Raw genomic sequence first — 53,032 nt, 5'->3', positions numbered from 1 at the left:
ACCTATAGATGGAACAGAGAGGAACAGATGAGAGAAAATTAATGGATAATAATAATATGTGTTAGAAAGATAAGGCAGAAGAAGTGGGAAAGACAGAGTTCTCAGAGAGACAAACATGAACGGGTATAGCCAAAAAAATGAGAAATTGGCTGTGAAATGGCCCAGAAGCGTTCTGCATGCTCCAAGCACTTTCCAAAAGCCAACAGAAATTCAAAATGGTCTTTTGTTTAAAAGTAAAGTACAAGTATTTCTTTCTTCTTCCCAAGTGAATAAGCTCTTATCTTTAAGACAGAATTTGTCTTGAGTTGATGACAGACAAGAGCTAAGAGAAGAACATTTCTGTCATTAAGCTGACTAGCAAACTGCTGTGGGTTTCAGCCTAATAAAGTTCCCATTAACATCAGAGAGAGTGGGATTTTTTGATTGTTTCTTTTCCAGGGAAGAAGAGGTTCTCTTTAGAGCATAGGATCGTAAAGTTTGATTCAAGTGCATATTCAGAATTTGGGGACTTTTAGCATTTGATAGAACAAGCATAGGTGGGAGGTACCTAATTTCATGGAACAAAAAATAAAACAACAAAAAAAAAGCCTGCAAAAGCAGCATGACAGCCTTTTAGTATGGTTGTTATGGTTGTTACAAAACATTCTGAACAGTGTTGCTCAGCTGCTGCTCTGAATCTTAAGCAGTTATTACTGCTTGCACTAATACCATCACACTAACTTGAAAAAGAAGTCTAAAAAAGAATGTGTTTTATTTCAATACCTGACAAATGTTTGGAGTTTGACTCCTGGTTTCACTATGTCATTTGTTTGCCACAGAGCGAGATTACAGTTGCTACACTGGGGGGTTCATTCGCTTAAACTGAACCACATCACAGAAGAAAGCATTAACATCACCTTTAACACTAAGTGTCATAGATAAGTCATGTGAGAATCCTAACTCTACCCTTGCCTTGTAATTTCTTAGTTAAGAGATTTTTTTTCTTCCTGTTCTATTGTAGAAATACTTAATCACATCCTACACATATTATCTATTTCAGAGGCAATCTTATCACCCACAGTGCAACCTACTTCACTCTTCTTGAAGGAGAAACAGACATTAAGTGCTCACCAGCTAGAGAAGCAGAAGTATTAGCTCAGCTAGCCAGAAATGTCTTTGGTTGTGGCTTTGACGATTGAAAACCACTTTTGCACAGGATTATAAGCCTCCTATCACATCCTTACATGTATTTAAGCAGTTCCTTTGATTTCAAAGAAGGACTCAGAGTGTGATGACTTCGTATATCTTAATGTCTGTCTTTAGACACCATGTGTAACTACTAGAATGTGCATCTATATTCTGTTGCAGAAACCAACCCGCTCATTTCAACTGTTTACCACCGCACGAAAGGACAGAAACAAATAGTTGAGACACTTGTGTCAGAAAGTGGCTCATCTTACATCCACTTACTTGATGTAATGAGGCATATTAGAGGTAACCGTTGCAGTGCCTAGATTTCACCTTAGAGCATTAGCTGCAGGGAAAACTTTTAACTGATGTCCCAAAGCCAGCGTGAACTGCAAAGAGCTATGACCTGCCTTAACTGAGACACTCTGCCTTTATACCTGCTCACTGCCCTGGGTGAGGGATCACGTGTAAACAACAACCCATATTTCAGCCCTAGCACAGTCTAGGAAGCTCTATACTGCAACCCATCTCCTGGAAAAGCCAAGTGACAAGAAAGCCACCTTCCTCTTTCCAAACTGCCCTCCACTCGTATTGCACTGACACATCCTCTTTCCAAACAACACCATTAATAAGCTCTCAGGCATATTTGCCTCCCTTTGGCATCCCTCTTGCCCTACTCCTGCTACAGCTTCAGGCTGAGGAATCTTTAGAAAGTAATTTATATCACATGGCTTCAATCAGTTTTTACTTATTATCTGTCAAATACTGATAGCATTTTTTAATATGGAATTAGGATTCTTTCATCCTCAAAGAAGTAATGAACCTTAATTGTCTTTCTCCAGAAAGAAAGAGTATAAAGCTGAAAAAAAGCATATTGAGAACAATACTGAAATATTAACCTGTACTGGTTGCTAGCTACTTATTCTGCCAAATAACCTATTATTGCTACACACTTTTTACAGTGGGAGCAGAGCTAAAGACTGAAAAAATACTAACTTAAATAGAAGCAGAGGAAAACTAAATGAGGAAGGCTTTAGGATGTAAATTATGAGTATTGTTACTGTGCTTCTCTTTCCACTTTTCTTGCTTCAGAAGATTACAGGCAGTCTTTCCTTAATGCCCTGTAATAGACACACATGAACACAGTCCAAGGTAACAATTTAAGTGGAATGTTGTCTGAAATCCACATGTAACCTGCTCCACTCCTTTGGAAGGTGGAGCAGGCACTCCATTCCCTGCACATGAAACTCAGTTGTTCACATTCAAACTTCAGCATCAGGACAGAGAGACATGCCTCTGCTAGTAAAGCAGTTTTCCTGGGTTTGGCTGGGATAGAGTTAATTTTCTTCTTAGTAATTGTGGTTTGGATTCAGTATGAGAATAATGTTGGTAACACACTGATGTTTTGGTTGTTGCTGAGTAGTGCTTGCCCTGAGTCAAGGACTTCTCAGTGTCTCAGATGCACAAGAAGCTGAGGGGGGAGTATGGTAAGGATAGGTGACCCAAACTGGCCAAAATGAATATTCTCTGCTATAGAACATCATGGTCAGTATCTAAACTCAGGGGAGTTGGCTGATTGCTGCTTGATGATGGGCTGGGCATCTGTCAGCAGGTGGTGAGCAATTGCATTGTGAATCACTCTTTTCTCTTGTATTTTATTCCTTCCTATATTTTTCCTTTTCCTTTTCTTTTTCCTTTTTTACTTTGTTTCTATTATTAAATTGTTCTTGTCTCAAACCAAGAGTTTTACATTTTTCCCAGTTTTCCTTCCCATCCCACTGGTGGAACAGGGGAGTGAAGAAGCAGCTGTGTGGTGCATAGTTGCCAACTGGGGTTAAACCACAATGGCAGTATTGAAGAAACTGCAGAGTCCTTCCTTACATGACCTAACATTTTCTCTCCTTCCCTACATTTAGATTCAGTTATTTCCCTGACAGTTAGGGAAATACCTCTGCACAGCCTGGAAAACCTAGCCCACTAGTCCACGCTCAGCTCATTTTTTCCAAGTCTGCACTCTAAATATCCTCTCTTTGAACAGCATTACAAATATAAGATTACCTGGGTAAATTTCTTTAAAAGGACTTTCAAAGCCAACTGCTACATAATTTAATCTTCCTGAAATCAGGTCCCCACTGGTTACTGAACGTAAATGCAAAAAATCTCTCAATTTCCTATCCAAAGGCAGAAGCAGATTATAAAATCAAAACACGATCTGAAATAAAGACATCTAGTAACAATACTCTGTGTGATACACAGTAAGATATTTTGTCTCTCAAAGTAGATTAGAAAACATAGCCTTACCATATTGTGCTAAGCACTTTAATTACTGTTTTTAGTACAGCTTAGTAAAGTGTTCTCAACAAACCTGACTTGAATTTCCTTGATTAATGCAAGATGTGATGTCCTTGCAGTAGGAATTGAACATTTTTTTACCCATCAAGATCCCCTCCATACACCCTGCAGAACAGGAAAAGCAGAACAAACACTGGTTTTGACCAATTAGGATTCTGTAGAATAGTATTTTGACAAAATTTGCAGAGGAGAGGAGATAGGCCACCTAGGAGGTAGAGACTCCAACGTTAATCTGACAGATGAATCTGTTATCTTAAGACAGAGATTTTTCATCTCTGTTAGGTCTGATCCAGGATCCCTTTTCCCCCTCCCTTCCATAGTTGCTTCATGCCTTTCCCTTAAAGCCAACCATGAATTTTCCTAGTATTCCACCTCTCTATAGCTTAAACTCACCCAGTTGTCATCAGAGGGGTTGACTCAACCCTCTAGAAGGGTTGTCAACAGGATGAGAAGATTGAAGAGAGAGTCAAGTTGCACTAACAGACACAAGTAACCTAAAAAAGGTCTTTTCTCTATTGATCTTGGTGCTACTTCACATTACTCCTAATACTGAAAAATGTATATTATTTGAAAGCAGGTAAGTGTTTGCTTGACAAAAGTAGATTGAATTCTTAGGCTGTAAGATGAATTTATCTGAACTCTATGGCTAGGTTGTGTAAATCAAAGATGGATTATAGTGAAACCTGGAGCTAACAATCTGAACATTAATAACAGGTAGACTAGACAAAGCTGGCAGCTTAACTACTACTTAAAAATCAATAGCTGGAGTGGAAAGCCCACAGATTGTGGTATACGAACTGCAACAACCATATTACAACATAGAATACAGAACTGACCGACACCCCCACCGAAACCTCCATAAGAGGATGTGAAGATGACCACATAGCAACCACTCAATAATGAAACAGAAAACCAACGAAGAGCAAGAAGACATCAGACACTATTATGGCTGTTAGTCCAGACTGTCACAGGAGGGATGCGGAGTTTAGATTGTAAGGGTATAATTGCCCAGGGATTTCTTTGTTCATGGTCCCTTGTTTAGGCAGTTAGCTTAAGATACCAGATATAATAAGTGATCTGTGCCAATAAATCTATCTAATGGAGATGAGAGCCCAGTGTCAAAAATTTCTATAACATCTACATTTTCAGGAATTTAGGTTTTGGGGCTTTTCTGCTATTCTTCTAATCTTATATCTAGCATAACTACAAAATAGAAGAGCCATTCTAGAGTTACAATCTAACTGCCTTCTACTTAGTCCTTTCCTTGCAGTCAGATCTCCTTTTTGCCATTAACCAGCAAGCTGACTATCAGGCCTAAGTCTCAGCTGGTTATAACAACCAAATATATAATATTTCATTACTGGATTATAAGAAATCATCCCATCAGGGATATGCAGGAATATTGAGGGTTCTGCTTTCCTCATGTTGTTACTGGTTACACACAACCTGCACAGGCTTTAGTCATCTGAAAGCTAGCCTCTATTTATTGGCTATAATTTCAAGACATCACTGGGCTTGTTTTATATTTTATAACTACTAATGAGGCCTGAAAACGGTGGCTTTTCATGTGTTATCACAAATTATGCTCCTCATCTGTTCAGCTAAATTTCAACCACACTTTATTCCAAAATACGTTTATTTCAAAGTATGCTGTGACAGAGGGCTGCTGCTTCCATTTTGCAATGTGTTAAACAACTTGTATCACACCTATTTGGTGACAGGTAATTAAAATACAGGCTGCCAACTGAGGTTCAAAAGTCTTTTTCTTTGCATGAAAAGTAAGAGTAATTCCTAAAAATAGTTATATGACTGAAAGCCTGAGGCGATCTTTAGTACAATAACTGAAAAAAATCCAAAACCGAAGCTAAAGATAGATAATCAAAGTAAATAGACTTGGGTAAAAAGCATAAAAGTGTAAAGTGATTGTGTGTTTACAAACTTAGATTAAAAAGAAATTATTAGCAAAAAAAAAAAGTAGAGAGGACATTTTATTGTGTTCTGGATTTGCGGAACAAAGATGAAGCAATTCACCTCAGTTATCATTTACCATGTTTTTTTATAATAAGTGCTTAGAGTATTGTTTCCAGCAGTGTTCTAACTCCAGGTTGAACACCCAGCACTCAGCATCACCTTGCTGCACTGATCTCTCTGAAGAGCTGGGGTCTAGTGGAGGGAGCCAGGCAGGGTGGAGTGGGTGCCTTCCAGCTGGACAGTTCCCAGACCTATCTTTTAACCCTTATTCCTCCACTTCCCTACTATAACGTAATAGCTGTGACAAATTTTATTTTGTTCTTTTTTTCTTGGTATAACTTGATATGTACAACATACATACATTTTTTTGTTAGGTGTATCATGGATCTAGCCTGCATCACTGAACTGCAGACAAACCTTATGACATATATAAGTGTTTGACAAGCTTTGGACTTCAATAAGGATGGAGACAATGCTTCCCACAGGAAAGGATTACTTTCTTCAGCGGCTGGTTGGTTGATTTTCTGCCATATTTTCACGACGCCAACCACACTTGGATGTCTTCTCTCTGGCAACCAGTGACAGGACCCGAGGGAATGGCCTGAAGTTGTATCAGGGGAGGTTTAAGTTGGATATTGGAAAAAGGTTCTTCACCCAGAGGGTGGTTGGGCACTGGAACAGGCTTCCCAGGGCAGTGGTCACAGCACCAAGCCTGTCAGTTCAAGAAGCATTTGGGCAATACACTCAGGCACATGGTGTGACTCTCCGGGATGGTCCTGTGCAGGGCCAAGTGCTGGACTCAATGATCCTCGTGAGTTCCTTCCAACTCAGAATATTCTGCAGTTCTAAGATTTTCTCCTGCTAATTTCTGCAAAAATAAGGACTATGCTATGACAAGACACAAGTGGAATTTGGGCCAACGACAGCTAGAAGTCCCGTCCCGCCGTGTGTGTCCCCCCCGCTCGTTTCTGTAGCTTTATTACATCGTGGGGTGTTCACGTGGGAAGAGAAGAGCCCCCACCGCGGGGCACACCTGGGCCACCCACGCTGCCTCCGCCCGGGCTCTGCCCCCAGTGCCGCGGGGGTGTCTGTCCCGGGCCGGCCCCGGCGCATCCCCCGGCGCATCCCCCGCTCCATGCAGGGATTGAGGCGCCGGGCCGAACCCCGCCTCCTTCCCGCCGGCCCCGCCCGTCCCCGCGGCCTGCGGCGCTGCTGCGGCGCTGCCCGTGTGTCCGGGCCGGAGCGGAGCGCTGGGGTGAGCGTCCCTGCCGCCCCCGGGGAGCGGGGGGCGAGGGGAACAGGGGGGGAATGGGCCGAGGGGGATGCGGGGCGTCCTGCTGGCGGAGGGGCGGCGGGGCCGCCATTGCGGCCCGGCTCTTTCCTCCTTTCCGTTCCCTCCCTTCCCTTTCCCCACCTCCTCCCACGGCGGTGCCGCCGCTCTCCCCGCGGAGGGGGCGCGTTTGGCTCCCCAGGTACGTCGCCCGCTGTCCTGGGACTGAGGGGGGGGGGGAATAAGCGGCGCTTGGCGGGGGCAGGGAGAGGAGGAAGAGGAGGAGGAGGAAGAGGAAGAAGAAAAAGGAGGAAGGAGGTCACATGCGAGAGGCGGGCGGGGCGGGGGTCCCTCTCCGGGAGGGGGGTACCTGTGGGTCTCGGGGGATGCTCGGCGGACAGTGGCGCCTCTTCTGCGCCCCCGCCTCCCGCATGCCCTGCGCCGCTCCTGCTGTTGGCAGGCCTGGAGGAGGAGGAGGGTTGCTTTTCCCCTCTCCTTGAGATCCTAGTCCGGCAGATACATCCTCACGGAGGTACGGCGACCTGTTTTGTCCTGCTAGTAACGGTGTGAAACAACCCGGGGCGTGTGAACCTCCGGTTTCCATCGTGGGAAAATGTTATGCTGAGGGTTAATTTTAGCGTCGGGCTCGATTTAGGCAACTTTGGAGAGGCGCTATCCATTTTCAGAAGCCGAATTTAAAGTGGGTCATTCATTCTTGGAATGTGGCGTTTTGCATGTATATGAAGGGTCGCCCTGGTAGATCTGCAGAGCGAGCTGGCGAAGCTCTCAATACTGTGATTTAATCTCCATTATCAGTTCAAGTTACGCATTGATGAACTGCTTATGCTGAGCAGTTCCCAACTTCGCTGTACTCAGGTGTGAGTAGACGCACTGATTGACTTTAACATGGAAAATATTCAAATACTAAACTTGCAGAAAGAGGTTGTTTGTGTGTTTGTTTGTTTTAAATCATATTAGTGTTTTAAATCATGTTAGTGTGCTTAGAGGTATAAGGCCATTGCTGTGTTTCTGCACAGTGTTGCCAATACATTTTATTATGTGCATTTGTCATCTTGGTTTTTATAATGCGATGTAGAATTGTGTTGAACATCAATTGCTGTGAAAATTGTTGGTTTATGCTAGAAATCCTAGTGGTTTGGGGATTGTTAGTCAATCCAACATTGCGAGAAAGCCCATTTCTATTTATAAGTCAATAGTGTTGTTATTATTTTTAGTAGATGCTGTTCATCAGCTTTGCACTTTTAAGTAGGCCAGATGCAGAGTGATTCAATTTCCGTTGGTTTGTTGACGGTGTTCAGGGCCAGATACTTTGCATAAGATGCACCAATGGTCCTCTTGTTATGACAGAAATCCGTGACTTTAAGTATTTAAATATTTGACCTTTTTAATGATGCTGAAATTTGTGAAATACTAACCTTAGTTCAGATGGACTAGGTCTTCTTTTTGGTGTATTTGAGTGTGGTTGGCTTGATGCAATGGGGTTTAATTTTCATAAATTCTCAAGCGTTTAGCCATGATTTTTTCAAACTGAGTTTAGCACAATAGTTCTAGGCCTTCATTCATGTGAAAGAATGTATTTAGACTACCATATTAAACTTTGTCAGTCCATTCTAGTTAAACATTAAAGCTTTTTTGTTGAAATGTTTTACAGGGCCAAACCTTATTTCTAGTAAGCAGGACTAATGATTTCATTCAGTGAGTTAAGTCAGCATGCACAGTGTTATCAGTGCTTTTTCAGAAGATATTGATGACATGGTAATGGTAAAGCACACTTGTGACAGCAGGAACTGTGATTTGACATGTTTAGGCAGCAGCATCCAGCAAACTCATCTGAGTCACTTCAAAGGATCACAGATTTATTGCTTGTTAAACGTTCTCTAATTTAACTGTATCTGCTAAAAATCTGTTCTTAATTTGAAGTCGTTAGTGATTGTGTTAAAAGACAACTTGCACATTACCTCTCTGCCTCGCTGTCTTAAATTCAGGTAGGAGTAGGATTAAAAATGAAAGGTTGAAAAAAGTAATGTTAGTAAAGAACCAAGTGAATATCTTGTCATGATATCACGCTTTTCATATGAAGTTCAGCTACTCAGTCATTGGCTGAAGCCCTGAAGCAGCGTCCCTTCAGACATCAGGAGTTAATTTCTGTCTTACACTGACAGCAAAACTAGATAAATTATGTGGAAGTGTGTTAAAATAAATATTTTCTGCTGAAGGTTCAGATGTAGGTCTTTTCTAGAACTTGCTGCTGTTTGAACTGGGTAATTATTTACTTACAACGTCCTTTAAACCTTAAGAAATATAATGGAGGTAGTATGTAAAACCTGATATTTCCTTTTGCTTTGAAGCATCTTCAAGTGATATAAAATAGGAGTTAAGCATGAAAAAATATTTTAAAAGTTTGTCCTGTATTCTAAAGTGGATGTTAATTTCTTAAAATTCTGCATTCTTTAAGAGCTCTGAAGAATTTTTAGGCCTTGAGTTTGCCTGGGGTAAACTTTTGCACCATTTTGTGGAATAGCTTTTGAGTGGGTGACAGAATCCTGGGTGTTTCTCAGTAATACATAAAATGACTGACCTGTTTCAGGAAGAGTCCCACAGTTCTGTGCTAGCAAAAGAATAGCTTTGCTTGTCCAAGTAGTATCTGGCTAGCAGCCCTGGGGCATATGTTTATTGTTGCTCTGGAGAAAAACAAGCAAACAAATGTGTATGAGTAGCCAATGTAACGAACCAGTATAGTGGAGAAAGTTTGTGGTGAAATCTTCATTTCTGTGAGCTCAAAGCCCAATCCAAACTGGCCTTGGACACTGCGATGGATAGGGCATCAGTAACTTCTCTGCCAGCCTGTGTCAGTGTCCCACCACCCTCACAGTAAACAATTTCTTCCTGATACCTTATCTAAACCTGCTCACTTTCAATCTGCATCCATTCCCCTTTGTCCTATCAGTACATACCTTTGTAAAAAGTCCCTCTCCAGCTCTCTTGTAGGCCCACTTTAGGTAGTGGAAAGTGCTCTAAGGTGTCTCTGGAGCCTTCTCTTCTCCAGGCTGAACAACCCCAACTCACTCAGCCTGTCTTCAGCTTTTCAAGCTGGCTTGCTCCAGCAGATCCACATCCTTCTGATGTTGAGGGCCCCAGAGCTAGATGGGGGCAACCAGAGCCAGGTGAGGATGACTCTGAAGAGCTGTTCTTTCACGTATTCTTTCACATATCTGGTTTGAGTTCATTTTAGAAGTGAAAGTCTGGGATATGCTGTTGAGAAGGAGTCCTGAGGGGAAGAGACAGTGGAGATAAAAGTAAGGGCAGTGCTGACGCCAAATTTACAAGCTGTTTACTCTGCCATTTTCTCAGCTCTTGCAGAATAAAAAATGAAGTGTTTGGAAAAGGACAGCAGTGTTTTGCAGGACATGGCTCAAGTAGCAGGGCTCCTTCAGCTGTAGGGAAAAACTAGTCCAAGGTTGGAGGACTCTGATTTGACTTTATGAATCTGAGTCTCACTCTTGGGATGGGGGAAGGTGACACTTCTGTTCCCTTTAGATGTTCTACTAGCCTAAAAAATTTATTTCCTTTTTTTTTCTTTCTCTTTTTCACCTTCTTTCAAAGGTCTGAGAAAAATATTGTTCCTCACAAATGCAGGATGTGTGCAACTGCCCTGTTACTTTTGTTAGGTCACCGTTAGAGCATAGGAAATTGGGGAAACATCTTTCTCAAGGAAACTGGTGGTTTGTTGTTTTGGTTTTGTTTGTTTGTGATTTTGAATTTTTTACAGGTAGAAGTTATTTAAGGTAAGAACTGTTACTTCGGGATCAATCAGAGCTACTCTAGGTCTGAACACTCAGATAAAGCCAAACTCTTTGTAAGGAGTCCTCTCCTGTGTGCTGGTAAATCTTGCCCTGCCCCTCCGATGGGAAACCTTCCCAGTCTTTAAATGTGTTGCATATTTGTAGCTTGTAATTCCTGCTGTGTTGCTTAATTGAAAATCTTGAGTATTGCCACAATACTTTACAGTATCTTCTGCTTATGTTTGGGGAATTTTGTGGGTGTGTATCAGTTTGAAATTTTCGGTCTTATTTTATTGAAGTGTCTAGTTTGGTTTGGTTTGGTTTTTTGTAAATATTCCCTCATGTTCACTAAGGAACATTTGTTTTGAACAGAACAGTGCTTCAGACTGAGAGGTATTTTTAAAGGCATTGAAACCTTAAAATGCTTCTGAGGCAATGATGTGTTACAGCTAGAGACAGAATGAGTGCAGCTTGGAAGGGATTTAAGTGCCCTTCAGGAATGGGAGCAATGATATCAGGAGGTCACTAGTAATGTATCCGCTACAAGCAGATTTCATGAAAATTAGTTCTTGCAGTTATATAAACAGAAGAGGGAGAGCGTACGTCAGTAGAGTGGGTTTTGTTCATTTATAGCATTCATAGTAGAGAACAGTATAAAAAATGTGTCCAGGTAAGCTTTGGAGGCAGTCTCCAGCTCTTTGGGATTTTTATTCCCCCTGATTTACAATTCTCATTACTTCATCTTAGAATTTGGTTTTATCTGTGTTGGCTCTTAATCTGGGTGCATGCTAGGGTTGTTAGAAAACACACTGAGAGAATTCTGCTAATACTCCTGCAGGTTAATACAACTTTATACGAGACAGTCTCATTTTCTTGGACTTTGAATAAGCAGTGTACCAAAGCAGTATATTCTGTCCAAGATAAAGGTGTCTATGCCTAGATAAAGAATGACGTTGGACTTCGTGATGATGAGAGAGCAGATGGTTATGACACTTAGTTCCTGGACCCTGAGGTCTTTCATTGGTTCTAGATAAGGTGTTTAGCAAACTCAGGTCTGGCCTACTGTACTACACTGGGTGAAATCCTGGAGTGCCTGTGACAGGCTGTTCACTGTGAGGTGGATACTGCCCACCCTGGCTGTGGGATGGGATATTGCCCAGGCTCCTCCTCACGCAAAAAGCTGTCGACTGAGAACTTGCTGACTTGAAGACCATTATCTGAAATTGCCTTTAAGTATAACTTACATATTTGAATGTTAGTGTTATAATACCAGTTACTGTATTAAGCTCTGTTCTTCTGAGAAATTTTGGTTTTATCTGTGCCATCTGTTGTTTTCCTACACAATAACAGGTAGTGTAAGCAGCAATGTAAGCCCTTTTATCAGAAAATAACTCTTTTAGTAAGGAGAGGAGAGGCAAATAACTGGCATATGAGGAAAGTTTTTGGCAAGGAAATGCGTTATTCTTTTGTTTTGTAATGAATGAACTTTACTACTCTCTCCGTGTCAGCTTTTCTGCAGCCTTGCAGTTTTCACAGTGCTTCAGCATCTTTGCCATTAAATTGGCCATGTCATCCTATTTCACTCATTGGAAAGAAAAAGTATTTTCAGATTAATTTTTGTAACCTTCACAGAAAAGTTGTTTATGGTGGGAATTCTTGGGCCATATTTAGTGTTGTCAGAGACATATATAATAGGTATTCTAGGTTTTAAATATGTTTCAACAGCAACTGTGACACAGTGTTACACTGTGTGTCTAGTTACTTTATACAGATATGATTTCTCTGGTATCTTAACCTAAACTAGTATTGCCTTTTCCAAAAATTGCATCTGTGTGACACTTTCAGTTTTGATTTTGCTGAGCTGTTGATAGCCTTTGAATAAACCTTTTTTTTTTTTTTTTTCAATCACATCTGTTATCTCATCTCAGTTAAATTCTGCTCTGTGTTTTTTTCCTTGGAAAGAAAAAAAATAACATAAGAGGTGCTGTTGCTCGTGTGATACAGTAGTATAGTAAACACAAAAATAATTTAAAACAAAGACCACAGAATGGAAGGAGAAGGTTAGAATAATGATAGAAAAGAGAAGTAGTGTTCTGATAGTGCATCTCTAAGATATATGTAAAACTGACATATGCAGTGTGTGCCATGTGCTTCTCTCAGTATGAATGAAAATAATTACATTAATTGTAAATGTAACCTGAAATCATGGACTAGCTCCCACCGTGTATTTATTAGTCTTTATTAGACTTTGAGGACAGGGAAGGACTGCAGTCCTAAACTTGATTACTTTGCATTTCACTTATTATACTAATTAATACTATTAATAAGTGTAAAATCTTTATTTTACTAGGAAGTTTTGGAATTTAATTCTCTGTTTGGAAGCTTGAGTCACGGCCATAAGAATTAAGTGTTAAAACAAACAAAGAAAGCCCCAACCAACCAACCAAAAAAAACCCCCAAAACACACAATTGCTTTAATTTAAATAGATGCAAACTTGCCTTTTTTTTCCAGGAAAAAAACCACTGTTGTCTATAACTTGGAATAGGTCAGTATATAAAACTTACTTAACTAAATATTTTAGTGGTAGTTGAGTGAATGTATGCAGTTATGAAGAAAAGAAAAGAGAAACGTTACCATCGTACATACCTTGAAATCAAGGGGAGTGAGGATAAAGTATATCACCAATATACTGGTATGGATTCTTATTTCAGGATTTTTGATTTCCCTCTTAAATGTTTTTACATTTCAATAAGCTTATAGATTCTGTCGTTTCACCTGCCTAGTAGATGAAGGGAGATGACTGATCTCTCCTCACTGGTACCCAGTACCAGGGCACGTGGGAATAGCTGAAAGCTGCATCCATCAGGGTAGGGTTAGATTTGACAGGAGGAAACATATCTTTACCAAGAGGATGGTCAAACTCTGTAAGAGTCTTCTTTGAGAAGGGGTTGATGCCCCAAGCTTGTCAGTGTTTAAGAGGCATGTGGGTATTGCCCTTCATGCCATACTAAAACTTTTGGTCAGCCCTGGAGTGGTCATACAGTTGGACTAGGTGACTGTTTCTCTCCCTTCCAACTGAATACTCTATTCTATTCTGCACTCATGACGAGTCAAATAACAATAAGACTGTTATTTGGCTGAAATGCCAGCGGTTTTTTAGCTCCAAGAACACTTTCAAAGACATGTAACGCAAAGCTTATACACGGAAACAGGATTTTATTTTATTTTTCCAACTGTTTCAGGACAGATGCTCACAAACATTATTGCAATGTGCAGGTGTAGCCTGGAGCAGGTTAATGCAATCCTCAGTTTAGCTTGAAAAACCATCACGTAAAGTCTGGCAAAGGAAAGTCAGAGCCAGAACATTGCAAATCCCCTACATCTTGTGGAGAGCCATATGCTATTGGGACTGCATAGGGAAAAACAATTTCTGTCTCACTCACATGTCTCTTGTGGCAAAGAATTAATGGCACAGTTTATATTCAACACAGTTGCTATGAACTCCACCTCTCCAGGCAAGTTTGCCCGTAGGGTTTCTGGCAAGATTATGAATTATGGGCTGTTCATCTTCCTGGTAAGAGTCCTTCACCCAGGCTCTGCAGAGAATGAACATGCCAGTCTGTAAAGATCATTTCTTCATAGGACATACTTTTTTTTGACCGCACATCCTTCCTGAAGTTTGTCATATAGAATAACCCAAACAATGGGACTGCCTGGAGCCAAAAGAAGGATTGCCAGGTGCACCCAGACTCCTTCAAATCAGAGGCAGACACTGGGTCAACCTAGAGATGATACAACGGTTCTGATAATATGTAACTCATATTGAAAAACAACCAACCAACCAACCAACCAAAATTATCTATAAAATATTAACCTTTACAAGAAACAGGAAAGCAGATAACCGACGCACAAAGAAGGCTCTTTCTAGGAAAAAAACTCAAAAGTTTTAAGAATGTGATTTTCTCTCTTTATTTGCTAATGTATTTTTTTCTGCATAAATTTGTATTTTGGCATTCAAAAATCCAAACCCCAAAACCCTAGTGTATAATTATTTTTTCTCTTTTTAAAATTATTTTGTTTTTTAAAAAGTACAGTAACCAGTGTCATGTATCACTTTGGATGCAAAAACTCAAGTAATATGCATGAATATAGGCGAAGCAGTCCCTGTTTCCTGAGGAGTGAGAATGAGGATCAGTAACAGTCACACACAGAAGAGTTGTGTGGTATTTTCAAAAGTGACACATCTCGATGACAAGCTTGCTTTTTTTGCCTTCCTAAACTCTCTCCACCACTGAGTTTCTTGCCCAGGGATGCATGAAAAGCGCTCTCGTGCCTGCCTGGCGCTTGTGTTGCCCACATGGAGAGGTGAAAAGTGGCAGCTCCTGATGAGGCAGCAGGTCTGGAGCCCTTCCAAACACAGGCTGTTTTGCACAAGCAGGAACCTATGGAGAAATGGAGCCAAGGAAAGAGCAGAGCTTACTCCCACTACAAACTTGTAATGGGCAAGAGAGCCAGGGCATGAGTGGTACCTTGGAAGTATCAGGGAAGAGAAATGTTGTTGCTGGTAATGCTGAGATGGGTATGGAAATGTCTGCCCAGGTGACTGTATGACATTCCAAGGCAACTGTTGCTTTTTAATAGTCCTCAAGTGCCTGTAAGATAGCTGCCAGAAAGAACTGAAGATTTTGCTTTTTTATGCCCACTTGAAACCACCTGAGAATGTTGGTGTGATGAAATGGTTGCTTATGTCATTCAGGTACAAAGGAACTTTTTGTTTTTTATTATTAATGAAAGAAACTATGGGAAACAGTCCTTTAGCACACAGTTTGTGATTAATCAGTTTGCAGAGCTGGTGGTATGAGTGCATAAACCTGCCAGGCAATGTCTGTTCAGGTAAAGAATCTCAACATTGTGATGGCAGCTCGGTGTGACGAGACAAGCCCTGCCATATGTCCAAAAGTGGATCTGATGGATCAGCAGGCAGAGCAAAGCTGGAGACAAATTCCCTTGCTGTGAGTATCCCCCATCCAGAGGGCTTTAAGGCAAAAACCAGTCTGTGCAGACTACATGGAATTTATAAACTGAATCTAAAGTTTTGAGTCACACTTCAAAACAAACTGGTAGCCAGTGCATTTTAAGACTATGCTTTTCTCTTTGCAGAGGCCTCACAAGGCAAATGGATGCTGAACTAGCACATCCTGAAACAATTAGCTCTGGCTGTACTAATTGCATTTCCATACTGTGCTGTATCTAGCAACAATCCAGACTGGAAGTAACAACTTCCTATATAATTGGCACTTAGTGCCACAGCAAAATAAAAAGTTAGTCACATATTTTAGCCAATGTAGATGGAAATTTTTTTTGAGGTGCACGTGTTACTTGGCTTTTTTCTTTTATTTTTATTTTTCATTATTGACATTGATGGCCTCATCTGATGTTTATATCTCATCACAGATGGTTTCCTATGACCTGCTGGGAGGACTTCCAGTACGAAGCAAGTGTTGTTTATAGCACTCGAGTGCAGTGATTCTGCTCACACCCTTGGCCCAAAGGTCATGGTAGCACTCAAGACACCTGACCAAACACATACCACATATGTCTCTCCCCTCTACAGCTCTTTATCACCCATGTTTGAGGCAACTACTGTAGAAACATAGGAGGAAGATTTAAGGTTGTACTGTGCTCTGCCGTCCTTGTCTGGTGCTTTCAATTGCCGTAAGGATGTTCTGTGTGACTTGACCTAGACCTTGACCATCCCTGGTTGGCTTGCTTCTTCCTCAGCTGTGATGTCTGTGCAGCTCCCTGAACCAACCTTAGTTTCCCCCTGTGCCCTTGTCTCCTCCCTGGTGTTTGCCTAGTGGTGTGTTACAGATCCCCTGTTGTGCTGTGACTGACTGTGTTCTTGCAGATTGAAGTTGAAACACTGTTGAAATACAGGAGTGGGAAGGAATTTCTTTTTTGTGGTTTACTAAAAGACAATCCCCACAGGAGGAGGCAAAGTTTTGTTCTGAAATTTCAAAAAGCTGTTCCCCCAGCGTTGCAAAAACTTGTCTGATGTGATTTGTACCACAGGATATATAGCTTAATCTTCTGAGCATTTTGCGGAAAATTAAATTTTCTGTGTGTTTCCGTGAAACTTTTGTAACCTTCTTAGTCCACTCTTTCTGGAAGCTTGGAAAAAGGTTTTCATGGAGGATTTGAGGGAATAATACATCTAACTGCTCCAGTTTTATAAGAAATTTAACCTAAAAATTCGTGTTAAAAGCCTTGTAGTCAGAAGAGGCTTAGGGTAATTGCATGACCTTTAACCACTGGTTACATACTTTTTTTCCCAGAGAGGTGCAGTCTGGCAATCTAAGTTGTCATAGCAGCTGAATTTATAGCGTATGTGCTTTATAGAATGATTACTACAGTATTCGGGGGCTGGACTTCTAATCTTCTGGTTATGTCAGCTCTGGATGTGCTAGTAGCTAATACTGCCATTTTTCTGGAATTGTATGTAGATCTAAATCTGGACACTGCTCCCTTATTTTCATCAGTCTAATTGAACATTAATTCTCTTGTTTCACAAATCCTCTGAGAGATGAAGGGAGACTAGACATTATTTTAGAAACAATTTTTAGAGCCTACTCTCCTAATTCTTAGTCATGAGTTTAGCAAAAAGAGACCTTACATAAAAGAAAATACCTATTGGAATTGCAGAGGTTTTGTGACTAATGTGTTTTGGTTTTGTTTGTTTAGAAATCCTTTCTTTATGGATCAGCCTTCTAGTGATGGTGAAACTGGAAGGAGACCACTCTGAGCAAACCCAGGATGAATCGGGTGCCAGGTGACGCAGAAAATGCTCACAGTAGCAGTGTGGAATCTTGTCCTTCCTTGCGGGATGTCCACTCCATCAACCCAGCGCAGCTGATGGCAAGGATTGAGTCATATGAAGGCAGAGAGAAGAAAGGCATTTCGGATGTCAGACGGACTTTCTGTTTGTTTGTTACATTTGATCTCTTATTCATAACCTTGCTGTGGATAATAGAATTAAATGTGAGTTGTCTTTTCAGTACCCTTTAGACTTTACTGAAGTATTTATTCACTTCGGAGGTGGTTAATAAGTTGCTTCTTTCTATCCAAATTATGTGCTATTTGTATCTATTTGAATTTAAGCAGCTTATTACTTTAAGCTTTCATGACCATGGTATCTACTCAACTGCATCTACTTTTATTCATTAGGACATATGTTTATCTTCTTATCATGAAACCTTTTCATGTTTCCGTAGTCTGTGAACCATGCTGAAGAAACCATTGGAAATCCAGTTAACTCCTCAGGCATCAAATAAACAAAAATGTCACTGTACATCTTTGAATTTGGCAAAAAGTGTGCATTTTAACAGGATTCAAGACTTTGCCTTCTAAGTAACTTTAAGTCAGTGATTTGATTGAGGTGTCAGTCCCTGAAAAGACTTCCAATGGCAAAAAATTGTCTTTTGCTGTGATGTGTTTTCTTTGAGGCAAACTTAGTATGTTATACATTGTGTATGGCAGGATGTATTTAAGAAGCATAAACTCCCACAGTTTTAACTCCATGATTTGTAATTTGGCAAATGAGGCTCTTCTCCTAAAATTTCCAGAAAGCAATGGGATAGATGATGTGTTGTTTTTTTATAAGTACCATCCTAGTTCTTGAGCGGAATTTCAAGAAATAATCTAAAGTTTGCATTTAAGAAAGGACATACTAGGGAGGAATCCCTTTTCTAGGGAGGAATCCCTTTTCTAGGGAGGAATCCCTTTTCTAGACAAGAAAGATCTTGAGTACATATTTTTTTGTCAGCATTCCTTTACAAGATAAATAACCTTGGTTATTGATTTGGCATGGAGCTGACTGATCAATAGTTCATTCAAACAGTGAAAAATACTCATTCTGATTTTAATTTGAGAAATCGGGCTTTGCTTTCCTGAATGTTGTAATTTTAGGACTAGACTTCTGTTGTCTCTCTAGGTGGAAAGACTGTTGTACCTAGTGTGTAAAGTTATCTTGTCTTAGAAAAGCAGCATAGTGTTCTGATGCATTTCTTTTTTTAGGCCAGTGTCATGATGTTAGAAGCTCACATGTGATATCTGGGATCTGACCTGTGGTTAGGAGTTTTGTTCTGTTTTTTTCTAATTGTTTTATTCCTTGGGAAGTCAAATAGCAGTGTGTTAGGACTGTCTGTCACTGGTGCATAAGTAATGAGACTTCCGAATTGCTGCGAGGGTTCCTGTAAGTATTGTTTTCCCTTTCTTGCTATTTTCCAGTTTCTTTAGGAGTAGATTATTTTAAAATGCTGCAGGGAATAGCATTGTGGCATTTTGAGCAAAACACAAGGCTTTCATAGTTCTCTGTTCATCCTTACGTTAACATGGTGCTCACACAGCCGTGCAGTGAACAGCTTGGAGGGGGGGAAGTTGATCTTCCTTATTTATGCTGGGAACAGACAATCATACCTGATGCAGTAGAGTAACCAAGAGAAAACCATATTTAGAAAGTTATTTGTCAGGTAGTCATAGAGGCGAGGGAGAGGAGAAGAAGTAGAAGAAATTTAGAGTTGGAGTGAGTAGTCTCAGGAAAACACTGTCCAGCAGTATAGTTGGGAAAGTGTGGAAGCGTCTAGACTGCATTGCTTTGAGATGGTGAGCATATGTTGTTGGCCTGCTTTGGTACTGCCTTTCCTTAAAAAGATGACAGTAGTCAAACTCAAAGCCTTCTGTTGGTGTTGTTTTACATAACTATTTCATGCAGTGCTTAATTACAGAATTTCATATTAAAAACAATACGAGTTGGACACTGAGGTTTTTAATTTTCCACTAAGACAAATATTCCTCTTGTTCTCTGACCCCCAGTACATCTTAAATTATTTTTTTCCTAAGCCTATTTGAACAGTAAAGTGATGAATCCTTCTGCTAGAAAGAAAGATAGTGACTAAGGAAGATGTAATTTTGTATCTCTTCAGCAAATGAAAGAATTAAACTTGCATGTTAGTTATTTGTGGGAGAATGGTCTAATAGTTGCAGCTTCTGTGTTTTTTATAGTGGGTCCTTTTGCTCAGCTCTTCTAAAACAAACTGAATGTGTGCTGATAAGGAAAAGATCTGAAGTATAAATTCAGTTACTGTTTTGTTTCGTATTTGCTAACATGTGACTAATGACATCTGGTTTTTGGGTGGCTTTTTGATCAGCTGTTTTGATCCTCCTTATAAGACATAAAATGCTTTGTGAATTCATGTAACAGACCTTACATTTAATCATTTCTTCTTCCCTCGACAATTTGTTTGCTTTTATTTTGGGCCAGTCTGAAATGTAACTTGCCTAGGCCAGACCATAATCCTAAATGTTTTCACTTTGAAAAGTGTATATAATCATGAAAAACAAATAACAGTAATCTTGAAATTAACATTCTTAGCATATAGGTCCTCTGTATTTAGTTTAAGGATCTTCTTGTACATCATTAGTTTCACCCTTCACATTTGTGTGTATTTTGTTTTCAGTAACTTCTGTACTAAAGCTGTATGTGGTGTTGTTTCTTTGTAGGTAAAAGGAGGCATTGAGACTACCCTAGAGAAAGAAGTCCTACATTATGACTACTCTTCTTCATATTTTGATATATTTGTAAGTGTTCTTCCAAAAAGAAAAAAGAGCAGCAAAACTATAGTTTCTCTGTTCCTCCTTCCACAGGTGTTTCCTACTTTGAGTCCTGTGAAAAGGCTGATCTTTTCTTGATAATTTAGATCAGAAAGACTTGTGCAAAGTTTCACCCCTCTAGGGTTTGCCCAGTCCTGCTCTGGAAGCAGGCTCATGGAGCCTGTGGATGGAGAAGCTTAGAGGCACTGAAACTGTATCTTCGACTTTGGGGGAAATGGAAAAGCAGATGAAAAACTCAGTGAAGAATGTGAGACTGGTGTAACACAAAGGCAGTTCATTAAGAGGACAAGACCTGTAGTTCTCCAGCTATAAAATCATTTTGTTTAAACCAATGTTTTTGTCCTTCCACAGGCATAAGTTGGTTGCAGTCAGGAGACACTTGTTCACAGGTTGGCCATCATAGCTTAGGTTTTTTCAGATTTCTGTGTTTTAACTCAAACACGAAGAACAGATTATATTCTACTGTATTAGGAAATTCCTGTCTTTCAGCAGCACTGTAGCTTTGCAGTTGCTATGCATTTTGCACTGCATGGCCCAAATAAAAGGTGTTTCTTTATGGTTTTCCTAAAAGGCCCCATGTTTTTGCAAGATCGTTAATTGTGCCAGAACTTGTTTGCCTGGCAGAGATGACTTGGTTTGCTATCAGTCATTATGTATTAATGCCTATATGCAGAATCTCTCTTTGAAATTGGTGTAAAAACCCATCCTTGCTTCTGCATCAGACCGTTTGCTCTGTCAAATGGACTTAGGTACTGGATACAAAAATTTCATAAACTAGCAAACTGTGATACTTCTCCCTTTCTCACTGTTTTGCTTGCAGGTTCCCCACAATATACCGTACTGCAGAAGGCAAAAAATGTTACCTGTAAATATTGATGCTCTGGAAATTATTTTGTCCCATAGTTGAAACAAGGATTAAGAACATGTAATGCGAAATAATAGATTTTTATTCCCCGTGAAGGGACTAGAATTCTGCAAAATGATTTGTGGGCTTATACAGGATTTCCTCTGTTTTCACTATACATTTGCATAAGATTAAATGGGTTCATTGTACTTCTAGCCATAGTACATTTTTAAGCATTTATTTCACATCTTTTAGATTCTGAACACATCTTTAAAACAAGTTGGAGACAATCTAATACGCAAGAATAAACAAGGAAATTGAAGGTTAGGGTCCCTGATCAGAAATCTCATCTGTCTGCTATTGATTTAATTTTCTGACCTAGAAATACCATAACTTACCTTTCTTTACTGCAAAATAGTCAGAATGACTTGATAGTGCAGGCATTTCCATAAAGAATAATGGATTTTTGCAATGCTAATACTTAAAAAAATACTAGAAGTATAGTAAGTAGAAAATTGTTTTTAAAAGTTCTTCTCATTTTCTAGTTGCATTTGTGAAGTCTTTACAGTTTTTAATGATATTCTTGTGCAGTAGCACACCACTAAGATCAGTGAGATGCACAGTGGTGCTCAAGGTATTTGCTGGAGTAACTGCATCTAGATTTAACTGCTTAGATTCCAGTCAGGTAAAATGATCATGAACATACTTTGTGTAGTTTTCTTATGTTTCTAACCTATTTGTGGAATTGCCCGTGCTTGCATATCTGAGCCTATGTAGGCATGTGAATGTTGTAATTTGCTTTACAAATGGGAAATTATGTTCTATTTCTGTTTTATAAGCACACATTCGAAATTGTTTCTTGATAACAGAACTTACATTGTCCTGTTTTAAGTTGTTTTGTAAGCAGTCAGTATATTCAGTGAGATGAGAATCTCGTGGTTCTTCTGTGTTCTGAATTAACCAACAAATATTTTTTTCCTTTCTCTGTAGCTGCTGGCAGTCTTTCGATTTAAGGTGTTAATACTTGCATATGCAATGTGCAGACTGCGCCATTGGTGGGCAATAGCTGTGAGTAGTAGCCAAGCATAATGGACTTTTTACTAGAATGGATCAGACAAAATTTTAGTTACCGCTTAACACTTGTATGTTAAGAATCCTCTTGATGCTATATATAAAAATTCATTATACAGTAACACATTGAAAACTTCTTTTCTGGAAGATTTTCAGCCTAGGGGCAAGAATTTAGTAGTACAGTGGGTGTGGTTCTTATTAGGTATCATGTTAATACAAATTGAAGACTTATTTTTAATCCAATATGGATGGCTAGTCATAACTGCTTGTTACCTCTGACTTGTTAATTAATGTTGGAAATATATTTGCATTTGAAATAGTGAACCGTATTCAGAAACAAGAATTGGCATTCAGAAACAAGAATTGCTACAAGAATGTAGCAGAGATCCAGCTTCCATTAACTCCTACATTCTTAGTTTTTAAAGTTTTTGGTGTAGTACCTGTATTGCTTCATGCTGCAATACAAAATGCTGAATATGCATCCCTTCTTAAAAAGGAACCTCTTGAGAACTGTAGGCAATCACAGTGGTTTGGAGCCAATATCTTTAGTGCAGCTGTACTGTGTTGATAAGAAGGCAAAACTTGGTGACAGATTCATACTTCCACCAGTCAATACAATTACAGATTGTAATACAACAGGCATATTGCTGGCTTAGTACTTTGTGGATCAGTAGATCAGTACTTTTTTCTTCCCTTGCACTGTGTTAGGTGCATGTAGAACATGTTCACGTATAACTTTCTCCAGGTGAGTAGCATGCAGTTTGTTTTGTAGTCTGAGGCTACATGCCATGATTTTTATAAATTGTATTACTAGCATGGCACAAACACATACATAATGGCAGCTGCTGCTCTGACTGTCCTTATATTTAATGCATATCTTAAAAATCCTTGCTCTTGGTTGCTTAGCTTTGGAGTATTTTTTAATCCTCCAACTTGATGCCTTTGTTTGTGAGAGTAAACCCATCATGGTAGTAAGCAGTTAGATATATAAAGCTCCACTGAAGGTTTTGCAGAAGCCTTTGATCTTAACATCCTACCTGTGATTGCCAGAAGCTAACTGGCTAGTTAGGTTCTGCTATTTAAAGAACTACTGGACCCAAATTCACTAGTAGAGATAGAAGCCTCGCTTAAGTGAACAATACTTGTCCACTGCTTTTGGGGGATTTTTTTAGATGTTTTATGCAGCCTGCCATTTTTTAGAGAGTATCAAGTCTCCAAAGAGATAAATTTTTCACAGTATCAGTGTGTGAATAAAAACATTTATTCAAATTTACTTCTGTAAAGATGTTTTGTTCTTTGAAATGGATCTTTTGATTTCGATAGTATTGAAAAGTGTTTGAAACAATTGCTGTTTTCTTTTTTCCCAAGTTCATAAGTAGTTTGGGGTTTTTTTAAGGGACTTACTGAATAGAGAAGTGCATCTGCATTGTACAGTAAGATCACAATTTATGAAATTGAGTCAGTAGAGGTGCTACACAAATGTTATCTGCTGTGTGGAAATCAATGTTTGGAGGTGTTTGTATTAAAAGTTTATTAAAGAGGTTATTTTAATAACACTTTAAGTTAGTTGTATCATGCTTGTTACATTTTATTAATCTATGTGATCTTGCTGTTGTTAATAAATATTTAAAGTTGCAAATAATGCATAATGGCAGAAATGGGAAAGTAAATCCATTTATTAGTTTAACTGTTCTGTCTCTTTCAGTTTACAACAGCAGTGACCAGTGCCTTTTTATTAGCAAAAGTAATTATTTCACAGGTATATATTCTAATCAAATGTTTGTTTTACTTTGTTGTTTTCTTAAAAGCAAAATTCTGTAGAATAATTTTTGTAATGTTTTGTTTCCACCCAGCTGTTCTCACAGGGTGCTTTTGGCTATGTGCTGCCCATCATATCCTTCATACTTGCCTGGATTGAAACTTGGTTCTTGGACTTTAAAGTGTTACCACAAGAAGCTGAAGAAGAAAACAGTAAGCTCTTGATATTTCCCCTCGATTGCTGCAGTTGGCAGTGTTTGATCCCCTGTTAGCTGGCATAATATTGCTTCTTTCAGCATCTCAAAATTTGAAGAGCTGTGGGAAAAATTAAATCATATGGCATGATTTTTCTTTTTTGGGAAAGGAACATATGCCTTCAAAGAAGTGAGGTTTTAATTGATTTAGGGAGGCAAAGTTAAAAGTTACAAGGGCCAGATCAACTATTTCATTAAAGCAGTTAGGAATGCATATCATTTTGTATCCTTAAGATACAAAACTTTAACTGACTTGGGCTTGTAAAACTTTATTTTTTGGGTAATGCATAGAATAAGAGTCTGGTTCCTCTTTTAGACACAATAACTAATTCGATGTCACTAACTCTTCTTTTGAGGTAGAAAAGGAAAGGCAAACAAGTGTTGTAGAGAGTCTTCTTCACGCACAGGCAGAATGAGACCAGAGCAAGTATGAATTTCAGCCACTTCAAGATGAGGCAGCAGGTCATCTGACGCTCGATGTATTCAACTAAATGGAGGAAACCATTGTTTTAGTTGAAAGAGAATATTGCTTAAGTGGTGAGGAAAAGAAAGCATACAGGTGCTTTGTGATTTTTCAAAAGCAGGAGAGTAATTATACAGCCAGCCTGTTGTTTATGCATCATTACCTGAAATACAGGCTGAAACTCTGTTGGAAGGGCATGTTTATCTGTTAGGTATACTTTACATAGGCATGGATGCCTCCATGTTTTTTGTGCTCTGAATGCAATCTTTCTACTTTGATCCCTTCCCTCTTCTGTTTCACCACTCTAAGAAGTTGGTTAAGTGAGAACAGTGGATTTTGCCTAGAGAAAGAAAAATTTAGGGTAACTTTTTTGTCTTTTGAGGAGGTGAGAAAATACAGCTGCGTCAGACCATTATCTAATTAGATAAGAAATCTAACCAGTTCAAAGACTTTTGCATTTTTTCATATTGAATTTTTATAGGCAAGGAAAGTATTCCATGCGTACACATGTACATACTTCATGAAGGTTGCAGAAATTAAGTATGTTGAGATAGATAGGTGAAAGCAAGCCATTAATGAGAAGTCATAGTGGCAAGTGAGAAAACATTTAGTTGGTTGTATGTGGCACTTCACTGATCATTAAAAATATACTCCAGATTTTTAGTTAGCCAGTGAATATTGATGAATTTACATACGGCATCCTAATCATGCAGTTGCACATAGTAGAAGGAAGGATTCCTTAATTCATGTGTACAGTATCTCTGTTTTGCTAGTGCATGTCACCTTAGCTGCCTAAAGTTAAATAGAAGACATAAGTGTTAAATTAACTGTTGACACTTTTTAAAAATGTATTTATCTAAAGAAGTAACTTGTTAAGAATGCTAATATATAATACATTAGTCTTCAAGATTCTTCATTAATATTTGATTTTTAAGATGCTTTGTATTAGTATTGAGGAATTATTTTTGGATTTTTTTTCTTTTAGGATTTTTGATAGCACAGGATGCTTCTGAACGAGCAGCTCTTCTTCACCCAGGAGTCCTCTCTGACGGGCAGTTCTATTCTCCTCCTGAATCTGTAGCAGGTAGTTATGTTCACATAGTGAATGATTTTTCATATTCACTTTAAAGTCCTGCATATTCCACCTCCTTCAAGAGGGTAAGGGGGGAAGGGTGAGGGGGAAAAAACATGTTTTTATTTTTAAATGAAAAGTGTACTTTACCATTCTAAAATGTAAGATTCTTTTTTATTCAGTATATTCTTTTTATACAGTAATTCAGTTTAGTTACTACCTATCAGACAGGTTACAATACACGTAGTTAGTGTATTGTACGTTGCGTTCTGACTAAAAACAAGGTAAGTCTGAAAGAAAATGGCACTGCAACTGAGAGGAGGAAGTTATGGTTTGCTTCTGTCATCGATGATCCTTACAAGTCCCTTTCAATTTGAGATATTCTATGACTCTGTGATCTCTTTTCTGCTTGCAATAGCATTTATGCAGCCGTGCACTGTTCAATCCAGCCTAAACTTGGAGCTTTACGGTATCTTAGAATAGACAGTGAACCTGAAACTGGTATAAAGCAAGCTGAAGTTTCAATCAGAGGCTTTTTCTGTTCTCATAACAAAAAGAAAAAGCCCTCTCTGTGTAAAAAAGCTTAGCTGTGTGGGTATATTAAACTGGTGGCTACTGTTAAGTACATCTTAACTCTGCGTATCATATGCTTTGCTCTAGTTGAGGTATGAGCTGAGTAAGTCAAAAATAAATGTAAATACTGCAAGATTTCAGAATGTGTTTGCAAGCATTTCAAGGAAATGAGTAATTTCTTTGTAGGTTGACTGTATTTCAGTTACCTGAGAATGCAGTGTGAACCCCCAAATCCTATGTCAGTCTTTTTATCCTAAAATATAAATCTCTTCTGTAAAGCTATGCTGTATTATGCAATATAATTAAAATAATATCTGCTAATTGCTACAGATAAGTTTGCCTATCTTGCATTATATAGTTATACATGGTGATATTTTTCATTTTAATGTCTGTCTCTATGGTTTCTCTGTGCTGAGCATCTTGGCTTAATGAATGACTTCGAGCTCCATCTAGGGGTGACAAAGCATTAATGTTGAGTATAACTAATAATTCAAAGTCAAAATGGATTTTAGTTAAAACTGTGAGTTTATCTTGAGGAATAATGGTTGGAAGAATTATATTGGATTCAGCCTGGGGGTTTTTCTTGGCAACAGAATGTGAGAGGAAATATAAGTGGAGCTAACATTTTTTTTTAGATATTTTGGCTGGGTCAGTGTTGCAAGTGCAGTTGAGGTATCATGTCTCAGCATGCATGTGTTGACTATAGGTGTATGATTGTTCCCTTCATTTCAACTTATCAAATGGGATTCAGTAACAGCTCAGGTGCCTTCTAGTCTGCCCTGACTGCTTTGTTTAAGCACTCTTTGTGGGTATGAGAATTAAAAGAAACAGTCATATGGATATGTTTGAACTAAACACACACACTGGTAGTCACGAAGTAAAACTGCTAGATAATATACAGTAAAAATAGTTCAAAATATTTTCTTCAAAAATCTGCATTTCTTTCTGAGAAGACAAACTATGCATTGGTGTAGGAGAGCAATTTTTGGTTAGTTAGTCTTACATATTGATTTGAAAAATATTTAGGAAGAAACTCTGTGATCATGCAGAGGGGAATAAACCCCTCTGCTGACATGGCAACATTTCTAAAAACAAATATTTGCTTTTAGGAGGTGATGTTTAAAACAGACTCTGTTGGGATTTTCAGCATATTTATCTTTCTTGAAGGCACACGTGTCCAGGGCTATACCCCAGGCCCACTTCTTTGTATGGATTGATCCTTCATCTTCAACATCAGACTTGGTTACCAAGTAACTGTTCTGGAGGTAGCAAGTGAAAAATCAGCCTGGAAAGAGTAAATTTATTCAGTTTCTGTACAATTTGAGCTTCAAAACAAAAGGCAGATATGCTATTACAAAAAATGAAAAAACTTCAGAGTAACTTTTCCAGAAAAAAATGCTTAACCCCTTTGTCTGTCCCTTTCCTTTGTGAGAGGGAATGTGTGTACATAGTTCAGCTTTAAATTCAGGCCAAAAGCCCAAGTAAGTCTACAGGCATTTTATCAAAGACAGTTCTTTACTCACCTTGTTGGATTTTTTCCTTTGGGAGTCTCATTTAAACTGCCCAAGACACGTGTGGTGAAAGACACGTGCTGATAATTTCCTCAGCTGTCCCTGACAAGGGCTGATTGCTGCAAGGGCTGACTGCCACCTCAGATGTGGGCACAGACATCTGTGGCTTGGGCTGGAAGTCCGGAAAATGGGGGTCAGTGCTGCTCACCCTGTTTGCTTCCTGTCTTCTTGCTCTCCCCGAAAGTGGCTGATCCATCAAACCACCTCCCTGCAAAGCAGTGCCTCCAGCAGGAACTGGCTCTGGGCAGGTAGCCCTGTGACTAGCTAAGGTTTCTCTTTGATGCCTTTCCAGGGCTTTCTCAAAGCAGAGGGCTGAGAGTGGGCAGGGCATGAGGAAAAGAGAACTGGGCAGGGAGAGGCAGAGGGAGCTGGTTTCCGGCTTAGAGTGAGACAATCTCTTGCCAAAACACTAGATTATAGAATTTATTAATTTGTAGAAACAGTATTTCTGGCTGCTTTGAAAGTGTCTTCTGAAGTTGTCTTCCAAAGGGGCAGGGTGTAACAAGTGGGAAAATCTGCTTGTCAGTGAGTAAATGTGGAGTTGATTGTCCTGAGTATGTTGTCATGAAAATTTGAAGTCTAACTGAATCCGTTGACAGGATATTTCAAGAAGGATCCCAGTGCTGGGGTTTGGGTTTGTTAACTGTGACAAAAAAAACCACAAACAACTTTCAGTGTGAAACATTTGAAAAGATAAGAAATCTGAAAGAAAAAGTAAATATTTTTATGGGAAATAGTTGCTTTGAATTGCCTTTTGATAAGCCAGTACTGGTGGTGGTCTGATTTTTTCTTTTTCCCTTCATCTTTTTTTTTTTTCTCTTCTCTCAGCTGATCTAATAGCATTTTTGTCTTCCTTTTCAGGATCTGATGAAGACTCAGAAGAAAAGCAAGACAGTGAAAAACCAATTGTATAGCAAATATGAGAAAGCAGGTAAGTTCCTGTGGATAGGACCTGGATATTCCGAAAAGTATGTTTTTCTTCTTAGTTCCTTCCCAAATAATTTGAATGGTGGTCTAACTCTTAGGAGTTCATCTTTTTTGAGCTCACTTTGTCTCTCTTAGCAGTTTCAAGCAGGAAATCCTGCCAGGCTCTTGAAAGCCTGGAGGTGGGGTCCTTGGCATTTATTTGTTGGCTGTCCTGGAAAGGACAGTGGTGGACCAGATGTGTAAAAACTCCTTTCTTTGCTAGGCGGCAGAGATACTTCTTTGGAGATGGCAGTGCAAGAGTACCAGGAAGAGATTTTCTTTGGTTTAGGTCTAGGGCAAGTAAAGATTTCATGGGCGAAACTACTTTGGTATTTCCCCTCTTCACTCTGTTTAATACTACAAGTGGGTTACATTTGGACCAGCTGCATCTTAAGATTTTTGCAGTGTACTTTGTTTAAATATGAGAGATTATTTCCTTATTTTGGAAATTACTTCATTTACTTCTGGAATTATCTTGCCCCATGCTTTCTCTTCACCACCCACAGCAAAGCTGCAGCTGTGGGAGAGATTAAATATCCTTGAAGCTGAAGCTTCTGATTTGAAGGTCTCATCTGGAAGAGTGGATGACCTTTTCACTCTCTGTGTTTACAATGTCTGTTTTCTTTACTCCCATCTTCATTCATCCTGACTTGTGTAATCTGTTGCAGAAAGAAAATCTTGGAAGGAAGTTGTTGGGGTTTGGAAACTGGCAACAGAGTCTGTGGCTGACTTGCTGGTGGAGCTGCTGACAGGAGAATTTACTCCTTAGAAAGTAAAGGGAATGGTTCCCATGTACTGTAATACCTCATGAAGATGTACCTTGTTGACATATGTATATTAGGTTGCCTCCCAGGTGGTATGAAAGTATTCGTCCACAATGTATTTTATTATTCCATGATTCCTGAAGTTGATCTTCTAATGACTAGGTAATTACTGGAAAGTGTTGTCTTGTGTACCTAATCAAGAGACTGGTAATATAATGAAGTAAAACTCCTCTGTGGTGGAAGTATATTTAATAATTGTTGGGGCTCACTAGATAAAATTATTTTATGTTATTGCAATTTGTCATTAGTTTTATGTTTACTTTTTTTTTAATTCCATGCATTTTCTTTTTTTTTTTAATGGATATGTTCACTTTCTAAAATAAAATGTTAAAACATGGGTAATGTATAATGATATTTTGTTGCTTTGTCATTAGAAAATCTGCATATACCACTCCCTTATTTCTCGTGGGGTAATAAGAATTCGAGTTTGCATAGATTTTGTGCAAAACGTGCTATAGGGCTGATTGCCTGTAGGGATGCTGCAACAGTAGTAGTGGCACGTCAATACTTTGTTGCATATATGATATCAAAAGGATGCAAGGAGCTCTTTGAAGTAGCCTGGTTCCCTCTCTTGTACTGGTGGTGATGTTCTTCAGGTTCAAGGAGGAAACTGGAGTAAGTGAGCCTTTGCAAACACTAGTATTAATTACGCCAGTAGTGAAGTGAAGGTAGTCAGTCATTCAGCTTGCCTGTGCAAGATGTGTACTTCCATACACAGGTCTTACGTGTTAGCTTATACTTGATCAAAAACATTTCATGTAACACCTAATTCCTACCTAAAGAGGAATGTAAGTGTTGCTGCTTTTCTTCTAGAGCCATTAGGTTTTATTAGCAACCTGCAGAGCAAATGCTAAGTACCAGTGTATTCCTCTCATATTAACTCGTGCATATGGGCTGCATTGCTTTGTAGTATTTCCATTGCCATGGAACAGCAGCTTAGCAGGCAGAAGACAAGGTGAGCTGTGTTCTCATCATATCACAGCTTTTCCTTGAAGTAGTGGTGACTATTTCAGTTTACAGGACTTTTCCCTTATTCAGTCTCAGCAAATCAGTAAACTAGCAGCAGAGGGTTGTAAGCCACTGCAACTGTCAAACAGCCGTGAACTTCATGAAATCGTAGAGGGATATGGATGTTCAGGGCTGTGTGGATGCAGGATTTCTCTTCACTTTTCAGCTTTGGGTATGAGACATTACAAGTGTGCTGGGACATCATTTATTAAAAGTGAGCTAGAGTCATAAACATGGTCACTTGGTTAGTTCTGTTTGAGTTGAGGCTACAGCACCAACAAAGTATTCTGGGGGCAGTACTAGGGGAAAAGAAAGGAGGAGATTGAAATGAAAGTGATGCTAATGAAGTCTGCAAGAGCTACATAAAAAAGATGTTTTGAAAATACCTTCACAGATACTTTATTTCACTTTAACTACTACTAAGCCTTTATAGCAAAATCATCACCTGCCTTTTTGTTCCAAATAACAGTTCTGTAAATAAGTGTGTGACTAAAAGATTAGGCAGTCTAGCTTCCTTCACATTGAAGATGGATATACATTGAAGGCAGCAAGCTGTTACATTGGCTTCAGTCTGCTCTTTCTAAAATTCTCTTCTGTGATTACTGAATGAAAAAAAAAAAAAGCGCCAGGATGAAGTTTTATCACTTACATTGCTTCAGAATATCCAAGTCTGTTTCAGAAGATGCCAGTAAGAATAAACCATTAGAAGTAAAAAAAAAAAAAAAAGATTCAAACTCTATCTTTTAATAATGCTATGTTGTGTTCCTAATGTTCCTAACCAAGTATTAAACTCTGAGAAAAATGCATCTGGGATAGGAAGGCAAAAGGTCTATTAAACCTACCAGCTTCATCAAGGTCCATGACTCGTGACTTTACTTGAACACCTTCCTCAACCTGCAATATGGAATTCCTCTGGATATCAAAGAAATTCAACCTATCCTCAGTGTCTGTTTCTTCCTGAATTTCAGTACTCGGGGGGGAAAAAATAGGAAAGAGGAATTGATACAAAAGCATTAACTGCAAAGCAGAACAAGCCATATCCACTAGTGCCAGAATATCCTTGAGGGGGGGATATTTTGTTACACCAAACATGACTAGTTATATTTGCCAAATGTAAGGTAAAGATTTTGTAAGCCTTTCCTAAAGGAGCATCCTTTCTTCCTGTAGCATATGGTTTTCAGGTTTTCTGTATATTGAGTTAACTGAGATGCCACATTTTCTTACATGGGAAGTTTGCCAAGGAAGTTATTCCCTTTGGTGCATTCAAAGGGAATGACAGTTCTGGTTGCTGCCATGAAAGGCTGCATCTCCTATAAATTTAAAATGCATCAGTTATGGTATAGAAAGGAGTTAAAACACTGAATCTGGAATAATTTTCTTTGGTGCTGTCAAACGTACCTATAAAACCTGCAAAGTTGACTCAAAAACTGTTGTTCAGTCCTGCCCTTCCCAGGGATGATTCTGCTCTCCTTGAGTACCCGGAAGACATCCTCAGAAGCACTTTACACCAGCCTTTTCTAAAGAAACCTGCTTGCTTTTGTTTCTAGTGAAAATGAGGTGATTGTTCATGTGAAAGGCCGTGGTAATGGACTGGTTACTTGGCATGGCAGTCTGACAGCAAGCTGACTTACCTTGTACTCAGAACAGCACTCAAGTGGTCAGCAGTTATCCATGTACCCCAGATATGTTTTGATTCCAAGATGTCCTTATGGGACAGTATACCAGCTGCTCAGGGATGGTTCCTCTGGCAGTACAAGCATATCCAGTACGAAAAATACAGCAATTGTTACAGTAAAGTCAGGGTGAAGCAGCTGTGTCTCCCAGCTTGGGAAAGTTTTTGTTTCATGGACTCTCCCTTCAGAGTCAGAGAACTGCATTTGAAGAATGATCACTGCTCGTTTTGGTGTCACCTAAAGAAGTCACCTGGCAGTAGGTAGGTGAGTTTTGAAATGAAGTAGCACGATTGAACTTTCCTGTATCAACAACTAGAAGGAAGCAGCTTGAGACAAATGACTTTGCCTCTGGCTTACTGAGATGCAGGGACAGTCTAATACTGGCTGTCATGGTAGATTTCTCAAAGTTGATTTGTTCTTTGTGATAGAAGTGCTCAGAAAAACAACAAAATAATAGCAGAATCTAGACTTGAATGTGTTGAGCATTTAACTTGGCTAAACTAAGGTATCTCAGGCCTGGAGAAGTGTTTTCATATCATTCTTCTGTGTTCCTGGGAATCAGAAGTATTTGAACTGATCTGAGCAGCCAAACAAGCAAGAGAGCAGTTCACCCTGAGGTTTTCTAGTTTTGAAAAGCTGAATCTGTGAACTGTTGGAAACACAGCAATGTGGCTGTGTGGACTTACTTTGTTACATGTTTTCTTTTTATTGGGCTTGAAAATGAGATTTAAAAAGAGACTTGTTTCAAGAAGCAGATCTGAATGAAGAATCTAAAAGGAAAAAAAACCCAGCAAGCTGTTGACCAAACTGATTCCATTAGCTGCTTGTCATGTATCCATGACGAGCTTAGTAATGTTTTGATTGATGATTTATTGCTATCTTAACTTCAAAATACATTTTGTAAGAAAGATTTCCTGCCCTTTTTACCCATAGGGAGGCAGTTAATCTGTATTAGGTTGCTTAAAGCTCTGAAATATATAGATTGAAAAAAACAAAACCAAACTATTTCAGCTTTATTAAGAGTATTTTTCATTTTGTGCAAGGAACTTGGCACTATGTAATCAGGTTTCTATTAAATACCAAAAAGGTGAAAAAAATACAAAAAGGGGGGAAAATGAACATAACTCAGAATGTACTTATGATTTTTGGGGTTATTAGCTTTGTGAGGGTCAGGAGCCTGCAGAACAGTGTGATCAGGAGCTCATATTTTCACATGGCATGACAGTGCACATGCTGCCAGACTTAACATACAATTTAAGCATGTCTGTGGTTATCTATAGACATTTCTCACATGTACATGTCAGAGTCCAGGCTCTTTTGGATGTTCCACAGAGGGAGCTTTTCATGTTTAATCAAATTTACCTATTTGATATATTAAGCCATGATATGTGATTTGGATTTAGGAAAGTGATACAGCAGTACGCTGAAATCACAAAACAAGCACACTGTAGCAAGGGCAAGATACAGTGGAATCACACTACAAATGTGATTTCCATTAGTAGTTCCTATATTCTCCACCATGACAGTGCCCCCTCATTGCCAGAAAGTAATGTGGGCTGTGGCCAGCTCAAGCCAGTGGCTCGCTTCAGATTTCATTTTCTGGGCTGGCTGGCTCAGGAAGACAATTCTCCAGTAGTTATGTCATTGACAGGATTGCCATCAAAGAGAGGGAGCAGAAGGAAGAAGATGCTTTCTGAAACAATGTGGATTTCTGTTATTAAGAACTTCACTCTTTTTAAGCTGGCACATCACAGGCAGGAAACGATCAGCATCTGCACTTGACACCCCTGAAATTGAAGTTACACAGCCCCTGTGTTAAGACTTTACTTGAAGCCAGCAGATGCCCTTCTGAGAGGAATTATCCTTTTGGACTCATATCAAATGCTCTCCTGTTGCAAACTGCTGCCCATCAAGAGTATTTCTCAAAGCAAGGCAGGGTTTGGGACCACTGCAATCCAAGAGCATTCATGCTTCTGCTTATACCAGAGCTGCTTTCAAATGGAACAGAAATCTTTACACTGCAAAACTGAAGCTTGCTTTCCTTTTTGGTTTGGATGCTAGATGCCTCTTGGACTTAGAATAATGCTTTCCTTGTTGGGACACAGCCTTGCATGTAGATCTCCCAAGCCCCGTTCAATAAATTTGAGATAATGAATATTATGTTTGCATGCTCATTTACTATCTGCCAGACCATTCCCATTTCTATTTTCTGATTCCTTAATTAAGAGGGAAGGGGTTTGTCTTATATCAGCAAGGGGCCTGAAATATTACAAGACTAACTTCTCTAGTAACAGATGATTTTTAAGTGCTTTGCATGTATATTATTGCAGATACTGCCAGACAACAGTCATAAAACAGGTTAGCTGCCTTTTTCTGTTTCACTTTCAAGAAGCAAACAAAGTTAAAGCACTCACATTTCAACTAAATTAAGCTCCATCTTCTTTCACAATCACTTAACCCACTTAATTTTCTGCAGTAGAAATTGTATTCTGTTAGCAGATTGGTTAATAGGGAAACTCAGAGAATAAGTGGAAATTTTATTTTAGGAACTTGGGTTGGGTTTAGAAAAAGCTAAAATTATTCTTTTTATACTTTGATCAACAGAAGGAAAAAAGACCATTTGCTGTCATGTTAGTAGTTTAGTATGATACTAAATCCTCTCTTCTTCTTTCCTTCATCAAGATTCCAGCTTTATCTTCTACTATGTAAAACTGAACATAAAAGGAATGGTGCCTATCTAAAAAAACGGTCTGTAATAACTACTTGCTCAACATCTTTCAAAAACTTTATACAGGTCAGGCAGGTTAGCAAGCTGCAAAATGTTGCCATCTTCTGCAAAGTGTTCAGGAGGCAAAAGATGAGTCCTAAAAGCTTTGTAAATCACATGTTCCACAGTCCATTTCCATGTTTTTGAACCAGAGTCAGAATCTTCATTCTGAAATACAGGAGAAAAAGGACAAACAATTAAACAATTAAACTGAAGTTCTCTTTTACCAGAGAACATTCCTTAAAAAACTTTATAATGTAAGACTACAGCAACTGTAAAATTCTACTAGTATTAAAGAAGTTCATTCTATACAGTCAAGTTAATTTTAAGCTCTGTAAAGTAATTGCAGAATGGGTGAGTGTGATGGAATAATTAAGCAGGTATTTAGACACAGTCATTTTTCATTTATATGCATCCTTATTCTTCTATAGAAATATACCATAAAAATACATCCCAAACTCAGAGGCCAAGAACTCTTGTAATAATATAAAGTACACTGCAATGCCCAAAGTTAAAAGGTTCTCTCAATACCTATAATACCTCAGAAAATTTAAGCCACATTGTTTCAGAACCTTGCCACACTGCTACTTGATTCACTTCACTGAAAGAGCTGGGATTAGAAGTCTGTAGCTGAAAAAGCAGAAGTTTCCTAAAAGTTGTTAGTTGTCTGTTCATAGGACTAGTTACAGTATTCTTGTACCTGAGAGCTTGTTGGATTGGCTTCACCTATTATATACTGCTTTCTGATGGAGTAGAACATGGAAAGTTCTTTACTTAGGCTTTCAAAACACTCCTTTTCTTCATCCCAGTTTACCTGTTACAAGAAAAAGAAGTCATTTTACAGAATCTGGGTAGCAGTCAGAGACTTTGATAGAGAGTCTTAATATGGAAAAGTCACAATAATGTATTGGCCATTTTTGTGCTGATAAGGTAAAGGAATAGAACAAAGAAAGTGTAGGAGTGCAGGCTTTTAAATCAAAATACAGGCTCATTTAGTCAGGAGTTATGAATACAGAGGCAAAGCACAACTATTCAGTAACCATAGCAAAAGTGTCTGGAACACATAACAGTACATTTAAGCTGCACCAGAAACTGCAAAGGAAGGGCTGGAGTTGCTTAAATGTGAAGTAAAAAAAAGTAATTGCAAATTAATAAAATCACTGATATATATATATACCTCTGTGGCCAATCGAAGGATAAACATAGGCAGTCCTTCAAGCGGTGGAACATAGTTGTCTATCAGAAGTGGTAACCCAATAAGATTTCCTTCCTGCAAGGCAACATTGCTGCTTCAGTAAACAAAAAATGTTCTTTCTTGCAGTAAATGCATCAAAACTGTCACATACTGTAAGACTGATTCTTACCAAACTCAGTGAGCCTTAGGAGTAGCTGAAGCTACAAGTTTTTAAAGCCTGATGCCAGGCAGACATTGCAGGAAGAGGGTTACTGGCATTGTTTAACTTCACAAGGCATGGATTTAAGCCACTTGACTCAGGAAAACCTAAATTCAGCCTCTTCCTCTAGCTCTAGCCACTTACTACACAGATCCCACTTCCCAGGACAATATCCAAATGAAGTGCCTGGGCTTGATGAAGCTGTTTGCTTCCTTATAAATTAAGGGATGCACACCTTGTTGGTTAAAAGATCTGCATTCTAGTTACGGAAGCAATGACTAAACTGTGGATTGCCCACAGATGTTGCCCAGTCTCCCTCACTGGAGACATTCAAAAACTGTCTGAATGCAATCCTGTGCAATGTGCTCTAGGATGACCCTGTTTGAGCAGAGAGGTTGGACCAGATCATGCACTGGGAATGGGTTCCAACCTTACCCATTCTGTGACTTGGTAACTAGTTAAATATAAACTTACATATAAATATAAGTTTATATATGTAGCACCCTTCTTAAAGGCAGCATAAGTCTTGAGCATTTTTAATGAAAGGGGTAAGCCATCTAAATTGTACTGGAGCTAGTTCTTAGTGATACTAAGCATTGCAAACAAACTATTGCAGTTATCTGTTACCAAAATGTAAAATCATGGAATCATTTGGGTTGGAAAAGACCTTTAAAATCAAGTCCAACTGCAAGCCTAACGCTGCCAAGTTCACCATTCTTACTGTCTATTACTATAGCAGGAGTCACCTCATCAATTTCAAGAGAAAAATAATCCTTCAACATCTCAATCTTCTGTTTCAGAAACTCCACAATGTACTCAGCAAGCCCTTCTTTTGGGCCATCTTCTTCCGTCCAGCCACTTTCAGGATCCTCTAAAGCAAGCATTGAAAGTTCGTATAAAGGAGCTGGCTCCTAAAAATGGAGAAGGCAAAACTTTTGTTAACAAACAGCATGGTCTGTTGGAAATCTATAGCTTCTTTCTTCACATAATAACTAATTGCAATATGCCACATCTGCCCTGCAGAACAAACAGTTCTGTTTATCATAACCAGTCTAAAAAGGTTTTAATTTCTTTATGATAGTTCTGTGCAGTCCCCAATCCTGCCAAGTACTGCAATATTTGCAGGATAAATACTGGCAATCAACACTATATTTCTGTAGATTGTGTATTCAAATTAATTATTTGTCCTAATGTAATGAGCAACAGCAAAACTTGGTGAATATCTACAACTGGCACTAATAACAAGCAGCCAGGATGACAATTTAACAGTAGAAGACACAAAAAATTAAGGCTGTTCTACATTCTGTTCTTACTGTAAAAGAAACAAAACAATGCTCTTGTAGTGGACAATAACCAACCTGACTATGCAACCAAAACTATGCATTTGTCTGACAGGACAGACTTCTTTAAAAAAACCTTGTTATATAGGATGTAATGTAAAATTATACTTACAGATAACCTTAAGACTCCGAAGTTTGCAAAGTCATAAATAAGTATCTGGTAGAAGAGTTCTTGGCTAAATTGAAGCACAAAAATTAGTTGTATGGACAGGATCACGTATCTTCAAGTTACCATAATTAAGAAGGGAAAGTAAGAATCATCACGGAAACATCAGATGTACATATCCAGTCCTATTAATAAATATCTTGCTTTAACTACAGAGTTTAAAGATTCACATGTACTAACTAGATATTTAATCTATTTCTTGGTTTCTGACATCATCAGCCACACCGGTGCAGAAATGTTACATACTGAAGCATCCAACTAATATCAGTTTATTTCCTGATAACTTATATTTCAACTTCTTTACTCCTTTGTTGCACTTGCAAGAAATGCACAGGAGCTGGGAAATTGATAGACATGTCTGTCTCAAGTATATTCTCTGATTTGTTACAAAATTTATGTAGCTGGCCCTGTAAGGCTGCATATGCAAATTACCAACTTTGTGTTACAATCATGTCCTGCAGATACTCTTAACCCAACTGGATACAATGTTTTACAGGACTTTTCTGAACTTCTGCTTGCTCATCTTTATACAATGTGCTGTAGATGATCCTGAATCAGATCATGATAATGATCATAGATCATGGAGACAGATAAAGCAAGAAAAAGCCTTTTCCTTCCTTTTGCTTCTATGAGCACACAATACAGTAGCTGGCATTTTAACTACACTGATTCCCTGAAACTTCTCCAACGTGGGCCAGAATTGCTTCCACTGTTCTGAACTGAAGGCTTAAATCTTTAGCCTCATGACTTTTAGGATAGGCAACAAGCGAATGGTGTTGTTTTTCCTGTCATTTCCTTCCTTCTTCTAATTAGCTTCATAATTGGTACTTATTTCAGCTGCCAACAAGTCTAACAGCTTCTTTACCTGAGTTTTGTTGTATTGAGAAGGTACAGTTTTGTCTGATATTGGGCCAGAGCCCACTGTGGACTGACACAGCCAACAAAGGAGTGATCACGTAGCATCTCCTGAAGTTCTGAAACAACGCAGGAGTGTGGAAAAAACAAAAAGGATATAATTTCATAATTATATATAAATTCAGGATTTGCAACCCTGCTCTCATTTTTTCAGTTGAGTGGTGTCTTTTTAGCATTAAAGTCTCAGATTATTGTTCAGTCACTACTATAATCCTGCTCCTTCTTATAGGCCTGCCCTACCAGTTATTCACATGTTTTGAAATATTAATAATTTCCATGCACACTCATACTATTAAAGCATCTATGAGAACAGTTATATAACAGTTAAACTACAAATGCAAATTAAAAAAAAATAAAATTAAAATCCCTGTGTTTGAATAGCCTTCCAAAATTAATTTCCAGCCATAGGAGATTAGTAAGGGACAACTAACAAACTTCAAAGAAAACTGCAAATTTAAACCACTTTGCAACACAATCTAGTACTGTCAGATTAAATTCTGAAACTGTGATAGAATAGGTCCATAATTTATTTTTTTTCATAATTTTTTTATTTTTCTCTCACTAAGTAAGTTTTAGTATATATACATGAGAAGGCTGGGAAAGATATGAGAAGTCAGATTCCATAAAAGAGTTCATTTTAGGCATTCCACAAAGAAAATTCACTGGTTGCCATCCTTGGGAGTAGCTTCGTGACAGAAGCTCAGCATTGCAGTCACAGCATGTACAAAGCACTACACTACCCTAATTCCACTGGAAAAGGTAACACTGTCAGGAGAGATTTCTTTCTTTCCAAAGTCTCATAAGTATTTCTTACACATGTGAAGGCAAGACACAACTTAAGGGAGCTTCACAAGTTTTATTGTGTATTTTGAGACATTTTTGGATATTTTATGGCTCAGGGACAACTCTTTGATTTCAGTATTTAAGCAGTGACTATCAGATATGGAATTACTGGCTCAGAATTACCAGTCTTCTGCAAAATATTTTCTGAAGCACAAGTAAACTGTAAGTACATGCTTTTTAAAGTTCAAGACTTTTAGTAATTTATAAAAAAGTTATTTATTACAATAACAATTCTTACCAGAAAAGAGAACAATATTTTATCAGTTTCATCATTTTATGTAAGTGGGACAGATACAAATGAAAATGAAAAGCCAAAGCTTTTGTTAAAAGTTTGCTTAGCAGCACAGTGAACTGACTGAGCCTCCCTTTAAATACCTTTTTCCTCAGCAGTTCAAACAACCATAATGAGTTGCTGAAATAAAAATAATCTTGGGAAGCAAAAGGCTTGCTTACTTGCATGTCCCTGGTTACTGATTTCCTCCTGGAGAGTCAATACACTAGTCAAATTGATAATTCTTCTTCTAGGGGTGCAGGCAGCAGTCATGTCCTTTGTGGTGTCATCTTCCTCCATTTCTATGTCTGTGTCTTCCCGTGGTCTCTTTCTGCAATACCAAACCAAAAGGAATTAGGTCAATTCTCCTATCACTTAGGCAAAACACAGCAACAGAAGGGATGCTCAATTCACATGCTGTATGTTAACACAAGAAATGTAGACCGTTTCCCAGAGATTCCCAGAGTGACAGACCATTTTATTGTGCTTCTGAGGCATAATCTGTTAGGAAAAGGTAGTTCAGAATTTTAAGAGAATTTATGACACACTAATGCCAATCACATCAGACAATTGTTTAAGCACCAAGCAAACTGGCCTCTAAAGGACACATCAAAAAAATGTTGATATTTCTAATGATTTCTTTTTCATGATAATTTCTCTGTAGTACTGGGAAGGGGAAATCAGATTCCATCAGACGACTTTCGCCTCTTGTAACAGCTCCTGCAGGAGCTGTACTTTTATCTTTACTAGGTTAATCTCTGCAAAATTCAGTGATGTAGTTTCTCATGTAGTAGGATGAGGGGCCTCCAAAGAGAGACAGACCAACATGACATCCCTAAACTGATGTCATTATTTATACTGCTTCCTGCCTTTCAGTATGAATGGAAATCCCATTCCAGTTACAAAATTTATCACAAGTTATGTCATTTACAGTTCACAGATTAAGTTTAATTTCCCAACAACGTGTCATGAAGAGTTATTCTAGGAAATTTTTCCCTTCTGGAAAAGCAGAAGTCCAAAGAGATCAGAAAACCTACAGTTTCAGGGCCATGCTATGAAATAAACAGGTAGCCTTGCACCACCTCAGGAAAGATGAGACTTACCGAGAAGGCACTGTCTTGCGAGACAAGTGCCCACTCTCACTCAGCCCTCCAGGCTTCCCTATGTCCTCCTGAACATCAGCCATTTCAACCAGATCACTGACTTCTTCCATTTCAGCATCCTGTGGTCTGCTTGCACCCTCCGGAGGTCTTGCATCAACCTCTGTTGTCACTTCAGTGAGGCCTGTATTTGGGGGGTTGTTCACTGGCTGAAGAAAAGCATCCAATTTCTGCTCTCGGGAATCAGTGCGGACCATCTGATGTGCGTAAACTTTATCACCGGTTCCTTTGGTAACCACAGAAGAGTTGGCTGCTGATTTTACAACCTCACTGGAAGAACAGTCAGCCCCTGGAAGCAGTGTCTTCATTCAGACAGATACAAGGAAGCAAAGAGATTGAACAGCAAGAAAAAAAAAGAAAACAAAACCAGAGAGATCAGCCACACTTCTCACAGTATCTTACTGCTCAGAGGCAAGTTTGAAACCCCAAAAACACAGTGTCAAGTGCTTAAATAGCTTTGCATCTGCTATCTGCATAGAGTTAAGGTCATCATCTTAGCAGTTAAAATCATTAGTTAACATTCTTTTGTCTCAAAGGAAAAATAATTATTGTAATTCTTATACTATGCTCTACATAAAGAGAGATTAGAAAATCTTCCTGATTTTTTTCTGGTCAAATTAAAAGTGTTGTCAAATACACAGAACAGTTTCCTCAGTCACATCTTCACATAAACCAGGGCAGAATAAAAAACCAATTTACCACATGTGAAGGCCAACATACTTGCAAAATCAAGAAGACTGGTCAGGTACTTGACATAAAAGTATTTAAAATGTTTTCATAGTTTTTTTCTCTCTTTTGCTTCATTGTTAACATTGGTACACTAAAGCAATTTCATCCCTGAAATAGAGAGCAAAGATCTCAAGGTACCAGTAGAACATTGATGATTACCAATCCCTGCATAGACTGTACTACTGAACAGAGTAAATGTATCCCTGATGGTTAAAATAGTGCAGAGCTGCAGTCACTTCACATATGTTCTCACCTGAGTGAAGTACATCCTTGAAGAATTAGAGCCCAATAACTTACTCTCTACATGCTGTAGAGAGTACATATGTAGACTGTACATATGTTCTCACCTGAGTGAAGTACATCCTTGAAGAATTAGAGCCCAATAACTTGCTCTCTACATGCTGTTGCACACGCTCTAGAATACTGTCTTCATGAAGAAAATGGACCTCATGTTTTGTAGGGTGCACGTTCACATCTACATTTTGGGGAGCTATTTCCAGACTGAAAAACATTTTAAAAGAAGTTAACCTAAAATATCCCATAGATGGCAGAGAGAGCACAAATTGGTTCAGTACAAAATTTCTCCAGCTTGGGGGCATTGCTCTGTGCAAAGAAGTCAAAAAGATTCTGAACCCTGCTAAAGTTACATTACAGTCAGATTTGTTTAGTACATTAAAAAATAATTAATCTGAAGGACTCTACTCCAAACTCACCAAAATCAGCTTAAACCAATAAGCTTAAACCAATTTCTCTATTTTATAACTACAAAAACCTGTTTTTAGAAATATCTTTTACTTGCGGTGTCTCACGAATTAATATGAAAGGACTTCAGTTGAAGTTACAGACATGCACTACTTCTAAAAATAAGGTCTGTCTTCTTAAGATTTAATGTGATTTAATTATCTCCTGTCTGGTGATTAATTACCTCAGTGCAGTGCTTAACATCGTTATCAGGTTTTTCTAAACCTACTCAGCCTACCTACATCCTACAAGATAGTATTAACAGGCTACTTCTTCCTATTACTTTACCTTAAGTATAGGAATGGATGGGTACTTTTTGGCAAATAAGCAGCGTACACAGTTTCTATGGCTTTCCGCAAAGCGGCTGACTCTACCAACCGATCTGAAACACAGAACAAAAGGCTATTTCCAAAGAGCCCGGCTGAAATACACTGCACAGCGCCCAACCATTCCTTCACACCAACACCTCTACGCTTGGTATCTTCAAAGGGTATCTGTTATACCCATTTTTCCCCCAAGGCCTATTTATTCTTCATATAAAACCAGGAATAGACAGTATTGTCTTAGTGTGCTTTGTAAGATTTTTTTCCACAAATACCAGAATAACCAAACTACCTTTTTATTATTTCAATACAGTCAAGGTTTCTTGCATCTCAGGTCAGTGTTCTTACAGAATGAAGAGACCACTCTGTGTAAGTTAGCAGGACACAGTCATTACCTTGATACTCCAAAGCTTAAGTTTCTTTAGGCCCAGTTTTAGCTGCTTTCATTATTTAGAGTGCAAAGCATGATGCACATTACAAAACTAAAAACATTTTAAGATCTACAAGTAACTGAAATACTTATTCTTCAAAATGTGTTTAAGAAGGCTTATACATTCTGTAGGTTTGCAGAAAGTTTTGTCCTTATGATTATGTAAGCAACATACCACTGTACAAAATGCTGTCTTTTTTTTTCCAACTTACGGTTTATGAAGAGTAAAAATATACATTTCTTCACAGAGTAGTTTGCATTCGTGATGTAACCTTTCATTTTAAAGGCCAGATTTGCATCTTCACAGCCCACTTCTATCAGTTCTCTATAAGTTTGACAGAAACAAACAAAAAATTAATTCTTCTGTTGATGCAAATTTCTAACAGTACTCACAAGTAGCAATATACTGATCTATATTCTATTGATATCACAGTAATGAAAACATTAAAATTATTTGAGAATTCAAATATTCATTGCTAGGCCACAACAATTATTTAACCTGAACTGCATTGTTTCTTCTTCCTAAGTAAATGTAAACTACTAATGTTGTATGATTAGAGTCTGTAAAACTACTCCCATTATCTTTTTAATACCATATCACAGTATTCATAATATTATAATTTATTGATAATTCTAATATGCATTTCTCTGTGTAAGTCATTGACAGTGACAAGGACACTTCAAAATTGTCAGTAGCCAGGGGAGAACACATTTTTTTCTTGGACTTCTCCGTCTGCTTTTGTAATCTAATATTTCTTGATGAGCTGTTAAGAAGTCATTAAAATGTGAAAACTTTTCTCTTTCTCATGCACACAGATCCTAACATTAACTATTTTCATAACAGTTTTAATAATTTTCATGATTCATTAGTTAAGGAAATCCACTTTGGTAGTTTGTGAGCACAACTCTCTAACAAGGCATTATGCCAACTTCTAAATTTAACACAGAAAAGACTTAAGGACTACCTGCTTTCAATTCAACCTCAATATATACCGAGCACCATTTTTATCATTGATTTTTATCAATGTGTTCATTTTTAAGTCAAAATAACATCATTTTCAACTGGGTAAAATAAAATTTTGCTTGAAAACAAATGACCAAAGCATTTAAGTTGACATGGACTGTACTGAACTGTATAAAGGAAAAATTGTATCAAAAGAGCATCCGTAGTAGATAAAAACAAATGTATAACAAAGAAATAAAAACAACACCACGAACTTTAATACTAACCAGCCTCTCTAGTTCACTGTGTTTCCTAAAGGTGCTTCCATTAAAAGTTACAGTCATTATATCTGTGTGACTTTGGTAACAGAATCAAAGTGACACCCAAGTATTTGTGGGACAAATCCATTCAATGAACTCTTCACAGCTGAATGTGAAAGAGAGATTTTTTCCTAAAGTGACAGATATGTCTCAAAAGATGATTGGTTTTATTTGGTTTTAACTTTTCTGTCTGATTTACACAGCCTTAGCTAATGCAGCTTTTCTCAAAATAAGAAACCATAAGATTTTAGAAAAACTACGGTGAGTAGCTTTAAAATTTATCAGATAGCAGACTGGTAAGAAGCAATAAGATTTTCAAGGCACAGGAAGAGCCTAGGAACTTGTAGAGAAAACAGGTTCAACTTGCTGGTTTTGCACAAGCATGCAGAAAGTTACAAGCAGATGGTTCCCTTTTCGTGCATTAAAGGAAAACTTTGTGACTTCCCTCTTCCCTTCAGTACAGAAATAAAAGCTACAAGAGCTCTTGTTCTTCAAGAGAGGGGAGAGCTCTCTTATTGCAGCACTCTCTCTTCTCTGCAATTGACCTCAAAGGAAACCAGGAAAGTTAGCACAACCCACGGTCTTTAAAAGAAAAAGGGAGGGTGATTCACTAGAAAACTTTATGTCAAAAGTAAACTTGACATCAACATACCTGCTAACGGCATTTCCAAAGATGGACCTAATGTTGTCCACTGTTGAGGCGTTGGATAGGGTTCTAACATCTGACACGGTATCACCTTGCTAAAGAGAACAAAAATGAGTATCAAACAATTCACATTTCTGGCTGAAGTTTTAGAAATACTTTAAACTAAACAATAGCATTTCTAAAACAAAGACATGGAACGTAACACCATAATAATGCTTTCGTATTCTTATTTACTTATTTATGCTTAAAAAGGCAATAGATGGTAAATGGCACGGGTTTACAAGATTTGCTAGAGCACATCAGACCCATTCAGGCTAGTAACTCCATCTTGGAAAACGAGGAACACACACAGTTCAGTAAATAATTATCAACAACACCACAAAACAAAGGCAATCTACCCTCATCCTCTTTCATACACTAATTTGTAGTCAGAGTCTCAAGAGAAGCTGAAACAGCTCATAAAGCTAAACCAAAACATAACATTGACCACACAGAAAATTTCAAACTCCTGACAAACTTTTCTTTTTTACTTCTAACTGATGTGCTTTCTATCCAAACTGCACCAATGTACAGTTCAACATTTTTTAGTACATGGGAAGGCTCTGTGTGCTATTCCTGTTGCAAAAGATGCAGTGCAAATTTTCAGATATACGTATTATGTATATATACACAGACACACAGTCAAGTTATAAAGACTTTATCTACACACCTTTTTAACTGAAAAGCTGATGCCTGAGTTATGGATGGCATACCTGAAAAACAGGTAAACATAAGTCTGCAGTATGTGAAAGAAAAGATTATTTGCCCTGATTGCTGAAAAGCAGCTAGTAATGGGCACAAGCAATTTCACTTCCTATTAGACAGTAATGCTATTTGAGCCAAACTGAGCTTTTGTAGACTGAACTACTATAAAAATTAACTGTCTTCTATTTATAACTCACCTGTAACCATATGAAATTCAAGGATCAGATTAGCTTATTTCTCAAAATAAAGGATCAACTTCTACAGACCTGGTTAGTTCAGTTTCACTACATAGGTTTAACTAAATAAAACTAGCAAAATGTCCTCAATATAACAGACTCAAGTCTCAACTACTATGGAGAAGGATCTGAATAATGGCTAGCTTGCCCTCCTAACTTCCCCTACCCAGATGGTTCAGCTGTCTGTGATCTCAGGGCTGAGTTCTGATACACTACAGCTGCATAACCTTGGCTCAAACTTTTAGGGAAGTGAATGCATTGTGAGAAAAAAACACACCACAGAACCTTGCAAGATGAGAAATGTAAAAATGCAGACAGAGAATAGACTGCGACTGGGAATTCAAAAATTCAAGAGAAAAAAAAAAAACAAAATTAAATAATAGAAAAATCCTAATGAGAAAAACAAAATACCAATGAGCTGGAAGCCTGTACCTCAGCAAGACTTTAGATCATGCTGTTCCACACAACAGCAGGACCTGATTCTCCACCTCCTGACTGGTCTGCCTGACCAGTAAAGACTCTTTAAACAGCTCATTCGGGAAACAGGCTAACTCCTGGCGTACAGTCTTGCTACTCTTTGCTACCTTTTGAGTTTTCTGAAACTGTGAGGCAGTTCTTTTGTTTAGATTGTGTAGATACGGCTTGCAAAGCCTCTGCACATGGCAAAAAATGCAACCAAGGGGCCCAGGAAGGGAACACCCAGTAGCTAAAGTGATATTACTCTTTTTTGTGGATGTGAAATTGCCATTCAGCTATTTTGAATTTCGCCAAATCTCAATGCTCCTGTGCAGTTTTTACATGGATTCTATTTAGCCCAAATGCATTTAGAGTTCAAGTCTATCACCATTTCTTTGCTGGAATTCTTACAAATAATTAATAGTCATGGGTAGAATACACTGTTTCTCTTCTGGATTTTTCATATCAAATTGGATGGACTGTTATCTGACACTGCACACTAACAAATAGTTAAAAAAAAAGCCTAACAACAAAACCACCACCACCACCAAAAAAAATTACACCAAACACACACCTGCCAGTCCCTCTGAAAAACCCCATACTTCCACCACAGCAGTATACAAAATTGGAGCTTCCTATTTTAGTTTACCTGCTAACAACTTCTAGTATTTTTGCATATTCTTCATTTGGATTTTTTAAAGCTTTTCTCCTTGTATTTACATTGTAAAAGAGATCTTCAACCTACAGAGGGAAAGATCACAATTACAAATAATTTTAAAAATCCTCTCTTACTATATAGTTAATCTAAATCCATCTTATTAATTTTTTTATATATAAATTTTATGAGAATACTTTAGTTTATGAAGGATCAACATTCAATTTATTCCTTACCATCTAGATTCACTTAACAAAATGCAAATCAACAGAAACACATGCTTTCAAGTATTTTGGTACATCAGTATTTTCACCAATAATAACTCTACAGCTCCCTTTTCAGTGAAAGTAATATACCTTCTACCAAAGATGACAATAGATTCCCTGATTACACCGTGTTTTAATGAAATGCTAAAACAGTTGCTGCACTCAAGGCTGTTAATGTAATTAGAACAGCAACTTAAACTGTACATTTTCACTATTTATTTAAACAACATGCAAATTATTTTTCTGCTATACTGAGAAAGGCAGAAATTTAAAGTCCAGCTTCTTTTTAAGACACATTATCCTAAACATTGACACGTGAAGCTTGCTGGGTGTATGCTCCCACAGCAGAGACACATCTGCAGACTCCTAGGCCAGACTTCCCCTTCCCACTGCACACTGTGCAAAATGCATACTCCTTCCCAGTCTGATCTCCTTATTCTTCATAATCCTAATGCCAATCCTAATCCCAACTCACATTCAAGTCTTGCTATGATATATGAAAGATATGACTGGAAAACAAAGCTATGACTGGAAAACAGTGGTTTTGCAGTTTCCTGCGCCATCTCTCATCTTCTCACTGTGGCTCACACAGTGTAGACCACTCTCCACATTCCCAGCTTTTTGTAAACCCTAACTATCCATTGAGGTTTTCAGCAGTCCAGACAGACTATGAAATATTTCTGACAGTAAATGACTATGCTGTCCTCAGAAGGAAGAAGGAAAAAAAAAAAGGATCTTCTGAAATTTACCTTGCTGCCTTTGGTGAAGAAAACAAGACCAAAAACCCAACGAAACCAAACAACATATTTTACAAGGTGATACTGTCACATATCTTACAACAAAATTGGTGCAAGCCCAACCACCAGGGAACAGAAAAGAGACAAGAGAAAACGGGCACAAAGCCTACTGTGATCTGAGTTCCTTGGTTTCCAGCACAGGGTTTCGGAGGGGCTTTAATTTTTCCATCACTGTAAGTAGCTCTAGGCAGAAAATAAAAAGTTGTCAAACATCTAGATTTAGAGGAGGGCAGACACAGACAGATGATGACAATGGAATAAGACAAAAGAAATCCCGTTATCATCACACTCCTCCCAGCAAAGAATTGGGCCATTGAGAATTAATCCCTCCCCCCACCTTTCTGCTAGAGGAAAACTGTTTTCATTGATTTTAAGAGCCAGAGGGGCAGTGGGGGAGTGGGAATAACAGAAGTGGAAAAGGGGCAGATAATAACATATGCGTATTTAAATTGTATAACTGAGACTTTTCCTGTAAAGGCAGGATTGTTGCATTCTATCTTTCTTCACAAAATGAGACATGGCCTAGTAACAATTCTTCCACTAGACTTTACACTTCCGTTACACCAACAAGAAGTTCTTGACTTTACTGTAAGACCAGTTCCATTCTGACTGTAACAGGACTTGGAGCATAGATTTCTGACCTATATAGGTCTTTCAGCAAGTTATACAGAGGCATAGTTTCACACAAATTGTGAAATTTTATCCTGAAATGGAGGTAAAGTGTTTATCCTCTATTAGCTGCTGAAGTAGAATCCCCTTTAAGATTCCCTGACCCCCAACCCCAACTTTTAAAATACATTGTTTAGCTAAAGCTTACCTTTACAATTTGGGAAAAAAAATCACTCAAACCATGTTTTCTCACATTCTTTTTTGTAACTACCCTTACTCTACCCTCCTCCTTAATAAGAGCACTGCAAAGAGATACATCTGTTTGTTATTCCATGCAGCAGAAGTCACATGGATCATAGGTAGCATACCTGAATGCACACTTAGCATCAGCTGTTTTAGTTGTTACTGTAACATGGGCAACATGACTGATGCTCGCCAATGCCTAGGAAAGGAGAAAGCATCTTTGTAAACCTTGCTCTGGAGAACACTGAGGTGTGTACACACTTTAAACAGTGTGGCTAAATTTTGATATGCCACTTGCAAGTAATTAATAAAAAACCTTAAAAGCAAATTGCAGGTCAGTAAAGCTTTAACAAACTTTAATACCTGTAATGCTGACTTTTATCTGGGGACCTTCTTCTGGCCTTTCTAACATTTCGTTACCTCTTAAAGTGCAAGTGGTTAACCATGTAACATAACTAAAAGAAATTTGCAAATTTATTACAGCTGGGCGCTTTTCTTTCTTCCATGTTAACAAAAAAACAGCTGGAAGGTTTTAGCTCTTATTTCTTCATCTTGACCCAAGTTCTTATCTTGACTGTAGGTAATACTACAGAGTTAGGTAACAATGGTTTTCCTGGAAAACTCAATGGACAAGTCTGCACAGATGCAACCAGCCTCAGGACCAGATTCCACTGGCTGTGGAAATTATTATGGTGCAAGTGTGTGAGGAGAGGACTTATGCAGCCTACCCTTTGGAGTATGCAAGGATCTACGTATCTGAGCACAGGTAACATACGTATATATCTTGTTGTTCACCTGGTGCGGAAAGCTAAACTCATCCATGGCTGTTCTTCCAGAGAAGCTTAGATACAGTCTATGAGAATATGAAGAACTCGTATATCTGAGAGTATATCTGATAATAACTTTATTTAATAGCAAAAGCAAAGGAAGACAAATGTACATTTCAAACATCTAATTTTAAGTGTGGTTTTAGAACAAATGTCTGACATCAAAGATTCACCTTTCACTCAGATTTTTCATTGCCTTTTACCTGCAGCATTTGAGAAAAGAAGCCTTGTTTTACTTCAAAAAAAAAATCTTATTCCAGAAAGTAAGAAGAATATATACCTCTCCCTAGGCATCCATCTAATATTGAAAGACAAAAAAATGTATTTTGAACTATATTCACATGGCAGACTCTTGGAAAACAGAAGCTTCTATTAAGAGTACTGGGAATGAGACAGTATGTACACCCCACTACAGCAGGATAGCAACAACGAACAGTTTCAAAACACTGATGAAGAGCTCACCTCGCCCCTAAAACCATATGTAGAAATACTAGCCAAATCTTCAAATTTTTGCAGTTTACTGGTAGTAAATCTCTCACACACAATGTTCAGATCTTCTTTCTATGGGAAAGAGACAAGCAACAGTCACTTTGCAAGTTTTTCAAGATCAAAAACACTTATAACTTGAAATAATTTTTTAAAGGTCATATTAAACACCAACATACAGCTGTCAAGTTTATTTACTTACTCTGATACCACAGCCATTATCTTGGACCTGGATGAGCTTCAAACCACCTTCTTTAACTATTACCTGGATACTTGTAGATTTAGCATCCAAACTGCAGAAACCAAAAAAGCATTTTAAAGAATAAAGGACTACATGACGATTTAAAATTTATTTTTTCTCATACAAATGATAATTTGTTTCTACCCATCACTCATACTGGAATTCATTCTGTTACGTGTGAATCTTTACTGTCTCCTTCCTTTTTAACTACAGTGATACATAATTCTAAATCACCATCCACGATACTTATGAAGAACTTTCAGAAATTTAAAAACTAAGGAGGTACATAGGCCAATACATAGATCTACTCTCCCCACTACTGAAACCTACAGCAGAATCTGCTGCTTGTTTTCACACAGCTGATACAGCTCACTGCACTGGACAGAGTTCTGTTTAATATCTTTATTTATGATCTGGACAAGAGGATTGCAGATCCTCAGTTTTGCAGATGACACCAAGTTGGGTGGGAGTGTTGATCTTCTGGAGGGCAGGAAGCCTCTACAGAGGGATCTGGATCAATGGGCCAAGGCCAATCCTATGAGGTTCAATAAGGCCAAGTGCTGGGTCCTGCACTTGGGTCACAACAAGCCCAGACAGTGCTACAGGCCAAGGGAAGAGTGGCTGGAGGCCTGTTGGAAAAGGACCTGGGAGTGCTGGTCAACATCCGGCTTAACACGAGCCAGCAGTGTGCCCAGGCGACCAAGATGACCAATGTCATCCTGGCTTGTATCAGGAATAGTGTGGCCAGCAGGACCAGGGGAGTGATTGTCCCTCTCTATTTGGCACTGGTGAGGCTGTACCTCAAGTACTGTGTCCATTCTGGGCCCTTCAATACAAGGACATTAAGGTGCTAGAGCAAGTCCAGAGAAGGACAACGGAGCTGGTGAAGAGTCTGGAGCACAAGTGTGATGAGGAGCAGCTGAGGGAGCTGGAGTTGTTTAGCCTAGAGAAACAGAGGCTCAAGGCACATCTTATCACTCTCTACCCGAAGGGAGGTTATGACAAGTTGGGGGTTGGTCTCTCCTCCCAAGGAACAAGCAATAGGACAAGAGGAAAGGGCCTCAAGTTGGGCCAAGAGAGGTTTAGATTGGATATTAGGATAAATGTCTTCATGAAAAGGGATGCCAAGCATTGGAACAGGCTGCCCAGGGAAGGGGTGGAGTCACCACCCCTGGAGGTATTCAAAAGACATGTAGATGTGCTGCTTAGGGACATGGTTTAGTGGCGGACTTGGCAGTGTTAGGTTAATGGTTTGACTCAGTGATCTTAGTGGTCTTTTCCAACCTAAATGATCCTATGAATTCCTAACTTGGCACTGAAAGCAAACGATTCATAAGTTTCTCAAACAAGAACGAAGCACACCGAACACAAACGCGAACACTGCCCTGCCGTGCGCTCAGTACGGGCACACACAGGCACTGCCCCTCCTCAGCACCCGAGCCCCCGCCCGCCCCTCGCTACACGCCGCGACGCACGGCCGGCCCTCGCCGGGGGCACGCCCCGCGTTACCAGTTCTCGATCATCTCCTTGATGGCGTTGGCCGGCCTCTGGATGACCTCGCCGGCCGCGATGCGGTTCACCACGGCCTCATCCAGCCGCCGAATCACGCCAGCCATCAGTGCGGGGACAGGCGCGCTGCCCCGGCCGCCGCCGCGCGGGGAGCGGCGCGGGAACGCGCCGGGGGCGGGGAGCGGCGCGGGGGCGCGCAGCGCGGGAGGGAGCGCGCCCCCTGCCGGCGGGAGGGCGCGCGGCGTGCGGGTCCTGCTGCCCTGGCGCTGCCGCGTCTGGGGCCCGGGAAGGGGTGGCCGGGACCCCGCTGTGGGTGGCCACGGCCCCTAGGGGCGATGTATGTCGGACCTGCGGGCCCTGGTGGACGACAAGCTGCCCGTGAGCCAGCAGCGTGCCCTTGTGGCCAAGAAGGCCAATGGTGTCCTGCGGTGCATTAGGAGGAGCATTGCCAGCAGGGCGAGGAAGGTGATCCTGCCCCTCAGCCCTGGTGAGGCCACATCTGGAGTCCTACGTCCAGTTCTGGGCTCCTCAGTACAAGAGAGACATGGAGCTCCTGGAGTGGGTACAGCGGGGAGGGCAACAAGGATGACTGGGAGAGTGGAGCATCTTCTTATGAGGAAAAGCTGAGGAAGCTGGGCCCGTTCAGCTGTGGGAAGAGATGACTG

The 53,032-nt window shown here is 39.0% G+C and overlaps 2 protein-coding genes across 8 annotated transcripts; one reads left to right on the top strand and one right to left on the bottom strand.

The window, feature by feature from the left end:
* Positions 1-6,660: 6,660 nt before the first annotated feature.
* On the top strand, positions 6,661-29,966 carry STARD3NL (STARD3 N-terminal like). Of its 5 annotated transcripts, none has more exons than XM_032700873.1 (9): positions 6,662-6,745; positions 17,306-17,602; positions 20,123-20,200; positions 22,068-22,145; positions 23,854-23,907; positions 24,002-24,119; positions 25,609-25,707; positions 28,701-28,770; positions 29,474-29,966. In XM_032700873.1, exons 2-8 carry the CDS (start codon positions 17,378-17,380, stop codon positions 28,751-28,753), a joined length of 705 nt encoding a protein of 234 aa, XP_032556764.1. In that variant the 5' UTR covers positions 6,662-6,745; positions 17,306-17,377; the 3' UTR covers positions 28,754-28,770; positions 29,474-29,966. The 5 variants fall into 5 exon arrangements, with proteins under 5 accessions (XP_032556789.1, XP_032556799.1, XP_032556764.1 ...); XM_032700890.1 differs by lacking the exon at positions 6,662-6,745 and adding an exon at positions 6,848-6,962; XM_032700881.1 differs by lacking the exon at positions 6,662-6,745 and adding an exon at positions 7,121-7,292.
* Positions 29,967-33,307: 3,341 nt separating this feature from the next.
* Positions 33,308-52,516, bottom strand: MLH1 (mutL homolog 1). Of its 3 annotated transcripts, XM_032694544.1 has the most exons (12): positions 52,368-52,516; positions 50,820-50,910; positions 50,594-50,692; positions 49,430-49,503; positions 48,563-48,635; positions 47,384-47,475; positions 46,008-46,050; positions 45,305-45,393; positions 43,602-43,714; positions 42,925-43,018; positions 42,243-42,396; positions 41,983-42,003 (listed from the first exon to the last, which is right to left on the bottom strand). In XM_032694544.1, exons 1-12 carry the CDS (start codon positions 52,472-52,474, stop codon positions 41,998-42,000), a joined length of 1,035 nt encoding a protein of 344 aa, XP_032550435.1. In that variant the 5' UTR covers positions 52,475-52,516; the 3' UTR covers positions 41,983-41,997. The 3 variants fall into 3 exon arrangements, with proteins under 3 accessions (XP_032550416.1, XP_032550425.1, XP_032550435.1); XM_032694525.1 differs by lacking the exons at positions 41,983-42,003; positions 42,925-43,018; positions 46,008-46,050; ... (4 more) ...; positions 50,820-50,910; positions 52,368-52,516 and adding exons at positions 33,308-35,245; positions 35,778-35,891; positions 36,255-36,347; ... (3 more) ...; positions 40,189-40,337; positions 41,110-41,468; XM_032694534.1 differs by lacking the exons at positions 41,983-42,003; positions 42,243-42,396; positions 42,925-43,018; ... (7 more) ...; positions 50,820-50,910; positions 52,368-52,516 and adding exons at positions 33,308-35,245; positions 35,778-35,891; positions 36,255-36,347; ... (4 more) ...; positions 41,110-41,468; positions 42,149-42,218.
* Positions 52,517-53,032: the final 516 nt, after the last annotated feature.

The sequence above is a fragment of the Chiroxiphia lanceolata genome, chromosome 1 (genome assembly GCF_009829145.1).
Source record: "Chiroxiphia lanceolata isolate bChiLan1 chromosome 1, bChiLan1.pri, whole genome shotgun sequence".
In the NCBI taxonomy this organism is placed as follows: domain Eukaryota; kingdom Metazoa; phylum Chordata; class Aves; order Passeriformes; family Pipridae; genus Chiroxiphia; species Chiroxiphia lanceolata.
The sequence above is the reverse complement of the archived record's forward strand: the minus strand, read 5'-3'. Positions and strand labels throughout refer to the sequence as shown.

What these genes read in the sequence shown, in the direction of transcription:
- STARD3NL (XM_032700873.1), top strand. Translation starts at nt 17,378, where the DNA reads ATGAATCGGGTGCCAGGTGACGCAGAAAATGCTCACAGTAGCAGTGTG. An exon ending in TGTGGATAATAGAATTAAAT is followed by an intron (nt 17,603 to 20,122) that starts GTGAGTTGTCTT and finishes GTTTCTTTGTAG; the next exon opens with GTAAAAGGAGGCATTGAGAC. An exon ending in TCCTCCTGAATCTGTAGCAG is followed by an intron (nt 25,708 to 28,700) that starts GTAGTTATGTTC and finishes CTTCCTTTTCAG; the next exon opens with GATCTGATGAAGACTCAGAA.
- MLH1 (XM_032694525.1), bottom strand. Translation starts at nt 43,627, where the DNA reads ATGTATATTTTTACTCTTCATAAACC. An exon ending in CAGTAACCAGGGACATGCAA is followed by an intron (nt 38,952 to 40,188) that starts GTAAGCAAGCCT and finishes GCGTTGTTTCAG; the next exon opens with AACTTCAGGAGATGCTACGT. An exon ending in CTCAATACAACAAAACTCAG is followed by an intron (nt 37,988 to 38,842) that starts GTAAAGAAGCTG and finishes GCTTCAATTTAG; the next exon opens with CCAAGAACTCTTCTACCAGA.